The sequence below is a fragment of the Sinohyriopsis cumingii genome, chromosome 14 (assembly GCF_028554795.1).
Source record: "Sinohyriopsis cumingii isolate HCF-2022 chromosome 14, ASM2855479v2, whole genome shotgun sequence".
Lineage (NCBI taxonomy): Eukaryota > Metazoa > Mollusca > Bivalvia > Unionida > Unionidae > Sinohyriopsis > Sinohyriopsis cumingii.
The window spans coordinates 13,591,917-13,664,005 of record NC_142974.1 but is presented as its reverse complement, the minus strand read 5'-3'; the positions used below and the strand labels follow the sequence as shown (position 1 = coordinate 13,664,005).

General features: G+C 35.9%; 2 protein-coding genes across 4 annotated transcripts; both read left to right on the top strand.

The window, feature by feature from the left end:
* Positions 1-6,192: 6,192 nt before the first annotated feature.
* Positions 6,193-10,454, top strand: LOC149783284 (putative G protein-coupled receptor No18). The gene is made up of 2 exons (XM_089931515.1): positions 6,193-8,952; positions 9,000-10,454. The coding sequence occupies exon 1, from the start codon at positions 6,485-6,487 to the stop codon at positions 7,820-7,822; it is 1,338 nt and encodes a 445-aa protein (XP_089787641.1). The 5' UTR covers positions 6,193-6,484; the 3' UTR covers positions 7,823-8,952; positions 9,000-10,454.
* A 3,990-nt stretch (positions 10,455-14,444) lies between these two features.
* LOC149783283 (uncharacterized) lies at positions 14,445-65,035 on the top strand. 3 transcript variants are annotated; one of them, XR_016413583.1, is made up of 2 exons: positions 14,445-14,577; positions 58,425-60,276. XR_016413583.1 is itself a non-coding variant. In XM_089931513.1 (2 exons), exon 1 carries the CDS (start codon positions 56,114-56,116, stop codon positions 57,416-57,418), a length of 1,305 nt encoding a protein of 434 aa, XP_089787639.1. In that variant the 5' UTR covers positions 55,840-56,113; the 3' UTR covers positions 57,419-58,378; positions 64,969-65,035. The 3 variants fall into 3 exon arrangements, 2 of the variants coding, with proteins under 2 accessions (XP_089787639.1, XP_089787640.1); XM_089931513.1 differs by lacking the exons at positions 14,445-14,577; positions 58,425-60,276 and adding exons at positions 55,840-58,378; positions 64,969-65,035; XM_089931514.1 differs by lacking the exon at positions 14,445-14,577 and adding an exon at positions 55,840-58,378.
* The last annotated feature ends 7,054 nt before the right edge of the window (positions 65,036-72,089 follow it).

The window sequence follows — 72,089 nt, the reverse complement described above, 5'->3', positions numbered from 1 at the left end:
TCAAAGTCTAAAGAGTTGTTGATTTCTGTGATATCTTTACCTTTATGCTGCAACTGTTTATTAGTTTTAACCTCATATTCACCAAGTAAATTTGAATCCTCAGCACACACATATATAAAATGACACATTAGGAGTACCCACTTAAACTTGCTGCATAATTTTATAAGTAGACCATTTTTGAGTATTTAAAGTTGTAAAAGTAGTTTCAGCTGTGCGTACGATACGGATATGTTAGGTGTGCAATTCGGAAATATGAAATGAACAACTGTGCATCGAACGCTAGATCAGCCTTGTAGGAGAAAACGGGTATGCAAAAAACAGGATGTATGCAACACTATTTAAACATATATCATATATAAGACAGCAAACTCGTAAAAAACTAAACATATTGCTATTCGCCAAACAGGCATAATTGTATTCTTTATTTTTTATCTTTGTTCTAAGAGTAAGAATCAGTAAGATGAGTCAATGACATGCATGGATGACGTAATATTTAACATGTAACAAACTTCTATTTTTTCCAGAAAGATGAACTCTTGACCTCCATCCGGGAATCTGTTTTGCATTTTAGTTAGTTTTATAACTGATGTTCTGTTAAGAATTCTATCAAACGTGCCTTAGAACTTGAATCGTTGTTTTATATTGTGTCCAGTTTGAATTGGTTTCTATGTTCTTCAAATTATTGAATTCAGCTGATTGTTTTCCCTGAAGAACAAAAGTTTTCTGATAATTGTTGGAAAGTGTCATTGCCTGGAAATAACGCAGAATTCAAAACTGGGAAAATATTTTCTGTGACTCAACAAGAGACTGTTGAAACATCAGTATAACTCTGGCTATTACAGACGTCATCGCCTTACATTGTATTTCCTCATGATTTGAGCTGTGCTTCACTTGGAATATTTCATTGATTGGACTTCTGTTTTTTAATTCTTTAACTTTTTTCTTACTTCATTCACAATAACTTTACCTTTTTTATCATTTAGCATTGTAGGGAAATAAATTATTTGTTAAATTTTACAAAGCTTGTTTTTTCATTCTTTTCTGGCACTTTTTATAAGAGTATAGACTCGTAACAATATAAAACTAGATTAGAAATTTTCACACTATTTTTTATAATTTTAAATCCTCCAGGGATTGCTAATTAAACATTAGGAAGTAGACTGCCATGTACTCTGCAACAAAATCATTTTCCCATCATTTCCATGTTACGATGAATTCACCTAATAACATGCCCTATACAATGCGCGTTATATGCGTACAACTTGGTTTTGAATAGGTCCTGGCTTCAGTTGTTAGCTTCAGGTCATATCCGCGTAATCTGTGCAGATATGTTCAAAACTATGTTCATTTTGTGTTAGCCAATTTTCAACATTATAGAAAAGTAATGCCAGCTGAAGTTCTTTGCCTTAAAATGTAGTACTGAAAACTATATGTCATTGGAAAACAAATTTGGTAATTTACGTACCTAGAACGTGGTATGAGAGTTGGTTAATTACTCAAAATTACTTTTGTAACGATTGTGATGTGCACGTCAGCAGCACGCATATTGAGGAATAGACCAAGATTAAAGAGATCCTCAGAGGTTCCACACACTTAAAACAAAAGTCTTTTTCTGTGATTTCAAGATATTATTTCTGATTTACATTCTTTGGAAAATGATTAATGTTTTAGACAAAGTGCATTGTTGTCAAACTAGTAACAAGAAAGAAAATCGTTTAATAAATCCAAGTACAAGAACAGAAAAGAACCCTCAGCTGGTCTATGCTTATTGATGATGCTGAATTGAAACAGGGATAAATTCAGAACATTTTCATTAAATGTCTATTAATTGTAATCTCTTCCATAAACCTGACATCATTCATCCAACAGCTCATAAACATTCTGGGAAACCTAATCCACAATTTTTTGAAGGGAATATATAGAGTTAAAAATACTTCAAACTATCTGACGTCAATCAGTATCCACTATAAACCTTTACCCAACATGAGCATACAAATATTCGAATCAGATGTTTATATTACAGCCAGGGGACTTATGAAAACTGTTTAAAAAATATACAGGCGCAACAAACGGAGACAAATCAAAGACCCTTCATATAAGCACTTTTTATGCACACTACAAAATCTACTAACAGAAAAAATCCTCGTTCTGGATGCATACCACCTCATCCACAAGATTTAAACTGACAAATTCATACACAACTCCGTTATTATGTATCTTTGAAAAATCTAACTAATATTTGCAAATAAAGTTTGATACTTAAAACCACTGATTTAATAACGTGAAAGATCACCTATCCAAAGGCTAGAGGAACATCTAATCAATCCAGGGAGCCCGGCACATGAACAGCACAAATGATACATACCCTGTCTGAGTCAAACGTTTTCCGATGTTCATCCCGTTCTATGAGCTTTAACACCTGCCCAGATATCTATTTCAACAGAAGCAATGTCATTATCTCCCGACTTGCAAATATTGTGTTGATGAACACGTTGTCTAAAAAGTATTCTTCTAAACCAAACAAATGCCATAAGAGCGACATAAGGCAATGAAGACGACATTACACCCATTAAACTATTACAATTCATTCACACACTCTGTATGTGGAGTCCAGGCAAGAATGGACCCACTCTTAGTACTCACTGAAGGAAAGTACCAATCGTGCAGCTCAAACCAGGATCAAAGGCTGTCGTAAATAACAAAACCTAATCTGCCCATTGTAATCCAGGTAATCAGACAAAAGCTACAATATTGATCTTTCTATATCGATTTGTTCTACTGCAGGAGAAAATTCCGTGTACACGCTGATTGGAATAGATCAGTACGTTTCTGAGGCATGTGAAAGCCTCCGGGTCTGTAAACGTCTGATGGTAGACTCTCAGGCAATTATACAATTATACATCAGGAAAACAATGATTCAGCCATCCTCCACTTGTACAAGCGTAAAGACAACATACAATCATGTGACAACCATACGGAAATCTCCTTGCGGTCAATAGGAGGCAAAATCCTTGCCTTAATTATGCCGAATCTTCTTGTGCATAACAGTGATGCTCCTGCTAGAGAGTCAATTTGGCTTTGGGAAAGGAGGAGGGACCATAAAATTGTTGTTTACACCTTGTCCACTCCAGGAGAAATGTCAGGAACGAAACTTCAACCTGTACTCGACATTACACGACCTGACAAGCGCCTTTTACACAGTCAGCCTTGGTGGCATTTGGAAGATCATGGCAACATGTTATTTCCAGAGATATTAATTGCGATGAGTCGACAATTCCGTGATCGCATGATCGCTCGTATTCTGGATGACGATGAGTCACCTGAACCATTCCCAGTCACCAATGGAGTCAAGCAAAGCTTTTTGTTGTCGCAAACTCTCTTCAGTATGATATTCTATGCCATGCTATGTGATAGTTTTCATAAATATGATAGTGGAATTGACATACCGGTCAGATGGCAAAGACGAAGTTACAGGAAGTGACTCTTTGTGATTCCATATATTTACTGATGACACGCAACACATTAAGGACCATTTCTCTTCAGCTTGTGATATCTTCGATTTCATAAATAGTACCAAGAAAAAAGAGGTGGTGCACCAACCTACATCAGGAAATCAGTATGCACACCCTACGATCACAGTAAATGGTGGAACCTTAAAGGTAGTGGACAATTTCACCTCGTTCGGCAATACACTGACACGATGATGATGAAACTAACGTCATTATTGCTTATGTAAGCGTGTCAATGTGTGGGATTGCAGGAGCATCAGTCTATAAACTAAGCTTAAAGTCTTATATGCCCTTGTTTTGCCGACCCTGCTGCATTCTTGCGAGGCCTGGACGAAGCAGACAGCATGCTAAGAAGCTTATCCATTTTCACATAGGCTGTCGGCGGAAACTGATGAGAATATGCCGATAAGGTTACAGGCACTGAGGGTCTCATACGAGCAGGCATTCCAAGCATCCAGACTCTGCTGAGAGGGAAGGTCACGTTAACCGAATGGCAGAAAATCGTTCACCATAGATCGTCGACGGCGAACTGAAAGAGGGAAAACTATCTCAGGCTGGTCAGGAGAAACGCTTCAAAGATTCCCTCGTGTCATCCGTAAAAGACGTCAACACTGATCCTCAGTCTTGGGAAGATCTCACACAGAATCACTCATTGTGGCGCAGTGTCATCGATACTGGATTTTCAGACTTGAACTTGGAGCACGACATCATACCCTCCAATGGTCAAGGAGACCAAAGAGGCATCTCCAGTCAAATGTAACACAGACAATTCAGGGCACAAATCGGCCTGATCAACCATTTTAGTACTCACATAAACCAAACCAGTACGTTGTGTCATTGTCACCTTAGAACTCGAGGGACGACAAAACAAAATCAACATTTCCTGACCTACTTATGCACTATTATTATTATCATTATTATTGTTAGTATTATTATTATTATTATTTCCACAATATTTCATATTTTTTGCAGGTACCCCTACGTCAGCTAATGTTAACTATGCTTGACCTGGATTTCTTTTTTAATGGATGCATATTTCAATTCAGTATCACAAATATAGTTTTATCAGTGATGTTATTTTCCTTTCTCAGACATCAACAATTCGGTAACTAGGTCACAAATGGGCACTATTATTTGTTTACAACTTTAGTCTTATATTGTACACAGTAAGTATGTTAATTGCTTTTAATTTTATTTGGGGTTTGATTCGATGTTATTTATAGTAGGAATATGTTGTCGGAAAGGGATGTAGATGACATTTGTATCGACTTCGACGGTAATTTAATATTTTTTCATTCAGTTTGCAAGGTACAAATTAATCATAACATAAATACGTTCTATTTAAAGTCTTTAGTTAAAGTGTCTGTGTTGTCTTTGTAAGTGTATTTCGCCCTGACGATTAACTTACCTAGCTTTAAACGTTGATCTAAAAATCATAATGGAGCTATTGCCAACTTTTTAGCATTACTTTCGCGATTATGGATCTAGAAAGGTTATAGTAAGTTTATGCCTTACATATTTCGTATTTGCATCCTCACTCTCAGGTCATGTAACCAATCAAATTAGTACAGCGCTGCACAGTGTCGTTCGAATACACCAAAATAAAAGCCTAGATTCGTTTAATCTTGTTATAATACCGCTGTGCAATTTATTATATGTCTAAAATTAGCGGATAAATATATTATCCCTTGCTATTTTCTTTGCTTCACTCTTTATAATATTTGCTTACTTCTTTATTATCTTTCTTTCTTTTGTTTGATTATTTGAAAAAAATATGATAACTAAACATTGGAAAAACCCAACTATTTCTGCTTAAAGCTTAGTTTTTCGTGGTAGCCGTTCAACATATATCCCAGAAACAATTAACAATGCAGGAGGAAGAAAAAATGACGCTTTCTTCTTCATATCCTTCTTGTCATCAGTGGCGTACGCCATTTAATTAAATACAAGTGTTTTTAAACGTTGTGGCACACCCCTTTTGTTCCAGAGGGTGGAACTTTTTTAGTTCGTTCATAGTTATTACAAATTCATGTGGCGGAACGTCGTCGGTAATAACACAGGTTGCGTTTGTATTTATTGCGTTGTAGAAAATATGTTTTTAAAAGTGCTTGAATAGTTCATTTTTTTCTTTCTCTGATTAGATTCCTTTTCAAGAACACACAGTAATGGCTACGAGACAACCAGACCAATACATTTATTTAGTATGTAGTGTATACTACCAGTCAAATATTATTACCCACCAAATTAGTGCATTCTCCAATATATAAAATTATTCTCTCTATCCCAGATCTGAAACTGACATTTTTTACGTGTATTGCAACACTAGCTGACAGAATAATGATATATTTGATATAATAACTGGATATGTTCAATATATGTTCGGCATAAATCCCTTTAAATCCTCGTTGCCCAAGATAAGGATTATTACTATTTGCTTTAAAGTCTGAAAATAACTAAACTACATACATCCAAGTTTCTCTGTGTGTGTGTCTTATAACTGATTGAATACAGACATAAGAGAGAATGTCTCATCATTGTATACTGTGTTTCCTATATAATGATTTGTACGAGACATTGTATGCGTCATTGTACTAAACAGTCTAATTTTTGATTACTTCTGTAGACCTGAAAAGGCCTCCGTCTATACTTTACCATCAACTCTAATTTCGGGTCAAACGATTATACATAATAAGAAAGTGATGTGTATTTGTGCGTCATCGGGTGATATAAAACAGACTTATTAAGCTCTTCACTCATATAACCTTGCAACTGCGTGCAACAGGCTACTAAGAACCCTAACACATTGGATCAAGATTTTTTGGTGTTGATAATTGCAGACATGTTTTGAGTCTACCTGAGATTATATTCACTTCGCATTAAGAAAAGACACATCCAACATATTACATTATAACTGAGGCGGATATAGAAAAAGAGTGAAGTTGTTAACTGTTCTTTGATTTCTACATTGAGGACAAATGGCTTCAGTAAATCGAGACAGTTATGCAACCTTCGAAGAAAACGTAACATCCAGGGTACAACATGATGCGACATCCATGAACTACAGTGGGGAAGATCAAACACTGGAAGAAATCAATGATGCGGTAGCCAAAACACACACTGGTGGGTCAATATTTGTTGGCATTCTTATGTTGATTGGATTTGTAGGCAACTTGCACGTGATTTTGATCTACTCGTTCAGGAAAAAGCAATCAAATTACAGGGTATTCATTTTATGTCTTGGAGCACTTGACATGGTTGCATGTTCAGTTGGGATGCCCTTTACCTTGGTCAATCTTCGATATCCATTAATGTCTTATGACGCAGCAGCATGCAAGATCCTGTGTTTTCTGAATTATTTCATTTGCGCAAGCTCGGCTCTTGTCCTGCTTGTAATTGCCACAGACAGATATCGGAAGATATGTACTCCTCAAGGAAAGCAAATGACGGAGACCGTGGCAAAAGTGTCATGCGGATTAGCGATGACCATTGGATTAGCGATATCATGGCCGGCCCCTGTTTTGTACGGCTATAGCACACACAATACTAATGTAATTAACATAACTGGTGTCCGATGTTGGACTGATGATAGGTTTAGGAACACCCATTATCAATTTTACTTCAACCTTCTCCTAATGTTTCTTGTACTTGGAGCTTTCACCGTCCTCTGTGTTCTCTATGCCATGATTGGAACCCAAATTGTAAGATATAAGACCGTTAGAAGTGCAGTGCATTATTCAAAGTCTCCACTAATAGCGACCACAAGTTCAAGTCAGGAATCATCCTTAGGTGTAGAAAATCCAACAGAGTCAACAGATGGTTCGCAGGAGGGCTCAGAAAGGGATGCGATCGCTTGCGTTAATTCAAACCGTGAGATGAAGGATGGGTTCGGTGATTTTCCTTTGAAAAGCACAGAGAATCGTTTAAGAATCGGGAGCGAAAAGAAAGATAACTTAATCAAAATCGACAAAACTACAGAACAAGACGAAAAAACGAATTTGCGCAAAAACGAAAAGAAAACAAAAAGGATAACATTTATTCTGTTTATGATTACGTTGGTTTTCTTCTGTAGCTTCATTCCACATTTAATTTTACAGATTGTGGATTTCATGAAGAAAGACTTTTTGGCATCTCTGTCACCTGCGGGTCTGTATCTATACAATACATTTATCTGGTCGTTTTTCATAAACAACATGGCTAACCCAGTTATATATGGATTCTGCGACAAAACATTTAGGCGTGAATTACTGTCTTTTTACGGGAGATTCCGTTGTTCCCATGTACGGAATCGATTTTGTTTGCCAAGGGACACTTAAGGTATGTCTCATAGAGGAAAACGTTTGAGATATGTACATGGAAATCACATATAGGTAATTGAGAAATGTATTTGTGGACGACCTGACTTGGCTGACTCGTGATAAACCGATTTGTAAACACAAAACTAAATGACAGTATGCTAATTTAAATTTGTGAAAAATGGATATTGGTAATGAAAGAAATCGTTATGAAAGAATGACAATGCAGAATTGACCATATAAGACGTAATGATGTTTTCTTAGTGCTTACACGTTAGGAATGACTAGCTTGAACAAAATAAACTCCTTTCTATCTTTACTCTGATTGAAAAACACACGTTTCTTCCTCGTTCGATGGTTATCTGTGCATAGATTATCTATCAGACTTGGTACCCGTCTAGCTTCAGACTGGTTTATCATTGTATATTCGTGTTCGTTTTCCTTTTGCTTCTTATGCTTTTTGTTGGTATATATTATACAGGACTTAGGGACACCAGTTTTTGAACTCGCAAGAACGTGTAATCGTATCGTAGAGTTCCCTGAGGTGGTATTAAATATGTTCAACTATTCTTTAATTCTGATTAGTTATATTGCTAGCAGCTGACTTGGTGATGAAATTGATAAATGTAAGCCATCTGCTTGAGACTAATTTATTCGTCAGCAAAATGTGTTTCCAAATCATTTAATATCATATTGTACTCTTCAAGGTCTTTGAATTTCCTGTGAAATTGAAAATGACATCTTAAGATATCCATACATAAGGACTGTTCTTTTTCTGAAGAAGATATTATATGCATAAACCAGGACACGGGCATTTACTCCGTATTCGCACTATAAAGTTGAAAATGATATTGTATTTGAATTTTGCTTTTGCACGTGTCTCCGAAATAATAAAAATAAGCATGTCAGTCTGGAGCAATGGCTTCGTTCCCTGTGATGTAGATCATAACTAACTAGCCATTCGGTCAGTAATCAACCAGCAGTTGTAGATCATAACTAACTAGCCATCAGGTCAGTAATCAACCAGCAGTTGTAGATCATAACTAACTAGCCATCAGGTCAGTAATCATCCAGCAGTTGTAGATCATAACTAACTAGCCATCAGGTCAGTAATCAACCAGCAATGTAGATCATAACTAACTAGCCATCAGGTCAGTAATCAACCAGCAGTTGTAGATCATAACTAACTAGTCATCAGGTCAGTAATCAACCAGCAATGTAGGTCATAACTAACTAGCCATCAGGTCAGTAATCAACCAGAAGTTTAGATCATAACTAACTAGCCATCAGGTCAGTAATCAACCAGCAGTTGTAGATCATAACTAACTAGCCATCAGGTCAGTAATCATCCAGCAGTTGTAGATCATAACTAACTAGTCATCAGGTCAGTAATCAACCAGCAATGTAGATCATAACTAACTAGCCTTCAGGTCAGTAATCAACCAGCAGTTGTAGATCATAACTAACTAGCAATCAGGTCAGTAATCTACCAGCAGTTGTAGATCATAGCTAACTAGCCATCCGGTCAGTAATCAAACAGCCGTTTTAGATCATAACTAACTAGACATCAGATCAGTAATCAACCAGCAGTTGTAGTAATTATCCGAGCATGTTAACTTTGCACGTGCATTTATTTCGCGTGACTTTACTAAAACGATGATCAGTGGTTGTACCACTGCCGCGGGTTGCACTTAAATGAAAGCCGCTGTGAAATGAAAAATTTCATAAAGGTACTTTAAACAATTTATTTTAAAACAACAGTCACAAGTTACGGGCCCGAATAATTGGTTTCATTGCGGCAGTAATGTGAGTACCCTGTAAATATAAAATTTGTATTTGATAATAGTGAAGATGTGATTTCTAACGTTAATGTGGAATTAATCCAGATAACGTAATACTACGACAGAAGATGAACCACTATGTCATACCATTCTGTCTCCATTGAATAAACTATAGTGCCCATTTTGATCACCGAACATACAAATGGAATATTTGGGTGTGTATTCATGTCTGATATGTAATATGTATATTTATGTAAATTTATTTTACTTTGTCATCAATGTTATGTTGGTGGTTTATATAAAATAATTGTATCGAAAATATTGCAAATTCGCCAATCGTACTTACTTTTTAGAAAAGAATGGTAGTTAATTTTGAATCACGAAAAGCGGTGGAATGAGTTCATTTCCAGTACCAAAAGTAGGTCAGTCTCTACATACCAATTTAGTTCGTGACTTCGTGAAGGAATGTAACCAGCACGAGGCCAAAAAGAAGCAGCAAGTTTTCTCCCCGTCATAATGTCAACACTTTAATATTTGGTCATTGCTGAGTGATTCGTGATTTTTGTTTTAAGAACTCACGTTAACTGGTCGCTAGGCAGAGTCATATTTATTCATTGCTTGTTCATTTCATTCTCCTCATATCTGTTCTTCCCTTGCAATTTAGAATTGTATGATGTTGGTAAGTGAAAGAATATCATAGTTATATATATATATATATATATATATATATATATATATATATATATATATATATATATATATATATATATATATATATCTTATATTCGTAACTTAAGCATATGTAATTTGATATTGGAATGTAATTTTATATGCTGTGCATTTCAATAAAGTTTGCTCGCTAGATCCTCAAACAGCTTCTGTCTTTATATCTCGATCCCGTACCTTCAGTTCCCCAGATGTAACCACATATTCATCAAGTGACACCTCTTTCAAGAGGATTGAACTTCCCTCTTTCTCCTCTCTCCCTCTCTCTGTCTCTCTCCGTTGGGTTTGAAAACAGCTTGGCCTAGAGTTTATGAGGCAAAATTTCTCATAAAACATTTATCCCACGACACTGCAAGTCTTGGTACAAATGTTGGGTGCGATCGTTACTTATATATATATTTTTTTCTCCATCAAGTTCATGCGAATTAATCATTTTAAGGAATGGCCGTCTTGTGTGTACCTGAATCTGGTTAAAGGCAGATACAGTCAAGCCACAACTGACCTTCTCAAACGGACGTCAATTGATGGTTTACAGTAAGAATATAAGCGTCATCAGGGTTACGTCTGCGGGTTGGGTTACACGGAGATGTTCGACAGTAAAATCAACATAAACATCCTTAAAATCAGTCCCGTTCAATATTGTTTATAGTTAATTTAATTTATTTATGTTGCTGGCAGTTTACTTTGTGGTGAAAATTACAAATTGTGAGAAATATGCTTGATAATTTATTACGAAGAAAAATGGGTTACCAAACTATTTAATGTTTCATTGCACTCTTCAAATTGATTGATTGTCGTGTGTCACTGAAAATAACAGTTGATGATATGCGGGCACAACGATTGTTGTTTTCCTGAAAAAGGAATTATAATTATTGATAAAGCATACGGACATTTTGTCCGCATTCGCCACATAAAGTTCTCGTTTTTTGTAAAACTTGTTTCACGTCTGTTTTGCTGAAATAAGGAAAATCGAGCATGCCAGTTAGGAGTAACGATTTCGTTCTACTGTGAGATGGATTGGAACTGGCTAGCCATCAAGTAGAGTGTGGTACCAGTAGCAGCAAGTAACCGCAGACGTTAACTCTGCACGTGTTATTTTGCGTGAGCATTTACTGCAACGATGATCAGTTGTTGTAGCACAGGGGTGAGTAGCCCTGAAATATACGCAGCTATATAATGAAAGTAATTCAAAACGTACCTAACAATTCATTTTAGAACTAAAGTCACACGTTAAGGGCATGACAAACAAATTCAACTGCGGTTGTAAAGTCGGTATTCCCTAAATATAAATATTTTTATTTGACGACGATTATGGTGTGATTTTTAACCATAAAGTGGAATTATAATCCAGGTAACTAAATGCAACGGCATTTTCTTTACTAAGCGGTACCGTTTTGTCTCCCTTGCATAAAGTATAGCGCCCAGTTTGAGCTGCGTTATGAACATATAATTGGTACCTTCCGAGGTGAGTGTACTCATCTATCTATCTATCTATTTATCTATATATCTAACTGTCCGTCCGTCCGTCTATCTATCTATGTATCTGCAAATATTTTACGTAGGCATCATTTTTATATTGGTGATTTATGTAAAAGACGTTTATTGAAAATATTGCAAATTCGCCAGTCATACGTACTGTCAAGAAAACAAACTAAGTTAATTCTTAATCACGATTAATGGTGCGGTGAGTTCATTGTCGGCACGAAAAGTAGGTCAGTCTGTACCTTAGTTTGTGACATCGTGAATGAAGGAATCAGGACGAAGTTAAAAAGAAGTGTTTTTCTCCCCGTCGTAAATATAACACTTTATGTAATATTTGTTGAGTGTTGTGTGATTGGGGATTTATGTTTCAAGAGCGCACGATTACTGGTCGCAAGACCGTTTCCTCTTCATTCACTCGCTGACTTATTCATTGTTTACTCAGTTCATTCTCCTCTTATCTCTTCTTCCCTCGAAACTAAGACACCTCCTTATTCTGGAAATGCTACCTTATAAAATCTGATACTTTCAAAATAGAATACACTATCAACTAACCTTCCGACAAAATATCAAACGGTAAATGTATCCCAGAATATTGCCTACCTAGGTGCAGATATTGGATATGTTCGAATGAAATTATATATATATATATATATATATATATATATATATATATATATATATATATATATATATTACTTCATACAGTTCGTGCAAATTATTTATTTTAAGGAAGAAAACTGGAAGAAATCAAATGCGGCAGCAAATACACACACTGGTGGGGCAATATTTGTTGGCATTCTTATGTTAATTTTATTTGGAGACAAGTTGCACGTGATTTTGATCTACTTGTGCAGGAAAAAGCAATCAAATCACAGCGTGTTCATTTTATGTCATGGAGAACTTGACATGGTCACATGCTCAGTCGAGATGTCTTTTATTTTGGTCGATCTTCGATATCCTTAATATTTTATGCCATATCAGCATGCAAGATCCTGCGTTTTCTGAATTATTTCATGTGTGCAAGCTCGGCTCTTGCCCTGCTTGTAATTGCCACAGACAGATATCGGAAGAAATGTATTCCTCATGGAAAGCACATCATCGGCCCCTGTTTTGTACTGCTATAGCTTACAAAATACTAATGTAATTAACATAATTCGTGTCCGATGTTGGACTGAAGATAGGTTTAAGAACACCCCATATCAATTTTACTTCAACCTTCTCCTAATGTTTCTTGTACTTGGAGCTTTCACGGTCCTTTGTGTTCTCTATGCCATGACTGGAGCCCAAATTTTAAGATATAATACCGTTAGAAGTGCACTGCATTATTCAAAGTCTCCACTAATAGCGACCACAAGTTCAAGTAAGGAATCTTCCGGAGGCATAGAAAGTCCACCAGTGTCAACAGATGGTTCGCAGGAGGGCGCAGAAAGGGATGCGATCGCTTGTGTAAACTGAAACCACGAGATGAAGATTGGGTTCGGTGATCTTCCTTGGTGAAGCACAGAAAATAATTTAAGAATAGCAAGTGAAGAGAAAGATGCCTTAATCGAATCTGACAACACTACAGGGCAAAACGAAAAACGAATTTGCGCACAAAAGAAAAGAAAACAAGAATGATAACATTTATGTTTATGTTTACGTTGGTTTTCTTCTGTAGCTTCATTCCACATTTAAATTTACAGATTGTGGATTTCATTAAGAAATACTTTATGGGATCTCTGTCACCTGTGGGTCTGTATCTATATAATACATTTATCTGGTCGTTTTTCATAAACAACATGGTTAATCCAGTTATATATGGATTCTGAGACAAATCTTTTAGGATGGAGTTATTGTCTTTTTACGGGAGACTCCATTGTTCCCATGAAAGGAATTGATATTGTTTGCCAAGGGACACTTTACGTAAGTGGTTCTTTCTGGGGGTTTCCCCGGGTTCTTCCTCCACCATTAATGCTGGCCGCCATGTATAGCCTATCGTGTGCTGAAAAATGGCGTTAAACCCTCGACAACAACAACAGAAATAACAAAATAAACTCCTTTCTATCTTTACTCTGATTTAAAGACACACGTTTCTTCGTTTTTTGGTAGCTATCTATGCATAGAATATCTATCAGACTTGGTACCCGTCTAGCTTCAGACTGGTTTATCATTGTATATTCGTGTTCGTTTTCTTTTTGCTTCTTATGCTTTTTGTTGGTATATATTATACAGACTTAGGGACACCAGTTTTTAAACTCGCAAGCACGTGTAATCGTACCGTAGAGTTCCCTGAGGTGGTATTAAATATGTTCAACTATTCTTTAATTCTGATTAGTTATATTGCTAGCCGCAGACTTAGTGATGAAATTGATAAGTGTAAGCCATCTGCTTGAGACTAATTTATTCGTCAGCAAAATGTGTTTCCAAATCATTTAATATCATATTGTACTCTTCAAGGTCTTTGAATTTCCTGTGAAATTGAAAATGACATCTTAAGATATCCATACATAAGGACTGTTCTTTTTCTGAAGAAGATATTATATTTATAAACCAGGACACGGGCATTTACTCCGCATTCGCACTATAAAGTTGAAAACGATATTGTATTTGAATTTTGCTTTTGCACGTGTCTCTGAAATAATAAAAATAAGCATGTCAGTCTGGAGCAATGGCTTCGTTCCCTGTGATGTAGATCATAACTAACTAGCCATCAGGTCAGTAATCAACCAGCAGTTGTAGATCATAACTAACTAGCCATCAGGTCAGTAATCAACCAGCAGTTGTAGATCATAACTAACTAGCCATCAGGTCAGTAATCATCCAGCAGTTTTAGATCATTAGTAACTAGTCATGCACTCTTCAAGGTCTTTGAATTTCCTGTGAAATTGAAAATGACATCTTAAGATATCCATACATAAGGACTGTTCTTTTTCTGAAGAAGATATTATATTTATGAACCAGGACACGGGCATTTACTCCGTATTCGGACTATAAAGTTGAAAATGATATTGTATTTGAATTTTGCTCTTGCACGTGTCGCTGAAATAATAAAAATCAAGCATGTCAGTCTAATTTACTTAAAACAAAACATCATACAAAAAAAGTATGTACTTTGTTTACATATATGAGGTAGCGCCTTCCCTGCTGCTATCATTTTTCCAAATATTTTATCAAGTCCGATTCGATATATTGTTCTGGGATCATGTAAGTTTATTGTTACAAATGCGCTTGTGAAAAAAGGTTTCTAAATTTATGTATATCCTTGTCACCGCCACACCAAGTTTGATGAATATTTCGCAACGTATGTGTATCAACTCCATTAAACACAACTAAAATATTACAGTTGTCTCTGATTACTTTTTGTATTTGTACATATCGTTGAGTAACATAAATCATATCTGTGTTTTTATGTCTACCTCGAGAAAAAATTCTAGCAGGATTTGATTGTTTATCCATCATCACATCATCCTATACAACCAAATTATTAATAAATCCATAAATAGAATCATCAGACGGTGCTTCATCAATATCGGTTATAAACTCGATAACATCGTTATCTTTATCCTGTAATCTTGCGTTTTCATTAAAATCTTTACGCACATCATAGCATCTCTGATCATCTACAGACGTGGCTACCAAATACAACTTATCCCATTTTAGCCATCTCATTATAAGATTAAGTAACGACTGTGTCTTTGGACTTCCAGATGGTCCTATTATTATCCTCCTAATCGATTTCGGTAACTCAGGATGGTGTTTGACAGGTTATCGTTTTCGAGTCGCTGAGAAATCAATTATATCCATATTTTATAAATTCATGAATCTATATTGTTTACGCTGTAGAACTAAACCCCCCAAGAATGATCTATCCACGGTTACAACAAAAATGCGAGAATAGCATATGGTGGGAAATGTGCAGCATGTAACAGAAAAAAGTTTTCTTTTTTACATAAGAAAGATGGTGGTGATATTGCTAAATTCATGTCAAAGTTTCAAGGCACTCCTTGGGCTAAATACTCTGGAGAAAAACATCTACCAGGATATAATTATTGCGGTCCTGGTACTCGACTTGATATCAGATTGATAATCAGGGTCAACCAATACCAGGCGAGGAACCAACAAACGCTGTTGATAAAGCGTGTCATGTCATGATGCAGCTTATAAAAGCAAAACCCTACAAGACAGACAAATTGCAGATGTGATATTGACTCATTCATTAAATTCTATAAAAAATAAAAATATAATAGAATCATTGGCTAATTGGTTTGCAAGATCCGCAATGAAAAGTAAATTAACGCTTGGTGCTGGTAATATATAAAATAGAATCGATTTATTATTCTCCAAGAGGATACTGGAGGGTAAAGCAGCAATTAGTAAAAACTCGCTAATGCAGCAGCGGTTAAACATTCTACTGCTAAAGCGTGGTTATCCTAACAAGCAATATGGCAAATTTATCCACTGCCACCTAAGGAAATTCATTTTGCACCTTTTTACTGTAAGTGTTCCTAATGAAGTTCATCAGGCTGATATATTATTTCTACCACATGATACCGTTAAAATTAGTCGACGTCAGATAACATATAAATACGCGCAAACTGTTGTTGATGTTGCAAGTAGATACAAAAATGCAGAACCGCTATCAACTAAAACAGCATCTGAAGTCGCCGATGCGTTTGAACGAATTTATCAACGAGGTGGTTTACGATGGCAAAAGCTATTACAAGTTGACCCTGGCAAGGAATTTCTTGGTCCAGTAACATCGTTGATTAAACAACATAATGTCAAAATACGACGAAGACATACTGAAATTCATCGTGATCAGGCAATTGTTGAACGATTTAATCGAACACTTGCTGAGCGGTTCTTTAGATATCAATATGCGAAGGAATTTAATCAAGATAAAAGATCTCGTGAATGGGTGGCAAGTTTACCAAATGTGATAGCTGCATCAAATAATGAAATTACCCAGAGAATCAACATGAAACCCATTAATGTAAGCACAAAAAAAAAGCATATACCAAAACAAGAAAGTGATTTTTCAACACAACCAGTATTAGGTAATAACACTGTCAGGTATTTATATGAACCCGGTGAACTGGAAGGTGGCGAAATAAGAGCGACTGATCCTATTTGGAGTATTACAACGCACAAGATCCACTGGTAGACCAGCAACCTACAGACTGGATTCAACTGCTTCTCAGCGTGGATTTGTACGTGAACAATTACAAATAATTCCCAAGGACACACAATTACCACCCAAATCACTTAACTAACACAAAGGGTGCCAATACTCTGACATCGATTACATTCAACAGGTCAACATAGTATTTTCTCGTGTATGACCAAGATTGTTATTTTTTCTGTCTACGGTAGATTGTCTTGGATCATTTTTCAGATACCGCCATAACATTATACAATTACAACTTGCACGATGATGATTCTGTTGTTGTTTCAGCGTATTAATAAATTCAAGGTCAAGATGAAATTCTCGATTATTTTTTTTCTTATTATATCATTATCGAGGTCATCATTGATCACTGACGAGTCCATGACGACTCTCCGCTGTTGAGATATTTTTTTTAACTCGAGATACTGCAAGATAAACTAAGTTCGGCCATTCGATACGATCATCTACGATCCAAACAACTGTATAAGTTATAGATAATCCCTGAGATGAATGAATCGTCATCGCGTATCCAAGCGTCCACGGGGATTTATCAGCACGTAGAGCATCCTCAACAACATCAACATCAACTTCGAAAATATCATTCAACACAAGATTCTGTTTCCCCTGTCCTGGTATATCAACGTCAATATTTTGCCGTCGGGTATCTCCTGGTCGATAACATAACGGAACTAGCAACGTTGGAAACTTCTCTCTTTGTAACTGAAACAAATCCCGTTGAAGTTTATCACGAACTATCTTTCTACATGCAACTATCAAATCGTTTGGTCTCCACGTTTGTAGAAAGTCTTTCATGGGTGTTTCTGAAATTATCTCGCGCATTACTTCACACTGAAATTATTCGGTTGTAGTTTGATTAATTTTTTTAATTCCTTTAATTCTGCATCAAGTGCTCTATGATCATCAGTTATTTCTTCATAGTAAGCAACGACATTTTTCAGCCAATCATGTGGAGATGGCCTAAGTACGGGTGGTGGTTGACCATGAACGCCGCACATTCTCACAGCAGTATTTCTTGTTAATAACCAAACAAGAAATGTTTTTAATGTTTCTGATGATACTGTACATATTTCACCCCATATTATGGTTCTTGGAATATATTTTTCTGCCCTTCGATCAGGAGTCCATGCGTCACCTTTGTACCTAAAAAAGCTTTGATTAGTACATGACTGTACTCCTCGTTGTTTCATTTCTCGCGCGAGAATGTGTAGGTGTTAGCACGATCATATCTGAATTCTGAAATAGTTCGATCGCTCGAATGGTTTTACCAGAACTTCCAGATCTATTTAGATAAACTGTCTTGTGTCTAGTTATTGGATCGTATACCGATGGTTCAGACGATAGCTTTACTGTTTGATGTTTTGTACAATAAATATCTTTAACCGCAACATCAGCGGATTCGGAATAATTAAGTATATTTTCCTTTTTTATTCTCCACGAACCACACGATGCACAAGTGTCTATATTTAATTTTTCTAACAGTCCTGAATATCTTTTATTGATATAAAACGAATCCGTGGCAACTCTGACAGCAAACTCAGAAACCTTATTTCTCATCGATAATAGATTTATCGAAACGTACGCTAACATTGATGATCTTAAATGAGTATATTCAGGTGACTCACCGTCCATATAGCTCACAATTGTACCTAATTTAGTTCCATTTGGTAAGAAAGCTATTTCTATTTATAAACGTGTTTCTATTTGTTGTATCAGGGATTATGAAATCTAACTCAGCATCATCCATGATCAATCTTGTACAATATCGTTTATGATCATATGATCCGCCTTGGGTGAACTTGCCAATTAATCTTTTGCCAAGATCTTTTGCGATTTTATTCACGTGATCAACTTTGTTGGGGTTTTCATCATCAGAATATCCCATTTGTTGTGGCAATCAAACTTCGGTTTGTTTGCCGTATGATATAATTGTTTCACTGATCGTCAACGATATTAATATCGCACAATCAAGCATATACCGTAATAGTACTATTGGTGCCCACATTTTTTTTGAAAAATGCCTACCGAACCAGACATAAGAAATCGTATGAAGATCTTTAGCAAACTCGAATTATTCAACACAAGCAAATCTAGGCTGGTCAAAATCCGGTAATGGTCCATTTATCCATACTCGTATCATTTCATGTGTCGGATGACCGAATCTTTTAAAATATACAGAACAATCTCCGTATCCGAGAAAACTTGCCAGATAACATGCAACCATATCAACTGAAATAACATCTTTATGATCGTATTTAGTATTCCATAGTCCACCGTGTCCGTATTCGACACAACTTGATATTATATCATTGAGGAAATCAAATCTAGTTGGTTTCCACGAATTTTTCTTTCTAGGAAATTGAGCCGCAACTGACGGAAAAGTAAAAAATTTGCTCAATAGTTCGTCGGTATCATCAGTATATCGCAGTGCAAGATTTTTCATTTTCTCGTGAAGAAGATTTGTTCGATAAATAACGTCATTCGGTCTTACAAATTCATCAAATTTACTTTTTCTTCCATATTTGATTCGTCGTTTTCAGAAATTTTGAAACAACCATACTGACACAGGATCTTTTTTACTTATTTCGTTAATAAATCAAACATGCCTCCCCCAGAATTATCTGGGGGGTAAAATTTAACAGTTTGATTTCATGGAAATATTGTTACTGCGTTAGTTCACGTGTGTGCTTTTTGATCAATAATTTTAATCGAAGCTCCTTTCGATTTATATTTTGATTCATATAATACTTCTCCTGTTATCGTCGCTACGTGATAGTATGACATTTTATGATAAATACTTGCCACGGTCCAAATAATGATTATAGATTTTCCACTGGTGCATCAATGATTCTCATTCGACCGATTCCACCCTCAAGTAGCATTGCTTTGTCGCTGAGTACGACCGCGATTGCTCTGTAATTAACACTACCACCTGTTTTCACGCTGGCTTTAAAGTGTATATCAACGACAGATTGCTTGGATAAATCAAGATGCTCCAGCGAAAAGTAATAAATCGGATAGAGAGTTCAAAAATCTAACTGTGATACTTGCAAACCTGTATTTTGATCACGTCCCATGAATGTCATCAAAGGATGATATACACGTGCTATATGATTTTGTTCATAATTTAGTAGTATATTTTCCGTTGGTTCTTGTTGTCCGTTTATCCGCAAAGAAACCTCTTTAACATCTAGTTGGTCAAATATCTTATGAGTGCGAGTTTGTGAGTTAAATCAATCAGAATTTTGGAGGGCAAAAAAAATATGTCGCGGTGCAGAAACAACTTGCTGTGATACTATATTCCATGCAAACTGACCGTTAGTATCACTTTGTATGCTATCTGTGTTTGTTGTTAACCACGACAACAGAGACTTACCACCTGTATCCATGAAAGAAAGCAATTTTTCTTCTTCTGTGATCGTTGGAGTCATTACTGGCATCCACAACGATAGTTTTTTTTAGTATTACTTTGCCAGCATCACCAACAGGTCTACAGAGAGCATCGTTATCATTACCTTTTCTCACAAAAACAACCGTCTGTCTAGCTCCAAAGATAATTTTTCTAACATTTCTACAAAATTCGAAGATGTGTGATAATGGAATAGCACACGAAAAATTTATCCTCCCCCTATTTAACACTGATCGAACTGTTGCAAATCCCAAGTTGAAACTTAGATTAGCATCATGAACCACTGGCCACACATCAGCATCAGCGTTATCGGCATTGTTTCTTGGTCGTCTTTTATTATACTAATCGCTTTCAGGGTAATTGGAATTATCTTTTATAAAAATCATCGTGGGACCTGCTGATCTTGTATAATCATCAGAGTATCTTGCCAACCCTATTATTGTTGTAGCAACATCAACATCTTTATCAATCGATTCAATATTTTTTCATCAATCATATATATGGCGCTATCAAATAGTGCCATAATACCATTGTTGGCAAAACCAACTTTTACTGCATGTACGTATTCAGTATCATCCGTTTGTATAATTTCACCTTCTACCTCAATAAAAGCCTCAGCACGTAGAAAATATATACTTGTATCATGAACCTGCAGTTTGATACTCCACTGTTGATTTGGTTGTTTTGCATCATAGGAATAAAACTGATAATCACGTACTGACTTATCTTCACGGATAGGTGCTTCCATATCAAATGCTTCGTCGGATACGCGCTTGAACATTTTACTATAATTATTTTCGTCTAACACGAGAATCATCGTGCTGGGGAAATTCCGCTTCCTGATATTAAACTTGAAATATTATTCCTTGGTTCACCGAGCTCTTGATCTGCTAGTGCTGCTAGTCTCTGATTTGCAGCTTGATTTATTATTTTACTGACGTCTGCGGGGATAATTTCAGTACTTGGTAATTTTACTGGTTGTGATTCTCGTCTTTTTAATCGTGCTAGTCTATATTTGATTGCCGAGAACGCCTTACCAGCAACATTGACAATTGCACCAGGAGTTTTTTCACGAAAAATATCAATAGCCTTCATCGATAATTGTTTTGCAATAGGTACTACTGTTGGGGCTATCCTTGTAAATAATCCCAAGTCCATCTCCGTAAAATACCTCGTAGACTGGTAATCGTGAGTTCACTACTCTGACAGGTACAGATTTACGATGATTATTGTGTACAATCATCTTCTATTATTTATCATTTATCTAACAACTAGTCACCGTAATCATCAACAAGTTCATTGATAAGTTCTCGGTAAACACCGATATCCATAATACCACCTTGAAATAAATATCAGCTGCTTCATTAATTATTTATGGTGAGTTATTTCCGGCATGTTTTCCCCCGATGAGAACTTCTAATCGTGACACGTCATTGATGATATTATCAGAACAAACAAGATCATTTCCTCCTGATGTAGCCAGGTAACCACTTCCTACAGCACTCGGAGGATCATCTTCATCCTTACTTGCCAACATCTCTTTCCTTTCTCTTTTAAACTCCTCAATTATTTTTCTTCATTTTAGTACGTTGTCGGGCGTATAATCGCTGCAGAGGTGAAGGTTTTTGCTGCTGTGAAGACGATTATTGTTGTTCTATCTGTTGCAGAGGTGGAGGAAGTTGGTATGAAGGTTCCGGCTGTTGTTCTATTTGTTCCAGTCTATCTCCATCAAGTCTTTTTGATTTCTTTAACAAGTGCGTCGTATCTATAATCATTATTTTTTACTTGTTTCATGTTGTAATATATACGACATACCCATTTAATAAAATTTTCATCGTTTTTTTCATAATCGGGTTTTAAAAATCAGATTTATTAAATATATTGATTAATATTTTTTCGAATAAATCACCTTCTTTATTATTTTTAATATCGCTGATAAACCCTTCGTTAAATTTTGCAATCAATTTAACATTTCCTCTTGCTGTTTTAGGTTTAAGTGCAAGTTCTTTTTTCACGTCAGCGACTTCAGTATGAAGTTTTCCAATACTTTCAAGTATTTCTTCATCGACAGGTGGAGGTTTAGCTGCAGTTATATTAGTTGGAAGATCTTTTAAAATCTTTTTTTTTTCTTTTGGTTTCTTTTTTTTTTGGTTCTTCTTGATATTTTTTCAGTTTGTTCTGCGGTTTGTTTCAATAATGGAAAAATACCCTTTTTCCTCTTCTCATCCTCCTCCTTAATATCTCCCCATATAGTTTTTTCAGCAGCCGCTGCAGCTTTTTCGGTAGCCGCTGAAACTTTCTCAGTAGCTGTAGTGACGGGTTTAAATAGTTTTTTAGTGTCTTCTTCGTACTCAACTTGCGCTTCCTGCTGCACTTGTAGGTTTTTTCTAAATGAGTCTCTATAAGGAAGAAAGTTTTTGATTCCTTCTAATCGTTCTCGGGCTATCTTTGCAGTATAAGATTCCGGATGTACCATTTTATTATAACAATATTTTTTTTAATTGATAGCAGCTGTAAACAAAGTACATACTTTTTGTATGATGTTTTGTTTTAAGCAAATTATATTTTAACCAAGTGGTCTGTTCGCATTCCCTGCTGCTACCCCTAAATATGTATGTCACTACGTCTGCTAATGAATCTAAACAAGCAGCTGGGCGTTTACAGTCGGAACAGGACATCCTTGAAACTGACTTATGCCCACTCACCAGACCCTTTTGATGTCAACAAAGTGTTATCACGAGGAAGCAAAGTGCTTCAATAGTTCTTGAGTTGCTGAATCAGCCAGACACTCAAACCACGTGAGAATGGTCATGATTGATGTTTGAATATTACGCATATTCCTGCACATCCTGATGAATGTCAGTGATATAAATTTCATTATATCATTTCTTTATTCCTTCCTTTATTCCTCCTAAATATGCTTCTAGCGATCAGACATACAATTAAATACCATTAAATTGATATCCACTGCAAAGTGAATACTATCAACACTTTGTATTTACGACTGTTGTAAGAGTACATCTTCAGACTGAATGGTGTATGTGCTGGATTCCAGAACAACACGTTCATGGGTATTTATTTAAGAACAATTAAAGGAGAAAGTAATTTAGTAAGTACTGAATTCTTTATTTAAAAAATTCTAGACAATATAAAATGATGATGATGATGATGATGATGATGATGATGATGATGATGATGACAGTTGTCACGATGATAAATCTCCCTCTCTTTCCCAAACTGGCCCTTCTAGCAAGCTAACTAAATAACGTACCTAACCATCACAATTTTGGGTTTCCATACTTATTTACAATCTTTTAGCATTGAGTAACCATTGAGTCTACTTCATCGAAATACAAGTTCGTATGGAAACCCGTTATAATTTCTAAGAGTGAAGGCAAAAATGTAACCCGCCTTGGCTGAGTGGCTGGCGTGCTGGACCAGATTCTTGAGTTCGAAACCTAACTTACACTTAACCTAGACTGGCAACCATGGTGTGTCCTTTGGCAGAGAACTTATTCTTTTTCTCGGGAATAAATAAAATGCTTGTGTTGCTTTGCCGTAAATCACAAAGGACTAATAAATAATAATAAAAAACTAGTAATTCATGATTTTAAATACAATACATGAATAATGTCATGCAGTGATTTGTTGATGCATATTCTTGCTTTAGTTCTACTTTCGATGTCAAATAGCCTAACTCGGAACTGATCTGAATGGTGTTCGGTTGATTTTTAGGAGTTAAATCATAAGTACGTATTACGTGACATTGACGACCCCGAATCAGACTGTATCTAGAGTGAAGCTGTATCGTTTTATGTGGAGAACCCGTGATTTATCGTTACATACCCGTTTGCGTTTAATTGTCTGGTATTTCGTAGTGATTATATTGCCGTCATATCAATAAATTTTATTGCCTACGGTTTGTATTACCTGCGAGTTACAGCCAGGTATTATTTGTAAGATAAATAATAATAATAATAATAATAATAATAATAATAATAATAATAAGAAGAAGAAGAAGAAGAAGAAGAAGAAGAAAAATTAATAATAATAATAATAATAATAATAATAATAATAATAATAATAATAAAGACTTTATTTTCAGAAAGGTTACTCAGTTAGCTACAGAACTAATTTACCTTGAGGAATATTACTGTTATGTATAATATATATAGTATATAGAAGATGATGTGAAAAATCTGGCCTTACACTAAATAATTAAGTGATTTTGAAAAAGTATCAAACCTGGAACATATGCACAGGCCTCTGTGAACACATAAACACATATAAAATATAAAATATCATCCTACGTTGAAAAATTCAAGCCCTCGGTGACTTAGAAGCTTACCGATTCTTGCATGCAAAGCCAGCTTCGAACAGACTGGGCGGAAGAGATCAAATGAGTGATCCAACGGCCACGAAGGCGAATCTGCAAACCCTTTGTGGAGAGCGCAGGGCATGACAAGGCACTGAAGACGTGATAACCATCAAATGCAACAGATGTGGTCCCCACCCGTGACGAATATTCGTGCCACTGAGTTCCAACTACCAAGGCCGAGAGAATGAGGCTGTCTTTGTGCAAAGGCACTTTCATTTTAATCTCCTTCACGCACAGGTAATATTGTGCAACTATCATTTATCCCCATCATCACACTCATCGTTCCTTACGTGCACCTACCAAAGTCCTACGGCGATGGCCTACTGGCGAAGCATAGCAGGAGATGACCACTGGGAGTTGTAGTCAGAGACCTGCACGTAGGAGGCTCTTGGACAAGTAGTCGCTCTACTCTATGTCCGCAGCAGCGGAACAGTTCGGCAGCATCCAGGTGACTGAGCAGACCATTTCAAGACGGCGCTGCTCACCCTTCATAGGGAGGGGTCTCGAAAAGGTGGCCTAAAAAGTAACCTACCCTTACAAATCTGGACAGCTTTCAGCGGCTGGCAAGAACATCCATATGTACGGTCGAAACTATAAAAGTAAAAACTTATTCTTGGAGCATGGTATATCCGTATTTTTATGGACAAAGAGAACATAGCAAGAACTCACAGGAGAACAGCCCTAGTTGCTAAGGAGCTTTTACGCTACAATATCGACATTGCCTTGAGTGAAACCCGGTTCGCAGAGGATGGTTCTCAAAAGAAGACAGAATCCATGGAGTGGGCCAGGCTATCAAATCAAGTCTTCTGAATCAGCTTCCAGACCTGCCTGTTAGTATCAACGAGAGGCTGATGAATTTGCGACTACCTATCAGCCACAAACACCACGCAACAATCATTAGCTCCTACGTCCCTACGTCCATTGTGCAGTTCTATACGCACCTCAGCTCTATACTCAGCTCGATGGATGACTTCAACGTCCGTGTTGGCTGCGATTATGGTCGATGGAAAGCTGTACTTGGCAAGCACGCTGTCGGCAAGATGAACAACAACGACCTGCTCCTACTCAGCAAATGCGCAGAATCTGACCTCCTAATCACAAACTCAATGTTCAGAATGGCGAACAAACACGATAACCCTGGATGCATCATAGATCACGCAAATGGAACTTAACTGACTATGTAATAGTCCGCCAGCGCGATGTCTAGGATGTCCTCATCACCAAGGCCATGCGAGGAGCTGATTGCTAGAGATATCACAGACTTGTCCGAACTATCCTGAGTATGTTAAGAGCAAAAAAATTACATAGGATCTATACATAGATGCTTAGGTATATGTTGATGACGACTTTGACTTAATATCTCATTGGCTGATGGGGTTCGAACGATTCCAAAATAATTCAGTAACTTCCCATTGGTTGGGTCAGGTCACAGAAATAGGCAGATTTCGTTAATGGATTATTACGATAGGAGTATGTTGTGTATATAGTCATAATTGAAGGTGTATGTAGTTTTAGACCTGAGCAGTCACATTCATCCGAATTTCGATTCGTTCTTATTTCTTGTGTTCTTGTTGAAAGTCTGCAGACATGTTATATGTTGTATTTGCATTGATCGAGAAGAAATACATATGTTTTGGACTATTCTGTGGAAAAGGAAAGTGCTCATTATTTGGATTTTAATATTATCCTGGAACTAGTGTGAAGTATTTGACGGAGTTCTGGACAACGCCATCTTGACAGCGTCACGATTCTTGACGGACTAGTGCATTTCCGGAAATGAAATTTGAAGTGAACTTTTCATTTATTTAGGATTCTTATTGTACTTTATATATAATTACTTTTGACTCATCACATAATACTTTGATAATATATATTTTTATCACGTTTAAAAAACTTGTTGGTATTGATGATTTATTTCACTTAGTTTATGTTCATAGATTCGTAACACAGATCCTTAATCATCCCAGATAGGGAGACTCTGGATAGTGTAGCCAAGGGAGTTCCGCTACAGTATATTAGATTCTTGGCAATACTCTCCTTCCAAATTATTATCATAACGTTTTAAAAGTATCTTAAAAAGGACAAAGTGACAAATACTCTCATATGGACTATGCATTTCTTCAATAAAACATAGTTCAGATTCGTGTTGAAGTAAGGATGAAAAAGGTGGTTATGAACTCACCATGGTCGTTCTTACAGAACTCAGCGCTTTTTGCGTATAATCTGAAATCGAATTGGCTGTTATCATCAAGAGATGCACCTGTCTCCATGAGTGTTACACCAGGAAATGTCTGCACATTCTTGTATCGGAAAACACTTTGCGCAGGTAATAGCTCATTAAGAGTCACATTTTACTATACAGTAAAACCTGTCTTGAAAGACCACTGCTATGCGATACTACCTATCTTGAGTCACCATATTCTCAGCGCACAAATGTTTTCATTATATAGGATCGTGACCTGTTATGGGTGACCACATGTCTTGAGAGACCATACTTTTTTGGCAAAAGAGGTCTTTACTGTCTTAAAAGACCACCTCTTTTGCCTAGAATGCATTCAAGGGAGGTAACTTGTGTCACCATAAAATATATGCAAGGAATGGAAGTAGATCTTGTCATTATAAAATATCACGCAAACAAAGACTAGGTCATTTCATTTGGTAAAAATGTTATTGTCGCCTTTTGACCTTGGAAGTTTTAAGAAGAAATATGGTTGATAATTTGATAGCACGAGATCAGATCATTGTATTCCCCACCCGCAGGAAAACAGGAGACCTAATTTCTGATTGGTTAGCTACTAAAGACCTTACCTTTTTAGCAGTTAGAATGATCTATAAATGATTATTTGAACCTCGTTCTGATTGTGAAACTGTGTCTTAGATGTCCATATAAAGTATGCTTGCCTGGGACTTTAGTTATTCCTAGCATAAACATCAGTCTTAGTGGAGTTCAATAGTTGTATTCAATTCAGTTGAGGGATTTAACGTATTTCAATTATTCACAGACTCTGACTTTAGAATTTAGTAGCTTTGCTATGTTTTTATCATTTGAATTACCCCATACTGTTTTACATTAGTCTAAATAGGGTTGTATGTAACTGTTATATAATAGTGTTTTGTGCCTTTCAGGGAGAAAATGTCTTATCCTAATGAGAAGTTTTAAACTTGAATTGACCTTTTTTTTTACTGATATGTTTGATATGTTCAGTCCATGATAGGTTATTATCTACAAGAACACCAAGAAGTCTATCATGACAGACCATTAGCAAATTTGTATCCTTCCATGTCAGACATAGTTCATCACTATCAAGATTTGTCCTTCTTTGTCGTCTTGAGATAAGTAATATTTTAGTTTCAACAGTATTTACCCCCATACCATTGCATGTGCACCAGTTTTCCAGTTTGTTTAGAGCATTCTGTAAAAAAACTGTACTAATGTTGTTAATGTAGTTGTATATTCAATTTTAATTCTATTAGCTATTTCTCTGAAGTTTCTTTCATTTAGTTTAATATTAGTTTCAGCCAAAGGAAACGTTAGCTGTTATCTTTTACCAGGACCAAAATAAGCAAAATAATTTATCCCACCCCATGGATATAAATTTCGATCTCCTGGAGTTGTTATAAACTTGGTTTCGTCCGTGATAAAATCATTTAACTCTGATAAATATCCACGATGTAGTCGGGAGAGATAATTTCGATTGCAGAAGACAGTGTTGGTTCATGAACGTTAATTGATATTTTTGAAACTTTTCGGGTGATATTTTTTATTCTGCGCTGAAATTCATGGTTGATTTGCTCAATATCATAACTACCAGTGGGTATCCCAACAACGTTCCAGTCAGGTGTTCCATCATGTTTATTGCTTTTAGCAAATGCAAGCGAATTATTTGCTGGTGTACCAATAAATGATTTCGGTCTGATATTTGGCCAACTATAATATACTCGTAACTGCGCTAGTGCAATTTCTTTTACTGGAATTGCAATTGGAAAGTTTATGCTAAATTCAGGATTAGTCGAGCTTACTGAGATCAGTGTTGTTCTTGGTGGAATTGTGTTGTCATGCTATGCTGTAGTAGCTCTCCTGACGTTGTCAGTTATGTCATTATTAATACTCGTACCTTTAATACCAGCGCAGTTCTATGTTTTAATCATCTCTGAAAACACGAAATCAGATATAATTCCATCACTGAGACTCGCTCATAACAATGAAGATAACTTCGAGTATGCGACAGACACCGTGTGTAATTTTATCATGTAATCAGATTATTTTTCATCCGTGCAAGTACATATATTTTTGGCAATAATATTAAGAACACCTTCAATCGTTGTTGTAGCCGCAATACAAATTGTCACAGCTACTGGTGCCATCATTGTCATTGCTGATAATATTACACCGGTTCCAGTAACAACAGCGGTTACTGAATAAACAATCACGTCGACGATAACTAGTCGTCGTCGATATTTTTATTTTTATCGTGTATTTTTCGATGATATTTTTCAGCGATGTTTGCCATTCACGTGCTTGATTGTACCTTTATTGAGATGCATCGTCGATTGAGGTACTCATTATTATTGTATGCAGTAAATAATTGAGGTGTTTGAGCTACAAATTCAAAACACCACCAGTAAGATGCTGCGTTTAATGTCTTATCAGCTGCTTCCAGCATAAATTCTTCTTCGCTCCCTTATTTAATACAACAGACACAACCCGGAAAACCTATCAGTGGAATGTCGCCATAGATACTTTGTAAATATCTCAAATTTTGCAGCACTGAACACAGATAGCCTGTACACACCAGTGACTGTTGCGGTATATTTGGTAGTTTTATTCTGCACTGACCATGTTGCGAATGCCGATGATACTATGTACACGATGTTGGTAATATGCCCGGGAGTAACTCCAGGTGGAATTTTAATCAAACTTTTTTTATTAACGATCTCAGGAATCCCCGCTACGATATCTTCTTGTGTTTTTTTAATCGTGTCGATGTTCGTCTTGATATCAACGAGTTTTGTGTCAACGGTCAACGGATTACCAAAAAATTCATCTGCGATTTCGTTAAGGTTTCTAAAATTTCTACGGAGATTTGTAAACGCGTTTACGTGAACGTCATACTCGGCCCGCGACGTGGATAATTTACCATCAACGGTGCTGTAGTTAACGTCTACATATTTTTTCGTTGCCGCATCTTCGTCGGATGTTTGATCTCTTAACACCAGTATCTTGTTTCTATTCATGCTGAGTTCACCTGTCATTGTGTCACCAGTATTTCTCACGCGATTAGCAACTCTTTTTGCAATTTCATCTCTGATACTTGTAAACGATACACTTGAAACCCTGATTTTTTCGCTGGCAGTAAACACAGTTATGTTATCCGTGACCGCACCGTTTCTCGCTGTCAGTAAACACATGTATGTTATCCGTGACCGCACCGAGTACTCGTCGAACTATATCATTCCATTTGATATTGCTAGTTTTTAGTTTACCATATCGATCCTGAAAAATAACAACCTCATCTGGGTCAACTGCAGCAGATTCATAATATCAGCGAATTCATCTTTAGTCTCGTACTTCGACAGATCAATGTTATCTTTCTTTTTCTAACACCGGTAGAAGAAGATCTTCCGTAAATATAAACCATTATATAAGATCTAAGATATGTTTAAAACGAATCGGTTGCTTTTATAATCATGCACGACATTATGTGGCGGTTTGGATGATTTTGATATAACGTTAAGTACATTAATTACTTCACGGCCGCATATTGGCGGATCTGTCATTGTTTGTGTGGGTAGCGTTGAATACGAAACTTGAGCGTGAAGTGGAGCAACATACTTGATAAACTCAAGCGGTGGAGCTAACCCGTATGAAACAAAATAAACGATTCCACGTGGATCAGCCGCGTATGATACCCAAAGAGTACCGGGTCCTGAATTCGAATCGAGATTAATAATACCTGTTTCAACACTGTTTGGTTGTTTCGGTAATTGATCTCGCAAAAAAAAGTCTCCGAAGTTTTTTACTTTTAATCGTTTAGCAGCATCGAGTAAATCAAAATTTGATGCTGGAGCGTCTAACGAAGTGATCATGGAAGCCTCAGAAGTATTCCCCAACGTAATCTCGGCAATGTTAGACCAGATTCCTTTTTTTTTATCCTTTTCCTGTTGCTTTCTTTACAGCCATTTCAGCAGCTGTTCCAACAACACCAAACGCTGCTGCTTTTGTTACGGCTGGAGCGGCAGCAGGTATTAACGCTGGTATTGCTGCAAGAAGTGGAAAAATACCACCTGTTTTAACCAATCTTTAATGGCACTCGGATAAAGGACAAGTTGTACTCTAGTTTTTAATTTCAGTGCTTTATTGAAGTGTTTAATTTGATTCTTGGTTAGTGACAGTTTATTTGGGCCACCACTAGAAATCTGATCTTGTTTTAACGTTATTTTTTTTTTCGCAGTATTTTGTTGAATTTGATTGAAGTTTTTTCACCTGACTGGGAGTCAGAGTGACATTAACGTGATTGTATGACATTTTTATGATAAATACTTGCCACGCTCCAAATAATGAATATAGATTTTTCACAGGTGCATCAACGATTCTTATTCGACCGCTACCACCCTTATGTAACATTACTTTGTCACTAGGTATAACCGCGATTGCTCTGTCAGGACCATACACAATTGGTGCACCTGCCGCAAGTACTGGCGGGGTATTAACATGAGCTCGGAAGTGTATATCAACGACCGAGTGCTTGGATAAATCAAGATGCTCCAGCGAAAAGTAATAAATCGGATACAGTTTTGTAAAATCTAACTGTGATATTTGCAGCCCTGTGTCTATGTTTAGATCACGTCCCATAAATGTCATGAAACGATGATATGCGCGGGCCACATGAGTTATGGTATAATTTAACGATATATCTTCGGATGGTTCTTGTTGTCCGTTTATACTCAACGAAACCTCGCTAACACCGAAATTGTCAAATATCATATGTGAACGTTCCTGACTATTTGACCGATTATTATTTTGCAGTGCAATAAAAATATGTTGTGGTGCAGAAACACCTTGCTGTGATGCTATATGCCATGAAAATATACCTTTACTGGTACTTTGAACATCATCTGTGATTACCGTTGACCATGATAGCAATGATTTACCGCCTTGATCCATAAAAGAAAATAATTTCTGTTCTTCTGTGATCGATGAAATTAATACAGGCATCCACAGTGAGAGCTTTGCTATTTTTACTTTACCAGCATCAGCAACACCATGCCCTCGCCAGAGTGCATCATTATAATCACCTTTTCTTCCGATTACAACTGTGTGTCTAACTCCAAAGATGACTTTTCTAACATCTCTACAAAATCCGAAGATGTGAGACAGCGGAACTGCACTCGAAAAATTTATATTTCCTAACAACATTGCTCCGCGTGTTGCAAATCCCAAGTCGAAATTTCCATTAATACTTTTAATAATATCAAAAGCAGCACCTGGTCTATCTTCGTATCCAGGTTCAACTGCTTGTGGATCAGATGCAGTACCTCGTGGTGTTTGTACTTTAATATATTGAGTATGATCAGCGTGGTTGGTAATATCTTTAGCAAACATAATTGATGGACCAGCTGATCTTGTATATTCATCACAGTATCTTGCTAGACCAATTATTGTTGTAGCAACATAGACATCCTTCTGAACTGATTCGATATTTCTTCCATCAATCATATATGGCGCTATCAAATGAACCCGTTGTTGACAAAACCAGATCGTGCATTGGCATCGTATGCAGTATCATCCGCCTTTACAAGCTCACCTTCTACTTCAATAAATGCCTCAGCGGGTAAGAATTATCTACATATATCCTGAACTTAAAGTTCGATACTCCCGTGTTGATTTGATTCTCTTGCATCATAGGAATAAAATTGATAATCACGTACCGATTCATCTTTTGAGGACCGGTTCATCCATTTTAAATGCTAAGTCGGATATCCGTTTAAAAATTTTATTATATATCTCGATTTAAATCAAACATCGACGAACACGAAGTCCACTTCCTGCTATCAAATTTGCAGTAATATTTCTTTGTACTTCATCAGATTCTTGATCCATCAAGGCTGCTAGTTTTTTTTATTAGCGGCTTGATTTATTATTTTACTGACGTCCGCGGGCATATCTGTAGTGCTTTTTAATTTTACTGGTTGTGATTGTCGTCGCATTAATCGTGCTAGTCTATCTTTGATTGCCGAAAACGCATTACCAGCAACATTGACAATTGCACCAGGAGCTTTTTCATGAACAACATCAATAGCTTTCATAGATAATTGTTTTGCAACAGGTGCTACCTTTGAAATCAATCTTCTAAATAACCCTTGAACAACATCACCAAGTCTATCTCCGTAAGTTGCTCTGTAGATTGGTAATCGTGAGTTTACCGCTCTGACCTGTACGGGTCAATAATGTCTATTGTCCATGATCATTTTTATTTTAATTGCCATTTATCTAATCATGGTAACACCTAGGCACTGTAATCATCAACAAGTTCATCGATAAGTTCTCGTAAACACCAATATCCATGATACCACATTGAAATTTTCGCCGACAAATATCAGCTGCTTCATTAATTATTTCTGGTGAGTCATATCCGGCAGGTTTCCCCCCAATGAGAACTTTTAACCGCGATACGTCATTGAGGATATTATCAGGACAAACATAATTATTTCCCAAACCACTGCCTGTAGCACCTGGTGTATCATCTCCTGGAGATTGTGGTCGAGTAGTTTGTTGCTGCGGAGGAGGTTGTTGTGTTTGCAAAGGTGGAGGAAGTTGATATAAAGGTTCTTGCTTTTCTAGCCCACATTTCAGTTCCTCCTTACTTTTTTTATATTAATTTACTTATTCGTTTGTCATTTCCTCCTCTTCTTGTACCATTTTCCCTCTTTTTTGTTTAATTTTTTCCAACTTTTCCTTTTTCTTTTCTTTCTTTTCTTTTCGTTCAAGTTGTTCTTTTCGTTCAAGTTTTTCTTGTAATAATACTCCTTCATTAAAAGTATTATGTAAACTATCTTTTGTAACGTGGTTTACACCCCTGTTTATTTTATACACCCAATCAATCCATGTTTAACAATTAACATTTTTATCATTTTCAGGTTTTAAATAATAATTCTATATGGAAAAATTGAAGTAGCAAACACCACAAATTTAATAATATCGTTACGAGTTTTTAAATTAAACTTTTTATTATTGCCTGGATACCTTCATCTGTAAATTTTTCTGTAAATTTAATATCCTTTTCTTGCTCTCCTTCATCCATAGGGTCAGTAACAGTAGGTGAAGGTTGAGGTGGAGCTTGAGCTGCAGCTATATTAGTTGAAAGATCTTCTAAAATGATTTTTGTTTGTTTTAATACTGGAAAAATATCCTTTTTCCTCTCCCCATCCTCCTCTTTAATATCTCCCCATATAGTTATTTTCAGAAGCCGCTGCAACTTTTTAATAGTCGCTGAAACTTTTTCAGTAGCTGTAGTGACCGGTTTAAAAAGTTTTTTAGTGTCTTCTTCGTACTCAACTTGTGCTTACTGCTGCGCTTGTAGGTTTTTTTCTAAATGAATCTCTAACAGGAAGGAATTTCTTAATTGATTCTAATCGTTATCGAGCTATTGTTGCTTTATTAGATTCCGGATGAACCATTTTATTATAACAATATTTTTTTTAATTTATAGCAGCAGGGAAGGCGCAACCTCATATATTTAAACAAAGTACATACTTTTTTCGTATGATGTTTTGTTTTAAGCAAATTATATTTCAACCAAGTGGTCTGTTAGCCTTCTCCTCTGGTCTTGTAAACAATTTACAACACACTTAACATTTATATTGTTTCTTACTGGCATGTTCTTCATGTGACGAGTCAAGGCAGAATTCATGTTATGCGATACTTTGTTCAAACCTGTATGGGTTATCACCAGTGTGTTTTCTTAAATGTGTGGACAAATTAAAGCTCTAGCCAAACAATTTTGCCATACACTTCACATAGGAAAAGTTTGTGACCACTTTGTATCTTCATAAGCCATATCGGGGTCCCGAGTGGCCGATAGGTCTAAAGCGCTCTCCGCTACGGATCACTGCCATCTCACCACTCTCTGCGTTGGTTCGAGTCTAGGATTCAACCAATGTGGGTATGTGAGAAAGCTTGCCAGTAGGTTTTCGTGGGTCGGTGATTCTTCCCGGGGTTTTCCCGTGTTCTTCCTCCACCATTGATACTGGCCGCCATACATAGAATATCGCGTGCTGAAAAATGGCGTTAAACCCCACAACAACAACAACACTCTTAAGCAATATCAAACTACACTTAACGTTAAAAAGACTATAACATACTCCATATTTGTATGGTTTTCATTAGTGTGTATCGTAATGTGCATGGTACAATTAGATCTCTGGCTAATAATTTCCCACATACTTTACACTGAATGGGTTTGCGACCTCTATGTTTGCTCATCTGTTTCTCCATTTTTGAGGATCTTAATTAGTGTAATGTTATTCACATCTGCATGGTTTATACATAGTGTGAATTTCCAAATCAAGGTAAAATGCTTTCGGGCATTACTGCCCACCTAAGGTTTCCGGCTCCAATATTGAAATAAAACGCATACCGAATTGAAAAGAGGCAATTGTCACCAGAATATTCTGCTCAAAATAACATTAATTTTGGACACAAGGGATACTACCCCCGTGTTTTCCTGATTCGCGATATCAACGTCTTGTTGATGGACGAAAAATTTGTAAAAAAGTTAGAAACAGACTATAGGCCGGGAATTTCTTGAGAATTTACGTTCTAGCGGCAAGTTGACACGTTGGGTAGCAAACGATTTTGTACGTGTTGTATAACTTCTTGCAAAATTGAAAACTAAATGTAATATCGGTTTAAGGTAGATATTTCCGTCTTTTATATAATGTATTTTATGTGTTTATTTGTATGATTATAACCGATGCATAGTATATCACATTTTCTGGTTTACAGGCACAAGAAGGTCATAGATTCGGTCTACATATTGCCATTTTTCATGTAAATTTCGAATCTAAATGTGGGATATTTTGTACACATTACGAATACCACGTTTGGTAAATAAATTGCACTCTTCATTGATACAAAATGGATTTTTAAACCAAAATAATACGTGATCCAATGTTTACGGAAATGACGTATCGTTGCGCAGAATTACCCGACGGACAGAATAGGCCGACATCTTGATACGGCTGCCATGAACTTTAATTGTTGACGACTACAAGCATGGACACAGATTACATGATATGTAAAGGCCCTACTGGTATTAGCATGGCCGCCTTGTATATCATTTACCTATAGTTTATTCATTCGACTGCGGCATAATTGATCTTATATTTGTAACTAATTACCATTTATTCTATATTTGCAGGTGAAACTTGCATAGTATTATAATCCAATAGAAATATATAACTCCAATATTGTCACCCATTCGATGAACTGTTTCGGTTATTCACTTAAATAAAATGTCACATTGAGGCATGAAAATTATCATATACCTTACAATGGAGCAAATAAAACTAGTAGCAAAGATAAAACAATGACTGTAGTTAAAATCTACAACCAAAGTAGAGTTATGTTTTTCATGAAGTTTGGATAATAATAAAGTTGTAAAGCCTACATCATGCAAATTATGTTGGTATCTCTAAGCTAACCGTTATTTGTGCACCATGACAAATATCATGAGATCCAAGCGGTAATTTGTATTCCAAATAATGTTTTTTAAGCCATATAAGGCTATTCAACAATAGGTTAGTCAGTGCATACCATATTTACCTCGATCTGTTAACGTTTCCAAATAAGGCAGTAATGTCGTAATATGGCACGCGCAATAAAAGAACAAAGGAAAAACAAAACGAGGTTGAAAACGGAAGTAATTATCAGTTGAACAACTTTGACTGATGATCTAAATGAACATATCGAAAAGAAGGTTAACAACATTTTATACGTATTTCTAGAATGATAAAAAGTACTCCTGGATTTAACGAAGACGACTTATTAAATTCGTTTAGTATGTGTGAGGAACATGTTCAAAAGTTTTGAAAGCAGGCTGAAAAGGTACCGGGTGTGAATTACAGCCGACTGCTCCGATGATATTCATACGTTTATGCTAGTACCCAGTCCGTGAAATGGGAGTACTTACATTAGAAGTAGTGTTCACTCTGAACAAGCACATTTTATTTATTTTTGATGCTGACACGACTTTCTCGCTAAAGTGTACTCATATTTTAAAGAAGCAGTTTTCCATGGTAATGCGAACTGTTTACGGTTAATGTTGTGCGGTGTGCATAGTAAATCTGAGTATGATGATTCGTCCTTATTTCAAGATAACAATGCATACACTAATACAAAGCAAACACTAATACAAAGCATACACTAATAATTGAAACAAACAACAAACTCTGACTTGAATTCGATCCATGACCTTTTGCCTGACAGGTAAACACATTGCTACTCAACTATAGTAATTGATACGTTGGAAGATGGCATTTCATTGCATATTATGTATTGTTAAGGTCAAATTTAGTTATCAAAGACTCTACATTTGGGAAAACCACTAATTCAGGAACTGGCCTCTAATTGTATGCAAACGATATCATAATTGTTATTATCCAAAACATAGGACAGACATGGGTCGAATATTAACGACAGCCGTGCCAATAGTCACATAAAACATATTTCACATCCGCCATGCCAACATATACTATGGAAAAGTTTGGTTTTGTTAGGTTTTGTTTTTAGTTAAACCATAATTGGGATTGATGATTACATGTTATTTTAGTGGAGTTTGCATCATTATAAATATTTTGGACTCTTCCATAATACAACGTCCGGTCACCATGTGGATAGTATTTTCTAATGTGGGCATGGTTCAGCCTTGTAGATAGTTTTCCAAACGTTGGTATACGACGGCCATGTGAGTATACAATTTCTTTGGAAATATTCACGTTGCTTCATTGTTACGATGAATTTTACTTAGCTCCAATTACATTTAAAACGGACATTAGACTGACATTGACAAAACATCACAATAAACAAAAACGTGTTTGCAATAACTCGGTACAGTATTCGCACGCCCTATCTTTGTTAGCAACCACGTTATGATTTTAGAAACGGAAAAAATCAAGGATATTTGTAAACTAATGCACAAAATTTAGTACATTTCAACTTTCTATAATCTGATTGCCACCAGTGGGTCCCTAACATTATCAGCTTATTGGTGGTTTACACTTAACGTAGGTTCTAGTTGTAAAGACACTGAACGGTAGCACACTGTCCTTTTCTGGTTTCTAGAGTAGTCAATTTGCATATAAGCTGTCACATCTGTGAAATGTCAACTTGTAATATTTGCAAAAGACCTTTAACAAATTAAAGCACGAACTCATTGTATACATGTTTTTAAATAGATGTAACTCCAATATTTATCGAAAAATCGAGATTATCAAAGACGGTGAAGAACATTGCATATGTAGCTTGAAGCAGATTTGCTCTCTTTGGCGACCATGTTACTAAAACAACTACTGTTTGATTAGAAACACCAAGAACCTGACAGTGTCTGATACCAACTGTCCACAATCATGTTAGAAATTATAAATTGATGTATGAAATGACTTGATTTGTTCATTTTTTAATCTTGGATGCAATCTGTTTTAAGAACGGCAGCGAGGTACAACACACAGGACAGTGTGTATATAATATAGGCTTATATGTGTTCGCCACACCTGTCTGCCGAAGGATAATATCCAAAGTTAGATTGCAAATTGGCATGTAGCAAAAGCGATTACTTAGCGACGATGGTGCGGGGTAAAGGATGGCTCTTTCTTTTTATTCAAGTGCTAACCTAAACCCCGCCCCCTCTGTAATTATGACATAATGAAGCCATACACTTTTCGGTTTTCATGAGATAGGCAAATAATAGGGTAGCATTCGGATCATATTGAATTTCACCTATGACGAAACTGTCAGTTCAGAACAAAGTCGAAAACTGTAAAAATGTTTGTGAAATGTCTTTCTTTATGATATTTCGCTTAACGTTCACATGTTCCTAGTATGTAGGAAGAAAATTGTTAGTTCTTACTATATACCGGTAGTATAGAGAGTCCAAATATTTCGGTGGTGAGGTGGCAGGAAACAAGTATGCAGGAGGTCTGTGTCACAGAAGCGTCTTCGCTGTTTTCAGCGTAGCCAAGCCCCGTAGAAATTTCCGCATTGTAAGCATTCGCAGAGCAATGTTTGTAACTATCTAACTGTAAAGAAATGTTTTAGTCTAAAAACCGAAGATTACTTTTCCATCCGTCCAAATGATAAAGTGGCTACCGAAAAATATAGAACAACGGCTTAGAATTACACAGTCTTATTTAAATAAAATTAAGTCTCATGTTCCACCAGATAAAACAGCTATCTTTATTACTGATTTATGTTCATCCATTTTAATCATATTTAAATGATAGTGCCAAGCTAAAGATGAAACTCGTTTGAGATTGTCTATCAATGACGTATTTGAAATCTCATGCGTCGACTGTGGTTAGTACACCTGAAAAATTAAGTTCGTTCAAAATCTTGAACAAAAGTTAGCACATCTAAGAATCTAATGATATTTTTGACATAACTGATTGAAATGCCACATCACATCGCCCAGCTTTCACCTAAAAGCGTCAGATACAGAGGCTATGTTTAATCTTCGGATGAATATCGTGGTACCAAGATATGTATATTTCAAAATAAGGAAAGGACGAATCCAAAGGCGTTTAGCCCGTGCCATCGCAGTGGCTGGAAATCAGGCAAAGAAGAATGATATAGCAGAAAGGTGAACATCATAAAAATACGTTTGAAAAATGAAGGTCCTTAATGAAAAGCACGAATTTCCACCGAGTGGAGTTCCTAAAAAAGAATCAACATGCGTCTGTTTACCTCGTTATTCATTAAAAGTGTACTTGATGTCGTTTCTAGAGGTTTCTTGTTTCTTGTTTCAATGGTAGGATTTCCGAGACGACAAATACATACATCACCAACTCATGCTGCGACAGCTGTGTCCAAAGATTGAACAATGTGAAGCAAAACAATTATTGTGGAGGGATTGGATTTGGGTGTTTCGCTTTCAAATCTTGCATTCCTGAAAATAAAGAACTTTTAATTGCTCTGCTTTAAACGAATATTTGCACAAGCAAAATCTCAGGAGACAGATCTAAAACCTGAAAAATGCCTGTAAAGTAATAAATGTTTTCTACTTGTGGTCAACTTGTTCAAGCGTTAAACCAAAAGTCATGCGCTTCAAATCGATTTTAGTGTTAGTTTTAAAGGTTCGACAATGGATTCCTGGAAGAGTTAAATGATCAAAACGAGAATAAAAAGAAATGTGAAGATTGTATCCTTTTAATAATCACAAGAGACCGGAATTTACATCCCTAATTTTTGAGTGGCTCATCACCTTGCCACAAATGCAGTGAAGCACCTTTAATTTTTTAATGTCTAAATTGTGGAGTGTTTCTACGAGGACTAGAAAAATAGCTCCTGGACCCACAGATCTTGGTGATCGCTTATTGTGGACTTTATACCCCATCGACGACCCTTTAAGGGAAGAGAACTTCAGTTTTACCAGAAATGGCATCGATACGCTAGAGGCATCATTCACACTTTCCCAAGTTGCAACCTACAGTTTCTTTTGAGATAGTATGTAGAACAAGACACCGAATTTCCAACAGTGACCATGATCGGAACTAGGATCATTTACAAGAAAGGTGTAAACGAACATCTTAACGATTGCACGAGTTATTTGGCTATGTACTCAAAAAGAATGTCTAAAATGTTTGGAATTACAGAAATGGCCGAAAGCCTTTTTTGCTCACTTTTGCAGTAACAAAGCTACTCAATAGGCCATGTTCCTGCAATCGCCTGATTTTAGCCACTACAAGACCAGCGGTATGTCAATAAAACAAAGAGAAGCTTTCAACATGTGGCAAGACAAATATCATTCAGGTCTATTTGATTTTAGAGAAGACATGCTGAAAAAAAACGATCAGACGTGGAAATTCGACCACGGTGCTATGGAAAATTTTGACAATTATTTATGGATCACGAAGATATCGATCAGTTGAAGAAAGCTTATACCATTGCGTATGGAGTAGTCTAGCGAGAAAGCTTCGTCCCCAAGATAAAATTACCAATCATACCACCTTAGTCTCACTCTTTGCAGTCTGTACTCAGGCAAAGAATTTTCGCTGGTACCATGACCTGTACGAAACTGAAGGCATGTTTATGCAGCATTCTTGAAACAAAGGAGACAAGAAAAATGGGCCCTTTGCACAAAGTGTTTTGATTTGAAAACAACAACACAGATGGTCTTCGAAGTTCAACAATGTTTATTTTATGGCTGCCGTACGTGGTTTACCTTAACGACACCTGAAACCTATTGTCTCAGAATTTACCATGAAAGATTTGCAAGATCAAGTATATCACCTACGAAAGAGCTTAGAAAGACAAGCGTACTAATTGATAGAAATGTGGAACGTTTGAAAACAGACTTAAAGTTTAATTAACATCGAAGATTACGACATGGTGGATTAGAACCTATAATTTTCATCCGACAGTTTGTACGGAGATCAAACCAATGCTACATGTTTATTAAATTATGTGACGAAACCTCAACGAGTGCAAATCAGATATATCAATATATGTTACTTGTATCCTTCGGTGTGTAAATATGTTCAAATGTCCACCAGCCATCAATAGATTTCCTCGATGTGGAACACATTCACAAAAAAATGTTTGAAAAAATTCGAAGATTTGCCACCGATGTTTTGTATCATCCTGCTTTACCTCATCATCACCAAGGATTACTAATGTTCTTTAATACGGATCTAATTAAAGTCACTTTTATGGCTACAATGATCAAGAACGAGCCCTAACAAGTAAGAAGGCACTTCTCATTATCTAGATCGCTTATATCGCCTGTTCATATATACGGGGTTTGACACTTTCGTACAACAATACCAACATGACGATGATTCGAGTCGTGCAATATTTTCAGGCTTCGTCAACAAATATAAGAAATTATGCAATAAACTAGCTTCTGTTATTTGTGTTGTCAGACACAAAACGACAAATGAATTCAAAGAACGGTACCGGCATCACCCTGGAACACGTGGAAAAGAAAGAAGGAAGATATCGTTTGCTTACGTCATGCTGAATTGTGTGTGAAGAGAACTGGTTCAACTTCTGATATTACCAAAGACTGAACACTAGAACCAGTTAGATCCAGTCAAATACTTTCAGCTTATCAGCGACATCGGAAAACATTAAACTCGTGGAAATCATACACTGAGATTTGATATGGGTGAATTACGAATAAGATTCAGAGTTGGTAATGTCTACATCTCTGCCTAATGGAAAGCTAATGATCGGTTATACTATATCTTAAATCGTTCAGGAGATCGAGTCCCTTACTTTGACTCCGATGTACTCTGATTGTCTTGGAAACAATCGACTTTACACCGAAGACGTACATTTCGAAGCATGGACCGATGAACATTCTGAACGAATTGGAATTTTGTTAGTTGTGCACTCCAAAATAACGCTTCATCTACCGAATAAAGAATGACAACTTGAAACCAAATACAAAAATACAAAGTATAATGACTGACACTAAACTGTCTTTCTGGTCAACGTCTTTAAACATGCCTTAATGTCAAGTCAACATCTTTTGCGTGAACAACATTTGACCTTCACAACATTGTACGTTCTCATGATCGCCAGATTATCAGTCAACCCTTGGAACATGTATACCATATCTTCAACCAGAAACTGGAAACACTATACCGTTACCCATTACTGACGCAAGGTTCACTGAGATGGAGTGCAATGCTGTACATTGTGATCAGAGTGATGCTGTACTCTGCGATTTAAGCTATTCAGCAAGACCTTAAAGATATCCTATCGAAAGCTATACCACTGGTGTGCTCGCCTTTGGGACTTATCCATGCATTCACAAAATCAACTTTGAATAATACCAGCTCGTATATATTTGGCTAGCAAATGTTAAACTGTATGTTGATAGGCGAAGTTCAAAAGAGTTGGATGCATTACATTCCACACAAAATTTAAGCTCCATTTCTCTACTTGGGACTAGGTGAAACAGTACAGTGTTTCAGCTCTGAAGTATAAGATCAACAAATGTGAACATAGAGAATCAGTTTTTCTCGAACATGCTAGATGGTCTCTGGTGTATCCGCTTTCCCTTAGTGGACAACGATTATCATCTTCAAGGATAATTTAGAAGAGGGAACAGAACAAACGTAACAGCTACCGTAGCATCGCTGCCTGGTGCCCTTCGAATCAATAAAGCAACATCTCTCATCTAGAATCTTTGTGAAGCAATTTATCTTCAGACACCAGAAACATCACAGCATGCATAATAACCAGTTTTTTTATCATTTACTACGGACAGTTACATCGATGTGTTTCCTAACAACGCATACTGTTATTAATGGTCAGATTAGTTCAAGCCATACAACCGTTGCATAAATCACATAGAGAAGTAGTTTTGGTACATATTATTCACTTTACTCAAGACATTAATATTGGTTAGAGTCCAAACACTTTCATCGTTGATATCCTTTGACCCAAAGACCTATTTACGAATCCTAAAAATCATCGTCATCAAATCCTGAACTGAACACTTGTAGCACGAGAACTATGCGATACTATTTTTATGCTCGACTTCTCAACGATACGATTTAAGCCTATTTCATCAAATAATTTGCAAAATAACTAGAGAAAACTAGTGTGCATATCCAAAACCATGTAATTTCTCACCGTCATAAAATGTTTAGTTTTATATGCATTTACTTTATCTGATTTAGAAACGATGATCATCAGCCAGAGCAACATCAGCACTTAATCTCCTCTTTTGGTCGTCACTTGGTTTTACGAGCAAACAACTGGCCATGGAAACTTTTGTATGGTTGTCAAATCGATTATCATAATCAGAACCAGCTTAATAAATGTATACGATGAGCTGAAGAGAATTGTTGGAAAAACTATTTGGAAGACGCATTGACATCATCTCTGAAACGAAAACGAAGTACTAGCTGTATGAAGACATTTGGTACTATTCATTATCTCCAAGACTTATTTGGACTCAAAACACATGGAAGTTTCATAAGCGATAGAGCACCGAGACCTCCCATTCATCGACTTACTGGAGAGATATTTTCAAGGAAAAAGTCACTTGTGAATTTATTACTTATCAATAACCTGTGAAAAGAAGCAACACCACGGAACTTTATAATCTTCTAACCTACAGTTTGTACAAAGCAGTTTGTTATGCAGCGGTCTGTACAAAAATATACCACAACTTACCCACCCCCATCGCAGTGCAAACAACGTTCAAGCCTATGTCATCAACACGGACGACAATCATCGCTCAGGAACAAATTGGGTACTGTTCAACTTTCCCAGCTACCACAGTGTAAAATATTTTCATTCCCATGTATCAATCTCTCTGAAAGACGTTCTAGTTGACATTATGGAAAGAAATGATGTATCCATCCAACTCAATAATGTAAGATTACATGGATCAGATTGGATAGTGCGTGGACAATAGTGTGTGTAACATCTACAACGATATAGTCTTTCACTTCCCTTAGAACATGTAGTCACTTGTTTTGAATGTGAGTACTCTAGGATCAATGACGAAATAAAATGCTGATTTTTATACACATTATATATATATATATATATATATATATATATATATATATATATATATATATATATATATATATATATATATATATATGTGTGTGTGTGTGTGTGTGTGTGTGTGTGTGTGTGTTTTATTAAGAACAAAAGAGTATGGGAATGGTTGTAAGTTCAGTCTTAACCCACATTGTTGTCAACGTTGCATATATAAACGTGTTTAATGTTTTTATTTTCTTTCTTCTTGTCAGTTTCGTTCACGCTTAAAATAGGGAAGCTTCTTATTAGATAATGTTCATTTAAGCAAAACGATGAAGACATAAGGTGCTTAATTTGTATGAAAAAAATATTCTAAGATACTCGACCACATTAATATGATTTTGTTTCAGTCTGCGTACAGAGTTTATGGAAGTTTTACTTCAAGTTCACGTTTCCCATGTACAAAGCATTGCGTTGATCAGTGGTATCATCATCCATCGTTGACCTGTTAACAACAGACCTGTCGTCTTCCCTAAAGTCATTGAATCTAGACCTGAGGTACATTCATGTAGTAAAATAAATGCATACACAGAGTAGAACACTCCGAATTCCGACTCTGTATTTAAAGAGGGCACAATCAACTGATAAAAGAAATATTAAAAGATGAAGAGAAAAAAGAACAATAAACATGGGAGAAAAAGACTGAACAAAATAGAAATGGAGATAAAAGTATCATAATTAACAAGAGAAAATGGAGATAGATAAACCTAATTTTAGGCTCGCTTTTACAATGGAGCATTCCTGTGATGCGGTCATGCCGATGATGCTGTCATGCAGATGATGCGACCCAGTCGTCCTGAATATTGCCGTCAACATCCTCAATCCAGGGCAATAAGAAAATGTCACTTTTTATGCCACTCACGTCTCTTTGAAAGAGGTATTACTCATAACATTGACAATTAGTGTTGAATGTATTTCCGTATCTCTATGCCTATGACTTGGACAATTAAATTTAAACCCTTAAACCCAGTGTTGCAATCACTCCTAACATTGTATACATTAATTATCTCATCGTCAGCAATTGTGACTTGTGCGAAAATACAAATTAAAAAAATAGTTTCTTTAAGGTCTTTGTGATTCCCTCTTGCCTAGCATCTTTTACTACATATATGGATGTTTTTCGCCACATCCTGGTCTCTACTTAGGAGTGACATTTTCTTTCACTTCAGCCTAGATGGAGTTGGAAAGCACATACAAATAACTGCTGGATAGTACTCAAAAAGAGAGTTTTGGATTGTATCGAAATTTTCCAGAATGGGGCTAGTAAGGCCAGGCATTTTAAATCTTCGTTTAGGAGTATACGTCACATGAGAGAGCATCCCGCGCCCCGTCATCTTAAACTCTTAAACGCAAACAAATACATCATGGTATTTACCATTCCCGTATAGTGTCAGAAAGGCCTTCAAAATAATCCTATGACATAATGGTAATTAAATGTAGGGGCCAGGGTTCCCCATATTACTGATAATTCTTCAGCTTCAGTCGTGAGACTAAAATATGAAGTTGCTTCTGATGCTATCCTTCATTCCACCTAGCTTTTTTGTGACGGAGATATGCAGCATAACAGGCTACACCAATCGTTTTCAAAATAAATGTTAATATATCGCTAACTTTAAACTGTTACTTGCATTTTTTTTCTTTAGCAATATGAAAAGATTCCATCTGTAATTTATGGTCGACTCTGTTTCAGTTTATCCCGTCATCAATTATTCACATTAGGAAAGTAACAATTTGGTAAGAGTGAATAGTGCGGATTATGATATTGTTCAGAGGAATAATGAGGCAAGTGCAATACATTAGAAACGAAATAATTTAGTACCTTGAGGAAAGCTGATGCATATATTCATTCAAAACGTCCAAAGATTGTAAAAACATAAACATGTATTTAAATATACATGTCTTTACGTTTATTAATCAAATCGCACTTTTTGAAATGTGTCATTTGCAAGCATGTAAAAAAATCACAAATAATTCTTTAACATTTATATACACACTGATAAAAACACAAAAAGGATATACTGAAGACACCCACTTTTATTAGTGATAATATTTATCCCCACGGTTAATCCTACGGACCCTATTAATACAGGATTTTTCGCTTGGCCCGATATTGCACACCCCCATCTTAACCCACGTCGTAATTCTAATTCCTCTCATTTCCCCCATATTATTACCTTGCACAGTTATACCATCTTTACTTTTGGAAGAAGATATAAATATTTGTAATGAATACAAAATAATTATTTCGTTTCCCTCTCCATGAATTATAAATAAACCAGCGTGAAAAATCTATATATTTATTCATTTATGTATGTGATCTAATGGATGGATGGATGGATGGATGGATGGAATAAATGATGTTCATGCTTAATACAAAGAAGTGACAAACTCATACAGTCTGAAGTCGCGTATCATAGCGGTCATGACCATTATACATTTGCATAAAATAAGAAACATTCCAAATGAGATATTTCAAGATAGGAGGGATATTCGAAATGTTTTTCTTGAGACAGATGTGACCATTCATTTAGCACCGATAAAGTAAAGTATAAGAAAAAAAAAAAAAAACAACAACAGTGTAATACTGTCGAAAATAGCAGAAATTACAATTACTACATGGTATGTTTTGCTTAGATATTTGTATTTAGGTTCATACCTCCCTCCCATCCCTGCCAATGCTCAGGTACTTGTATCAGCAGAAAAGTAATGATAACACACATGCCACTTAATTGGCTTATCGTTATTCTTCTCCCCCGTATCTAATGTCATTATACAAATGTTATTAATTTTGTGTTTAAAAACAGATGTGGGGATAAGTCTTAAATTTATGTATACCTTTGTTGCATGGTAAAGTTGAATATTCGTTTGGTGTTAAGCAGGTACTGAACTTGAGAAGCATTAATTGACTGTCATTGAACATTCAGCGCTTAAGAGATGTCAAATATCGGAAATCTGTAAATATTAGTTCTGATACAGTCTACCCTACTTAACGTTTGTTTTTAAGTCCAATTTACGTTTGGCCTTTACAGACCAAACTGAGCGACAGTTTGACAAATAATTATGGAAACCATTTTAATGTGGAGTTCCCAAAACCAAGGTGAAACAAAATTATGTAAAGTCGCCCATTGATCGATTTTCCGATCTCTTTATTGATATTCGATGAGGTGCGGTAACCGTTTGAAGGAGGCGTACACGATGCATTGTCGACACAAAGGAAACGCCCATATGTACCGGCGTGTAATACATGTATGGTTATGCCCCCTGTACGAGTTGACTTGCTGATACAAGGCTTATAGTCTGAGGTCAGAAGTCCAGGTCTCCCAGATCAAGTTTATTAGGTCAAGATGTTTTCGTTTGTGTTTCTGGTTTCGACTCACTAAATATAACAGAAAATAATACAACGTGTGTTTTCTTCCACGAAAATATCTTGCAAAAAATGGGTATTATCGTAAAGAAAAACGACAAGCTAAACCTACCGGAAACAATGAGTTGTACGTTTGTTGTACTAGGCAATTCCTCCGCATAGATCTCTTTAAATCACAAGGGAGTCATGATGAACGAGAATACATCGAAAATGGCTCATTACTTTTAACATTGCCTTGACTTACATTTAACGTTCCTTACCTTGAACGCTCCAATTCAAAACAACTTATATGACACGAAATTATTAACGTTTGAATTATATTTTCGCCTCAGCTTCTTAAAACCTAGTCACATTTCATGCACTTTAAAGACGAACATCGAAATGGAAATGTTTTGGTCTTCGTACGCAGATTTTCACTATTTTCATATCCTAGTGCATTGACAATCGAGTCTATAACAAAATTTGTTTACATTGGTTTTTTTTTGTTCGTTTAATTCTATGGGACCTATTAAACATGTACAAGTAAAGTATTCAAGCAGTTTTTGCCCGTAAGTAACGTTGAAATTCTTGACTAATGTTTATTACAATATGATTTGGTAGAAGGTTAATTTCATTGGTTGGCATTGCCGTTAAGACATTTATTGACAATACCCTGTGGGAAAGGACAACGTTTAATTACCACATTTTGCGGATCATTTTTTAATGCATGATAGGATTGTTGTAAATTAAGGGACAAGGATATAAACTAATCTGAAACCAACTGTTCATATTCGATTTCAAAAATTATGCTTACAATGTGTTTTTGCATTGTTTTATATTTTTTCTTGTTAAACTAGCATATAAAATTGTAAGGAATCCCAGTTGCTCCTGTTCTTTAGTCCCTGAACCATACATTTTATTTTGAAACCCTAAACATAAAGTCCAAAACTCTGAAACCCAAATTTTTATCATTATAAGTACGACTCTTGGATCAATGAGTCAATACTGTTTTATTAGCGTGAAATCCAGAAGTTTGGCATATAACGATACCTACTTTGAATCGAACAATTACGTTTTTGTGTGTTTATAAAACACATGCTAATGTAATAAAGCATATTGCATGAATAAATCGGAGTTATGTTCTCTTCATAACCGTTGATGAACTTGGCTTCATCACTTGAACACAACTGTATCGCACACTGAGATATCACGTGCCTGTGTCAGCAAGAAGCAAAAATTAATAATTTATCTTAATAACTTCCTTGTCAGTAACACACTATTGGCGGAATCTTTACGCGTCTTTTCTTTTCAGTGGCTCTACCCTTGGTACGTATAAAGACAAACTATACTTGTGTACTTGTGTGAACGGAAATAAGAAGATTCAGACTTCTTACCCCGACGCGGAAGAAGACTCTTATGCGGTTAATTATTTATTACATATCTGGTATTTATTCACACGATCATTTCGAATTTTATTTAACATATAATTTAATAAATTTTGATAAAGTCATTTTGGCGTTGTATGAAAGATAAAGTACAAACCCACAGAAAATTTCCTATGTTACATACGTACATATATGTTACAGTTTCGTCATTTGTCTGTCTGTATTGCTAATGTTGCATCGGATATACGACTGGATTTAAGCTGCTGTCACAGACACGTTGATGTTCCCTTGCTTTGAAAATGGAACATAACTACAGGACCAGTAGTGAGAACAGGATTTCGTTGTTCAACTTCCTGAATACACGCATTTAAGTTCCAAGCAGATTTCGGGGTAGAATTTACAGACTGGGAGTAATTAAATTCATTCGGTTTTATACATCATAAGTATTAATTTAAAGAAATTTGAAACTTACCTGTTTATTTTGTCACTTCAACAATGTACTGATGCATCAAAATTTAAGTTCATACATTAAACATTTATTTTCAATAAATTGAAGACTCGGTTGCATTCCAGCACGTGGACTAGATTTTGAATGTTCGTTGCGGTAATTCTAAAATGAAAACGCTAATCGATTTCGCTCTGTTTTCTTTACACTATCGTCTACACGAGGAGGTGCAAGGATTTAAAATACAAACAACAAAACTTGCATTTTACTGCTTGTGCTCCTGTCAAGAAAAGGTCTCAAAAAACATTGTAGCTAGATTTATTTGTAAATTTCTGTCCGAATCAAAAGAGTTGATGCTTTCTGTGATATGTTTACCTTTATGTTGCAATTGTTTATTAGTTTTAACCTCAGATTTAGTAACTAAATATGAATCCTCAGCACACGCACAGATAAAATGACACATTAGAAGTACCCACTTAAACTTGCTGCAAAATTTTATAAGTAGACCATTTTTGAGTATTTAAAGTAAGTTGTAAAGTAGTTTCAGCTGTGCGTACGATACTGATATGTTAGGTGTGCAATTCGGAAATATGAAATGAACAACTGTGTATCGAACGCTTGATCAGCCTTGTAGGAGAAAACGGGTATGCAAAAAACAGGATATATGAAACATTATTTAAACAGATATTATATATAAGACAGCAAACTCGTCAAATACAACAAATGGCTATTCGCCAAACAGGCATAATAATTTTTCTTCAGTTTTTTTATTATTGTTTCTAAGAGTAAGAATCAATAAGATGAGTCAAGAACATACCTGGTTGACGTGATATTTATCATGTAACAAACTTCTATTTTTTCCAGAAGGTTGAACTCTTGACCCCCATCTGGGAATCTGTTTTGCATTTTAGTTAGTCTTATAACTGATGTTCTGTTAAGAATTCTATCAAACGTGCCTTACAACTTAAAACGTTAAGTTGTTTTATGTTGCGTCCAGTTTGAACTGGTTTATATGTTCTTCAAATTATTGAATTCAATTGACTGCCAATTAAACGTTAGGAAGTAGACATACATATATTCTGTAACAAAATCATATTTACCTTCATTTCCATGTTACGATGAATTCACCTAGGAACATGCCCTATACAATGCGCATTATATGCGTACAACTTGGTTTTGAATAGGTACTGGCTTCAGTTGTTAGCTTCAGGTCATATCCGCGTAATCTGTGCAGATATGTTCAAAACTATGGTCATTTTGTGTTAGCCAATTTTCAATATTATAGAAAAGTAAAGTCAGCTGAAGTTCTTTGCCTTAAAATGTAATACTGAAAATTATATATGTCATTGGAAAACAAATTTGGTAATTTACGTACCTAGAAGGTGGAATGAGAGTGGGTTAATTACTCACAAGTACTTTTGTAACTAGTGTGATGCGCACGTCAGCAGCACGCATATTGAGGAATTGACCAAGGTTAAAGCGATCCACAGATGTTCCACACACTTAAAACAAAGTCTTTTTCTGTGATTTCAAGATATTATTTCTGATTTTTATTCTTTGGAAAAGGATTAATGTTTTATACAAAGTGCATTGTTGTCAAATTAGTATCAAGAATGAAAATGGTTTAGTAAAACCGAGTACAAGAACAGAAGAGCTGGTATATGCTTATTGATGATGCTGAATTGAGATGGATTGAAACAGGGATAAATTCAGAACATTTTCTTTAAATGGGTATTAATTGTAATCTCCTCCATAAACGTGGCATCATTCATCCAACAGTTCAAACACATTCTGGAAACCTAATCCACACTTTTCTGAGGGGAATATATAAAGTTAAAAATACTTCAAACTGTCTGACGTCAATCAGTATCCACTATAAACCTTCACCCAACACGAGCATACAATAGTTCGAATCAGATGTTTCTATTACAACCAAGGGACTTATGAAAACTGTTTAAAAATATCAGCAGGTGTAACAAACGGAGACAAATCAAAGACCCTTCATATAAGCACTTTTTATGTACCCTACAAAATCCACTAACGGACAAATCCTCGTCCTGGATGCATACCACCTCATCCACCAGATTTAAACTGAATAATTTATACACAACTCCATTATTATGTATCTTTGAAAAATCTAACTAATATTTGCAAATAAATTTAGATACTTGAAACCACTGATATAACAACGTGAAAGATCACCTATTCACAGGCTAGAGGAACATCTAATCAATCCAGGGAACCCGGCACATGAACAGCACAAATGCTGCATACCCTGTCTGAGTCAAACGTTTTCCGATGTTCAACACTATCTATGAGCTTTAACACCTGCCCAGAGATTATTTCAACAGAAGCAATGTCATTATCTCCCGACCTGCGAATATTGTGTTGACGAATACGTTGTCTAAAAAGTATTGTTCTGAAGCAAACGAATACCACAAGAGCGACTTAGGCAATGAAGATGACACTACACCCAGTAAACTATTACAATTCATTCACACACTATGTCTGTGGAATCCAGTCAAGAATGGACCCGCTCATAGTACTCACTGAAGGAAAGTACCAATCGTGCTGCTCAATCCAGGCTCAACTGTTGTCGTAAATAACAAAACCTAATCTGCGCATTGTAATCAAGGTATTCAGACAAAAGCTACAATATTGATCTTTCTATATCGATTTGATCTACTGCAGGAGAAAATTCCGTGTCCACACGGATTGGAATAGATCAGTAAGTTTCTGAGGCATGTGCAAGCCTCCGGTCTGTAAACGTCTGATGGTGGACTCTCAGGCAATTATACCTCAGGAAAACAATGATTCATCCATTCTCCACTTGCACAAGCGTAAAGACAACATACAATCATGTGACAATCATAGGAAAATCTCCTTGTTGTCAAGAGCAGGCAAAATCTTTGCCTGAAATATGCAGAATCTTCTTGTGCATAACAGTGATGCTCCTGCTAGAGAGTCAATTTGCTTTAGGGAAAGGAGGACCACAAGAATGATGTTTACAGCTTGTCCACTCCAGGAGAAATGTCAGGAACGAAACTTCAGCCTGTACTAGACATTACTCGACCTGACAAGCGCCTTTGACACAGTCAGCCTTGGCGGCATTTGGAAGATCATGGCAAAACGTTATTTCCAGAGAAATTAATTGCGATGAGTCGACAATTCCGTGCTATCATGATCGTTCTTATTCTGGATGACGACGAGTCACTTGAACCATTCCCAGTCACCAGTGGAGTCAAGCAAAGCTCTGTGTTGTCCCAAACTCTCTACAGTATGATATTCTATGCCATGCTTAGTGATAGTTTTCATGACAATGACACTGGAATCGACATACTGGGCAGATGGCGAAGACGAAGTTACAGGAAGTGACTCTTTGTGATTCCAAATATTTACTGATGACACGCAACACATTAAGGACCATTTCTCTGAAGCTTATGACATCTTCGATCTCATAAATAGTACCAGGAAGACAGAGGTGGTGCACCAGCCTGCATAAGGAAATCATTATGCACACCCTATCACAGTAAATGGTGGAATCTTATAGGTAGTGGACAATTTCACCTCGTTCGGCAATACACTGACACGATGATGATGAAGCTAATGTCATCATTGCTTATGTAAGCTTGCCAATCCATGGGATTGCAGGAGCACCAGTCTATAAACTAAACTTAAGGTCTACTACGCCCTAGTTTTTCCGACCCTCTGCATGCTTGCGAGGCCTGGACGAAGCAGACAGCATGCTAAGAAGCTGATCCATTTTCACATAGGCTGTCGGCGGAAACTGATGAGAATATGCCGATAAGGTTACAGGCACTGAGGGTCTCATACGAGCAGGCATTCCAAGCATCCAGACTCTGCTGAGGGGGAAGGTCACGTTAACAGAATGTCAGAAAATCGTTCACCATAGATCGTCGACGGCTAACTGAAGGAGGGAAAAACATTTCAGGCTGGTCAGAAGAAACGCTTCAAAGATTCCCTCGTGTCATCCTTAAAAATCTTCAACACTGATCCTTAGTCTTGGGAAGATCTCACACGGGATCACTCCTTCTGGCGAAGTGTCATCTGTACTGGATTTACAGAATTTGAACTTGGAGAACTGCAGAGATAGTGCAGAAGAGCGAGCAATGTAAATCTCGGGAAAACTTCACACCCTCCAGTGGTCAGACTGACAAAAGAGGCATCTCCAGTCAAATGTAAAACAAACAGTTCAGGGCACAAATCGGCCTGATCAACCATTTTAGTACTCACGAAAACCAAACCAGTAAGTTGTGTCATTGTCACCTTAGAACTCGAGGGACGAGAAACAAAAACTATATTTCCTGACCTACTTATGCATTACTATTATTATTATTATTATTATTATTATTATTTCCACATTGTTTCATATTTGCTGCAGGTACCCCTACGTCAGCTAATGTTTCTATGCTTGACATCGATTTCTTTTTTTAATGGATGCATATTTCAATTCAGTGTCACAAATATAGTTTTACCAGTGATGTTATTTTCCTTCCTCAGACATCAACAATTCGATAACTAGGGAAAATATGGGCACTATTATTTCTTTGCAACTTTAGTTTTATATTGTACATAGTGAGTCTGTTAATTGCTTTTAATTTAAATTGGGGTTTGATTACCTATGGATCGATTTTATTTATTGTAGGAACATGATGTCGGAAAGGAATGTAGATAATATTTGTAGCGATTTCAACCGTATTGTAATATTGTTTCATTCATTTTGCAAGGAACAAATTAATCAAAATGTAGATATTTTCTTTTTTAAAGTCTTTAGTTAAAGTGCCTGTGTTGTCTTTGTAAGTGTATTTCGTCATGTCGATGAACTTACCTAGCTTTAAACGTTGATCTAAAAACCATAATTTAGTTAAAAATTCTTTAATCATTAATTTCACGATTATGGATCTAGAAAGGTTATAGTAAATTTATACCGTACATATTTCGTATTTTGCATCCTCACTCTCAGGTCACGTAACCAATCAAATTATTATAGCGTTGCAAAGTGTCGCTCGAATACACAAAAACAAAAGCCTAGATTCGTTTAATTTTGCTATAATACCGCTGTGCAATTTACTATATGGCTAAAATTAGCGCCTAAATATATTATCCCTTGCAATTTTCTTTATTTCGTTCTTTATAATAATTTTTTACAGCTTTATTGTCTTTATTTCTTTCGTTTGATTATTTGAAACAAATATGATAACTAAACATTGGAAAATCCCAACTATTTCTCATTGAGACTCAGTGTTTCGTGGTAGCCGTTCAACATATATTCGAGAAACAATTAGCAATGCAGGAGGAAGAAAAAATGACTCTTCCTTCTTCATATCCTTCTTGTCATCAGTGGCTTGTGACAGCATATTAAATTAAAGTGTCTTCAAACGTTGTAGCACACCCCTTTTGTTCCAGAGGGTGGAACATATTTAGTTCGTTCATAGTTATTACAAATTCATGTGGCGGAACGTCGTCAATAATAACAAAGGCTGCTTTTGTATTTATTGCATTGTAGGAAATATGTTTTTAAAAGTGCTTGAATAGTTCCTTTTTTGTTTCTCTGATTAGATTCCTTTTCAAGAACACACATTACTGGCTACGAGACAACCAAACCATTACATTTATTTAGTATGTAGTGTATACTGCTAGTCAACTATTATTACCCACCAAATTAATGCATTCTCCAATATATAAAATTCTTCCCTCTATCCCAGATTTGAAACTGACATATTTTACGTGTATGGCAACAATAGCTGACAAAATAATGATATACTTGACATAATAACTAGATACGATCAATATATGTTCGGCATAAATCCCCTTAAATCCTCGTTGCGCAAGATAAGGTTTATTAATATTTTCTTTAAAGTCTGAAATTAACTAAACTACATACATCCAAGTTTATGTGTGTGTGTGTGTCTTATACCTGACTGTATACAGACATAAGACAGAATGCATCTTCATTGTATACTGTGTTTCCTATATAATGATTTGTACGAGATATTGTATGCGTCATTGTACTAAATTGTCTAATTTTTTATTACTTCTGTAGACCTGAAAAGGACTCCGTCTATACATTACCATCAACTTTAATTTCGGGTTAAACGATCATACATAATAAGAGAATGATGTGCATTTGTACGTCATTGGCTGATATAAAACAGACTTATTAAGTTCGTCACTCATATAACCTTGCAACCGCGTGCAACAGGCTACTAAGAACCCTAACACATTGGATCAAGGTTGTTTGGTGTTGATAATTGCAGACATATTTTGAGTCTAACTGAGATTATATTCACTTCGCATTAAGAAAAGACACATCCAACATATTACATTACGATTGAGGCGGATATACAAAAAGAGTGAAGTTGTTAACTGTTCTTTGATTTCTAAATTGAGGATAAATGGCTTCAGTAAATCGAGACAGTTATGCAACCTTCGAAGAAAACGTAACATCTAGGGTACCACATGATGCGAGATCCATGAATTACAGTGGGGAATATCAAACACTGGAAGAAATCAATGATGCGGTAGCCAAAACACACACTGGTGGGTCAATATTTATTGGCATTCTTATGTTGATTGGATTTGTAGGCAACTTGCACGTGATTTTGATCTACTCGTTCAGGAAAAAGCAATCAAATTACAGGGTATTCATTTTATGTCTTGGAGCACTTGACATGGTCGCATGTTCAGTCGGGATGCCCTGTACTTTGCTCAATCTTCGATATCCATTAATGTCTTATGACGCAGCAGCATGCAAGATCCTGTGTTTTCTGAATTATTTCCTGTGCGCAAGCTCGGCTCTTGTCCTGCTTGTAATTGCCACAGAGAGATATCGGAAGATATGTATTCCTCATGGAAAGCAAATGACGGAGACCGTTGCAAAAGTGTCATGCGGAGTAGCGATGACCATTGGATTAGTGGTATCATCGCCGGTCCCTGTCTTGTACGGCTATAGCACACACAATACTAATGTAAATAACATAACTGGTGTCCGATGTTGGACTGATGATAAGTTTAAGGACACCCCATATCAATTTTACTTCAACCTTCTCCTAATGTTTCTTGTACTTGGAGCTTTCACCGTCCTCTGTGTTCTCTATGCCATTACTGGAGTCAAAATTTTAAGACATAAGACCGTTAGAAGTTCATTGCATTATTCCAAGTCTCCAATAACAGCGACAACAAGTTCAAGCAAGGAATCATCCGGAGGTGTAGCAAATCCAACAGACTCAACAGGTGGTTCGCAAGAAGGCTCAGAAAGGGATGCTATTGTGTGTGTTAATTCAAACCGTGAGATGAAGGTTGGGTTCGGTGATTTTCCTTTGAAAAGCACAGAGAATCGTTTAAAAATGGGGAGCGAAAAAAAAGATAACTTAATCAAAACTACAGGACAAAATGAAAAAACGAATTTGCCGAAAAACGAACAGAAAACAAGAAGGATAACATTTATTATGTTTATGATTACGTTGGTTTTCTTCTGTAGCTTCATACCACATTTAATTTTACAGATTGTGGATTTCATAACAAAAGACTTTTTGGTCTCTCTGTCACCTGCGGGTTTGTATCTATACAATACATTTATCTGGTCGTTTTTCATAAACAACATGGCTAACCCAGTTATATATGGATTCTGCGACAAAACATTCAGGCGTGAATTATTGTCTTTTTACGGGAGATTCCGTTGTTCCCATGTACGGAATTGATATTGTTTGCCAAGGGACACTTTAGGTATGTCTCATAGAGGAAAACGTTTGAGATATGTACGTGGAAATCAAATATAGGTAATTGAGAAATGTATTTGTGGACGACCTGACCTGGCTGACTCGTAATAAACCGATCTGTAAATACAAACCTTAATTATAGTATGCTAATTTAAATTTGTGAAAAATGAATATTGGTAATGAAAGAAATGTGTATGAAAGAAGGACAATTCAGAATTGATCATATAATATGTAACAATGTTTTGTTAGTGCTTACATGTTAGGAATGACTAACTTGAACAAAATAAACTCCTTTCTATCTTTACTCTGATTTAACGACATACGTTTCTTCCTTTTTTGGTGGCTATTTATGCATATATTATCTATCAGATTTGGTACCCCTCTAGCTTCCGACTGGTTTATCATTGTATATTCATCGATCTATTCGTTTACCTTTGGCTTCTTATGCTTGTTGTTGGTATATCTTATACAGGACTTTTAAACTCGCAAGCACGTGTAATCGTATCGTAGAGTTCCCTGAGGTGGTATTAAATATGTTCAACTCTTCTTTAACTCTGATTAGTTAAATTGCTAGCAGCTGACTTGGTAATGAAATTGATAAATGTAAGCCGTCTGCTTGAGACTAATTTATTCGTCAGGAAAATGTGTTTCCAAATCATTTAATATCATATTGCACTCTTCAAGGTCTTTGAATTTCCTGTGAAATTGAAAATGACATCTTAAGATATCCATGCATAAGGACTGTTCTTTTTCTGAAGAAGGTATTATATTTATAAACCAGGACACGGGCATTTACTCCGTATTCGTACTATGAAGTTCAAAATGATATTGTATTTAAGCTTTACTCTCGCACGTGTCGCTGAATTAATAAAGATCAAGCATGTCAATCTGGAGTAATGGCTTCGTTCGCTGCGATGTAGATCATAACTAACTAGCCATCAGGTCAGTAATCAACCAGCAATATAGATCATAACTAACTAGCCATCAGGTCAGTAATCAGCCAGCAGTGTAGATCATAACTAACTAGCCATCCGGTCAGTAATCAACCAGCAGTTGTAGATCATAACTAACTAGCCATCAGGTCAGTAATCAAACAACAGTTGTAGATCATAACTAACTAGCCATCAGGTCAGTGATCAAACAGCAGCTGTAGTAATTATCCGAGCATGTTAACTTTGTATGTGCGTTTATTTTGCGTGACTTTACTACAATGATGATCATAGGTTGTAGCACTGAAGCGGGTTGCACTTAAATGAAAGCCGCTATAAAATGAATAATTTCATAAAGGTACTTTAAACAGTTTATTTTAAAACAAAAGTCACAAGGTACGGGCCCGAATAATTAGTTCCACTGCGGCAGTAAGGTGAGTACCCTGTAAACATAAAATTTGTATTTGACACTGGTGATGATGTGATTTCTAACGTTGATGTGGAATTAATCCAGATAACGTAATACTACGACAGAAGATGAACCACTATGCCATACCATTATGTTTCCATTGCATAAACTATAGTGCCCATTTTGATCAACGAACATACAAATGGAATTGTTTGGTGTGTATTCATGTTTGATATGTAATAATATGTATATTGATGTAAATTTATTTTACTTTGTCATTATTTTTATATTAGTGGTTTATTTATAATTATTTTATCGCAAAGATTGCAAATTCGCCAGTCGTATTTACTTTTAAGAAAAGAATCGAATTTAATTTTGAATCATGATATGCGGTGCAATGAATTCATTTCCAGTACAAAAAGTAGGTCAGTCTCTACACACCTGTTTAGTTCGTGACTTCGGGAAGGAATGTAACCAGTACGAGACCAAATAGAAGCAGCCAGTTTTCTCCACGTCATAATATCAACACTTTAATAATCTATTTATTTCGGTATTGCAATTATACACTATTTAATACAGATTGCGTCCTTATGAACAAGTACAAACCGTCTTATACATACGTTTCCCTTGTATCCTAAAGTCAGCAACAACAGAAAACTACATGTAAAGTACCACATTGCGGAAGCCTAAATATTCCTAAGCTATTGCTAATCGCGCTGACATTGTAGAATTGTCTGTCTAATGACGTACATAGACCCAGACAATAGTCTGTAAGAGACCATGAAGCATCACCTTAGGATTCCGGTAAACTCAAAGAGCTAGCCTCATGCCCATATTTGGTTTGGACCTATGAAACTGATATAAAAGGCCCCAACCCTAGGGCACGCCAATTTGCTCGCCAGAACCTCAAACAGCTTCGGTCTTTACAGGTAAGATTATGGTCTATGCACAATGTTTCATATAATATAAGGATTTTTAGTGTTATAAGAATTTTTAGTGTTAAGATGCTAATCTAACATCAGTATGTTTAAACATGAGATTATTTTTATATTTCTTTACTATTCTTTAATATAATGTATTGGAAAGTTTAATTGTTTGAAGAACTTATATTTATTTGTAATTATATTTTTGATTATAGTAAAAGCAGCGTTCGCTACTAACTTCATACTCAGTAATAGTTAATTTAGAAATTAAATACTCTTTAACTAATAGAGTTTAATACGTTGACATTTTATAATAAATTCAATAAAATATACTTCAAATACGATATTGGTCTGAAATATTGAATTTTAGATTCTTTTGCAAAAGTGAATTTATTCGATATTTGACTATCTCTATTATATTTTAAAAAGCAGAAATTATACAATGCATGATGTTGGTAAGTGATGGAATTTCGTAGTTTTATATGTATCTCTTATTTCCGTAATTAAAGGTTATGTAGTTTGATATTGGACTGTAATTTGTTGAGTATTTCAATAAAGTTTGCTTGCCAGAAACTCAAACAGCTTCTGTCTTTACATCTCGATCCCGTACCTTCAATTCCCCAGATATGGCCACATATTCATCAAGTGACAAATCTTTCAAGAGGATTGAACTTAGCTCTTTTTCCTTTCTCTCTCTCTCTCTTTCTCTCTCTCTCTCTCTCTCTCTCTCTCTCTCTCTCTCTCTCTGTTGAAATAGAAAACAACTTGTCCTAGAGTTTATGAGGCAAAATTTCTCATAAAATATTTATCCCAAGACACTGCAAGTCTTCATACAAATGTTGGGTACGATCGTTACTTATATATATATATATATATATATATATATATATATATATATATATATATATATATATATATATATATATATATATATATATATATATATGTATATATATATATATATATATATATATATATATATATATATATATATATATATATATATATATATCCATCAAGTACATGCGAATCAATCATTTTAAGGAATGGCCGGCTTGTGTGTACCTGAATCTGGTTAAAGGCAGATACAGTCAAACCACAAATGACGTACGTCAATTGATGATTTACTGTAAGAATATAAGCGTCATCATGGTTACGTCAGCGGGGTGGGTTACAGGGAGATATTCGACAGTTAAATCAACATAAACATCCTCAAAATCAGTCCTGTTGAATATTGTTTATCGTTAATTTAATTTAGGTATGTTTCTGGCAGTTTACCTTGTGTGGAAAATTACAAATTGTGAGAAATATGCTTGATAATAATTTATTCCGCAGAAAAATGGGTTACCAAACTATTTAATGTTTTATTGCACTCTTCAAATTGATTGATTGTCGTGTGTCAATGAAAATAAGAGTTGATGATATGCGGGCACAACGATTGTGGTTTTCCTGAAAAAGGAATTGTAATTATTGATAAGCAGACGGACATTTTGTCCGCATTCGCCACATAAAAATCTATTTTTTGTAAAACTTGCTTCACGCCTGTCTTGCAGAAATAAGTAAAATAGAGCATGCCTGTTAGGAGTAACGATTTCGTTCCACTGTGAGATGGATCGGAACTGGTTGTTGTTGTTGTTTCAACGCCATTTTTCAGCACACGATAGGCTATATATGGCGGCCAGTATTAATGGTGGAGGAAGAACCCTGGAAAACCCCGGAAAGAACCACCGATCCACGAGAAGCTACTGGCAGGCTTTCTCACATATCTACATTGGCTGAATTTGAGTCTCGAACCGGCGCAGACAGAGGTGAGATGGCAGTGATTCGTAACGGCGAACGCATTAGAGCACTCGGCCACTCGGGGCCCCGATTGGAACTGGCGTGCCATCAAGTAGAGTGTGGTACCAGTAGCAGCGAGTAACCGTTTATGTTAACTCTGCACGTTTTATTTTGCGTGAGCATTTACTGCAACGATGATCAGTTGTTTTAGCAATGGGGCGGGTAGCCCCGAAATGTACGAAGCTATATAATGAAAATAATTCAAAACGTACCTAACAATTCATTTTAGAACTAAAGTCACACGTTAAGGGCATGACAAATAAATTCAACTCCGGTTGTAAAGTTGGTATCACCTAAATATAAACATTTTTATCTGGCGACAATTTTGGTGTGATTTTTAACCATAAAGTGGAATTATAATCCAGGTAACTAAATGCAACGTCATTTTGTCTACTAAGCGTTACCGTTTTGTCTCCCTTGCATGAAGTATAGCTCGCAGTTTGAGCTGCGTTATGAACATGTAATTGGTACCTTCGGGTGTGAGTGTACTCATCTATCTATCTAGTAATCTATCTATCTGTACGTCCGTCGGTCTATCTATCTTTATATATATCTATCTACAAATATTTTACATAGAAATCATTTGCATGTTGGTTATTTAAGTAAAAGACGTTTATCGAAAATATTGCAAATTCGCCAATCATACGTACTTTCAAGAAAACAATCGAAGTTAATTCTTAATCACGATCAGTGGTGCGGTGAGTTCATTTTTGGCACGGTAAGTAGGTCAGTCTGTACCTTAGTCTGTGACATCGTGATTTAAGTAATCAGGACGAGGCTAAAGAGAAGAAGACCTTTTCTTCCCGTCGTATTGGGGATTTATGTTTTAAGAGAGCACGATTACTGGTAGCCAGGCTGTGTCCTATTCATTCATTCGCTGATTTATTCATTGTTTACTCAGTTCATTCTCCTCATATCTTTTCCTCCCTCGAGACTAAGACACCTCCTTATTCTGGACATGCTACCTTATAATACCCGATACTTTCAAAATAGAATACACTGCCAACAAACCTTGAGACAAAATAACATACGGTAAATCTATCACAGAATATTGCCTACCTAGTTGCAAATATTGGATATGTTCGTATCAAATTATATATATATATATATATATATATATATATATATATATATATATATATATATATATATATAGACATTACTTCATCCAGTTCGTGCAAGTTCTTTTTTTTAAGGAAGAAAACTGAAAGAAATCAATGATGCGGCAGCCAAAACAAACACTGGTGGGGCAATATTTGTTGGCATTCTTATGTCAACTTTATTTGGAGACAAGTTGCACGTGATTTTGATCTTCTCGTGCGGGAAAAAGCAATCAAATCACAGTGTATTCATTTTATGTCTTGGAGCACTTGACATAGTCACATGCTCACTCGAGATGTCTTTTATTTTGGTCGATCTTCGATATCCTTAATATTTTATGCCATAGCAGCATGCAAGATCCTGCGGTTTCTGAATTATTTCATGTGCGCAAGCGCGGCTCTTGCCTGCTTGTAATTGCCACAAACAGATATCGGAAGATATGTATTCCTCATGGAAAGCAAATGGCCGGCCCCTGTTTTGTACGGCTATAGCATACAAAATACTAATGTAATTAACATAATTCGTGTCCGATGTTGGACTGAAGATAGGTTTAAGAACACCCCATATCAATTTTACTTCAACCTTCTAATGTTTCTTGTATTTGGAGCTTTCACGGTCCTTTGTGTTCTTTATGCCATGATTGGAGCCCAAATTGTAAGACATAAGACCGTTAGAAGTGCAGTGAATTATTCAAAGTCCCCACTAATATCGACCATAAGTTCAGGTAAGGAATCTTGCGGAGACATAGAAAGTCCTCCAGTGTCAACATATGGTTCGCAGGAGGGCGCAGAAAGGGATGCGATCGTTTGTGTAAACTGAAACCACGAGACGAAGATTGGGTTCGGTGATCTTCCTTGGTAAAGGACAGAGAATAATATAAGAATAGCGAGTGACAAGAAAGATACTTTAATCGAATCTGCCAACACTACAGAACAAAACGAAAAACGAATTTGCGCACAAAAGAAAATAAAACAAGAAGGATAACATTTATTATGTTTATGATTACGTTGGTTTTCTTCTCTAGTTTCATACCACATTCAAATTTACAGATTGTGGATTTCATGAATAAATACTTTATGGTCTCTCTGTCCCCTGGGGGTCTGTATCTATACAATACATGTATCTGGTCGTTTTTCATGAACAACATGGTAAATCCAGTAATATATGGATTCTGCGACAAAACCTTTAGGCAGGAGTTACTGTCTTTTTACGTGAGACTCCATTGTTCCCATGTACGGAATTGATATTGTTTGCCAAGGGACACTGTTGGGATGTCTCATACAGGAACACGTTTGAGATATGTAAGTTCAAATCAAAGATAGGTAATTGAGAAATATATTTGTTGACGACCTAATTTGGCTGACTAGTGTTAAACCGATCTGCAAACTCAAATCTAAATGTTAATATGCTAATTTAAATTTGTGAAAAATGGATATTAGTAATGAAGGAAAACTTTATGAAAAAAACGACGATGTAAAATTGATCATATAAGACTTAATAATGTTTTGCTAGTGCTTACATGTTAGGAATGACTAACTTCTACAAAACAGACTGGGGCCCTCAGTGGCCGAGTGGTCTAAAGCACTCTCTGTTACTGTCATGTCACCTCTGTCTGCATGGGTTCTGGTCCCGTATCCTGCCAATGTGGGTATGTGAGAAAGCTTGCCAGTAGGTTCTCGTAGGTCCGTGGTTCTTTTAGGGGGTTTCCCCGGGTTCTTCCTCCACCATTAATACTGGCTGCAATGTATAGCCAGCCTATCGTGTGGTGAAAAATGGCGTTAAACCCTCAAAAACAACAACAACAATAACAAAACAAACTCCTTTCTGTCATTATTCTGATTTAACGACACACGTTTCTTCCTTTTTTGGTGGCCATCTATGCATAGTTTATCTTTCAGACTTGGTACCCGTCTAGCTTTCGACTGGTTTATCATTGCATATTCATCGATCTATTCGTTTACCTTTGGCTTCTTATGCTTTTTGTTGGTATATATTATACAGGACTTAAGGACACCAGTTTTTAAACTCGCAAGCACGTGTAATCGTATCGTAGAGTTCCCTGAGGTGGTATTAAATATGTTCAACTATTCTTTAATTCTGATTAGTTACATTGCTAGCAGCTGACCTGGTAATGAAATTGATAAATGTAAGCCGTCTGCTTGAGATTAATTTATTCGTCAGCAAAATGTGTTTCTAAGTCATTTAATATCATATTGCAATCTTCAAGGTCTTTGAATTTCGTGTGAAGTTGAAAATGACATCTTAAGATATCCATGCATAAGGACTGTTCTTTTTCTGAAGAAGGTATTATATTTATAAACTAGCCATCAGGTCAGTAATCAACCAGCAGTTGTAGATCATAGCTAACTAGCCATCAGGTCAGTAATCAACCAGCAGTTGTAATTCATAACTAACTAGTCATCAGGTCAATAATCAACCAGCAGTTGTGGATCATAACTATTTAGCCATCAGGTCAGTAATCAACCAGCTGTTGTAGATGATAACTAACTAGCCATCAGGTCAGTAATCAAACAGCAATGTAGATCATAACTAACTAGCCATCAGGTCAGTAATCAACCAGCAGTTGTGGATCATACCTAACTAGCCATAAGGTCAGTAATCAACCAGCAGTTGTAATTCATAACTAACTAGTCATCAGGTCAATAATCAACCAGCAGTTGTGGATCATAACTATTTAGCCATCAGGTCAGTAATCAACCAGCTGTTGTAGATGATAACTAACTAGCCATCAGGTCAGTAATCAAACAGCAATGTAGATCATAACTAACTAGCCATCAGGTCAGTAATCAACCAGCAGTTGTGGATCATACCTAACTAGCCATAAGGTCAGTAATCAACCAGCAGTTGTGGATCATAACTAACTAGCCATCAGGTCAGTAATCAACCAGCAATGTAGATCGTAACTAACTAGCCATCAGGTCAGTAATCTACCAGCAGTTGTAGATCATAACTAACTAGTCAGTCAGTAATCAACCAGCAGTTGTAGTAATTATCCGAGCATGTTAACTTTTTACGTGCGTTTATTTCGCGTGACTTTACTGCAACAATGATCAGTGGTTGTACTACTGCCATAGTTTGCACTTAAATGAAAGCCGCTTTATAATAAAAATTTCATAAACGTTAGTTTTCCCCTGCAGATTCGACATGTATTCGCCCAAGTTTTTTTGATACAACTAAAACAAACTTTTCGATATGCCTCAGGTACCAACTCATAACATTTCGTGCTGTATCCCTTACGTTGATATATAACAAAATGTAGTTTGCATCTTCGCACATCCTGCTGAAAGTTGGAAAATATTAATAAGAGTGAAAGGTCCAACGCTTTTTTTTTTCTTTTCTTCAAACGTTGGTGTTTAAGCAATTCATGTGTACTGTTGTATGCAGAGTCATACTATTTGATGCGTTGATAATTTATGAAGTGTAAATACTAAGCGATCAAAGGAGGAGTGCTTGGACATTCGTGTGTAAATACTAAGCGATCAAAGGAGGAGTGTTTGGACATTCGTGTGTAAATACTAAGCGATCAAAGGAGGAGTGTTTGGACTTTCGTGTGTAAATACTAAGCGATCAAAGGAGGAGTGTTTGGATATTCGTGTGTAAATGCTAAGCGATCAAAGGAGGAGTGTTTGGACTTTCGTGTGTAAATACTAAGCGATCAAAGGAGGAGTGTTTTGACATTCGTGTGTAAATACTAAGCGATCAAAGGAGGATTGTTTGGACATTCGTGTGTAAATACTAAGCGATCAAAGGAGGAGTGTTCGGACTTTCGTGTGTAAATACTAAGCGATCAAAGGAGGAGTGTTTGGACTTTCGTGTGTAAATACTAAGCGATCAAAGGAGGAGTGTTTGGACATTCGTGTGTAAATACTAAGCGATCAAAGGAGGAGTGCTTGGACATTCGTGTGTAAATACTAAGCGATCAAAGGAGGAGTGTTTGGACATTCGTGTGTAAATACTAAGCGATCAAAGGAGGAGTGTTGGATATTCGTGTGTAAATGCTAAGCGATCAAAGGAGGAGTGTTTGGACTTTCGTGTGTAAATACTAAGCGATCAAAGGAGGAGTGTTTTGACATTCGTGTGTAAATACTAAGCGATCAAAGGAGGATTGTTTGGACATTCGTGTGTAAATACTAAGCGATCAAAGGAGGAGTGTTTGAACTTTCGTGTGTAAATACTAAGCGATCAAAGGAGGAGTGTTTGGAATTTCGTGTGTAAATACTAAGCGATCAAAGGAGGAGTGTTTGGACTTTCGTGTGTAAATACTAAGCGATCAAAGGAGGAGTGTTGGACATTCGTGTGTAAATACTAAGCGATCAAAGGTGGAGTGTTTGGACATTCGTGTGTAAATACTAAGCGATCAAAGGAGGAGTGTTTGGACATTCGTGTGTAAATACTAAGCGATCAAAGGAGGAGTGTTTGGACATTCGTGTGTAAATACTAAGCGATCAAAGGAGGAGTGTTTGGACTTTCGTGTGTAAATACTAAGCGATCAAAGGAGGAGTGGTTGGACATTCGTGTGTAAATACTAAGCGATCAAAGGAAGAGTGTTTGGACATTCGTGTGTAAATACTAAGCGATCAAAGGAGGAGTGGTTGGACATTCGTGTTATGCGCGTAAATGAACATATTTGTAATACTGAATCTCTTTAACACATGAAATAAACTTTGTTATCCAAACTGACGAGCTATATTGACATTCACCCTCACTGATAAACTCAGTTTTAACTTTCATTTGAGAGTACATAGAGATATCACTTAAAATACAAATGTATGTCACCATCATCTTAATAACGGGAAAGGTGATAATGAGCTGAGACAAACCAACGTTTCCTTGAGGTTTTCATGTACTGTTCTAAAATATAGAAAATCATTGTTTCCAGGAAAATCATTATAGTAATAATGGACGGAAAATAATTTGGCAAAATGTTTTAAAGCATATGCCATTCAAGCTATCTTCTCAAATAAATGCTCGCTAATACAATATGCATACGTGACTATAATAGAAAGATAGATAATCTAAATGTTTCTCCTACACTTTTATTGACCGAGCATTATTTGGTCAGGGGAGATTGGCTATTTGCGCGTGCATGCATAATTGTATATTTGGATATGTGCTTATTGTGTATGTGCATGTATAACTGGATTGGTGCATGCACATATGCGTTATGACGTCATTTTGTACGCTACCAATATATCTGCAAGAAATCTGTCCTCGTCGATAAATCGATAAAAGGCTTGTAAATCGTCTTGGTTCTTGTGGATATAAAGCCCCTCTCTTGTTATGGACGCATTGAAGATCGTCACCCAGAGGGAAGATTGTCACTCGGAAGGTATAATACCTAACTTATTCTCCAGCTGTTATTCAAAACATGTTTTAAATTAGCATGTCCTTAAATAATCAGGAGAAAAGCCAGAATAGCATAATTTACTCAGATTTCAATTAGTGTGCTGGCCATAAATAAAGAATTTCTCGTTGTGCTAAGAATAACTATTTGCGACTTTGGCAGGAAATCCCTCTCCCGCTACAATAATAATGACACAAACCGTAATTATTTTGAACTCCTGCACGTGTATGACTTTAGAATAATAATTAGAACAATGCATATAATCACCAGAGAGGAAACTGAGTTTGAAAACGTCATATCTGCATTGCGATGTGCGGTATGGATAGATGCATACATCGATAGATATATATTTGAAGGTCGGCATTGTATATAAGTAACCTAATAATTTTTTGTGGTAAGTGACCAGACGTAACGTACGCAAAAGAGGTAAGGGAATCAATACATTACAGAAAAATTTATTGTGTATTTGATGTTTGTGCAGCCTGAAGTATCAAGTCGAATATATATATTTTTTTTGCTGCCACTATCTTATCCTGCCGTTAATATCTTTTGCACCTTTTATACGTGATACATTAAGTTTCAGTGTTAATCTAAAAGCAACACTTAAGTACGGGAACTCGTTTATTCGTCGCCATAAATAAGACCTATCCGGTCATTGATGCCCATATATACAGGTCACTATTTTGCTAGTATGTACCTTGTTTAGTCAATGCTGTGATAGCATCTTATTAATAACAGGACAAGGAACTATTATGCAATAATTTGTACATTTCTTAGAATGATAAGCAAACTAGAAACATATTCGTGATTTTGATAATTGTGTCTCGACTTTTCAGGACACACGGTAATAATTCAACTCCAATATTATTCAAAATTAAATAACTTAAAATTTATGGGTGCTGATGATGAGACCTATAATAACCATGTACATCCAACTTTGGTGCAAGCTTATGTGTGGAGAACACCATATGAGCCGCGGAATTTTGTTTACATACATGTGCATGAAACACATTGATTCTGCACCAAATGAATCAGGTGCTACTTTCATTATTGAGTATTCCTGAGTCAAGCCTGTAAGAATGCTAAAATTGCATCAGTAGAAATTTGTCTATATTTTTTTAAAATTACATATAGGATAAGCTCTCGAAAGAAATTTATACCAAAATTTTAATTTTCATTATTAACCAATTATGGACAACCAAACCCGTAAATACTGTATTATTTCACCCATTTCTAGACTGGTTCACAGTTCTTCCGTATAATTAGTACCGTGTGTCCTTCAGCCTCTGACTGAAATTGAAAGAAAATAGTATAGCAAAAATGAATATTAAAGTAATATAACTATGATTTGCAGTGTTAGTAGGATAGGATAAAGTTGTGAATTTTGCTCGTTTCGTCTGGGTATTGGCAGTCCATCTGACCCTGAAATGTGTATTGCTTTTCAAATGAGCCATTGTGTTTTGTTTTTCCACACAAGAAACACCTTGCTTCACAGTTTTACATCAACCCTGTGATTTAATTTTATTTTACAAGCTGATTATTTTAATTTATTATTTACATATAATAATAATAATAATAATAATAATAATAATAATAATACAGTTCATGGGTGAGATGACAATAATTTGCATTCAATCCATTAAGCCCAGCACCTTTCTAAGGTTTCAATCTTGAAACTACCTTTTCAATTTCCAAAATTCAGTAAAGTCTTTTCTCAATAAGACAAATTCATAATTTGTATTAAACATGGAATTTATTAACATATAATGTAATTTATTTTATACGATTTAATTGTTAGAATGATTATTAATATAAACAAATTTTAAAGAAATAAGTATGAAGTTATAAGCTTTTAATAAATAATAATCTGTTTATTTTCATTTTGGTCAAATAAACTAACATAATTTTCGAAGCAAAATTTTATAAAATGAAAAGTCTTCTTTATTTAAAAAATGTACGCATTTTTATAAAACAACAATGAGCATTTCTTGAAATTATTAAAGTATGCAACTTTAAGGAAAAGGTGATAATATTTATTTTATATTAATGATATTTTTCAATTTAATTTAGTGTCCTTGAAATCGTCATTATTCAATACTGACACTAGCCAATATCTGTTTTCTTCTTTCTTGGACATTTCCGAAGAATTAGTTTCCTTAAATGCTTTAAGTCCGTTGATTCTGTCAAGTAGCCATCTTATCCAAGTCAGCAGTTATACATTCATTGTTTGTTTGGTATCAGAATTCTTACCATAATTCAATCGAGTTTACTTTTCCTAGGTTTTGGTATCATAATTATCTATAGCGTTCCATGATCACCTAGTCAGAAAAGTCATCAAAATAAAAACCCATTATTAAATCTAACTTTGAGCATAAAGTGATTATACAGTCAGTTACACCTATGGTTATTGTAGTAGTTTGTAAATGGCCTCATGTCAAAATATCAGCAATCTCTCTCTGTGCCACGTTATATATCAAAAAGTACACGTACATCGGTTTGTTTTTTTTTAAGATTAATTTAAACAAACTCCTTTCTCTCTCTCTCTTTCTCTCTCTCTCTCTCTCTCTCTCTCTCTCTCTCTCTCTCTCTCTCTCTCAAAAACAAAAACCAACCCAAGTGTCTCGAGAAAACAAAAATACAAATGATTTCATGAACTCAGTACATTAAGTGCACCAGTTTTTTTAACACACACACACACACACACACACACACACACACACACATATATATATATATATATATATATATATATATATATATATATATATATATATATATGTATGTATATATATATATATATATATATATATATATATATATATATATATATATATATATATATATATATAGTTTTGTTCCGAATATTCGTGGAAGTTACTTATTTTTGTGAAATGGAATCCTGCCATTCCTCCCCATTGATAGCAGACAAACAGCGCAATGTCTGTGATCCCCTTATTACATTAAATAGAAAGAATCTGCTCAAGGTCAAGTACGCCTGTTAGAATGAATGTAATCGGCTTTTGTAATGATTGGTTTTCGACCATTGGATCTGGAGATAGTTGTTTGTCGTCGATCGGAGATTACGTTCATTATTCGATGATCTTAGTTCAATTATGTTAGAAATATAATCTGGAGAAAGACCGTTTAAAGACTTGTATGTCATGATTCTTTTAAAATAAAGAATATGTTTTGGTATAGGTAGTCATTGCAGACGTGAAAACAAAACATTTGAGAGAGTCATAACAGGAAGTGTCAGTATTATTCAGGCTGCCCTTTTCTGGAGTCTATCAATTCTGGAAATATTATAATTGGATGTGTTTCCCCATATGGTACAGCCGTAATCTATCAGTGGTAGTATATAACCCGGAAAATAAATTTCAAGTGAATGTGGAAGTAGAAATTTCGAAAGCAATTTTAACAGAGTTAATCTTTTGACTACCATTGCACATAGGTGATCGATATGCGCATTCCAGCTGAGGTGTTGATCGATGTATATACCAAAAAGGTTTTGATTTTTGACAATAGATACATCTAAGCCATTTTGAGTTATAAGCAAATCCATGTTAGTAGATAGACGCTGCCTTGTTCCAGTTGTCATACATTTCGTTTAAGAGATGTTAATATGCATTTTGTTTTGATGACACCAAACTGATATATTGCTGAGGTCGATTTAAAGTTGATTTTTAATGGAGTCTAGAGATGTACCAGATAAATGCAATGTAGAATCGTGAGCTACAAGATCTGTGTTAGTGTGCGCTGGATGCAAGGCCTAGTCATTGATAAATAGTAGAAAAAGAAGAGGCCCTTGTATAGACCCTTGAGGAACACCACTTAAGATATGGCTTGGTTCGGATATATGTTTACCCGTGCAAACAACATGGTGTCTGTTTGTGCGATACGACGTGAATCAGGTAACTGAGTTTGGAGTAGGCTGAAAGTTTTTTAATGAGCACCTAATGGTCAACCACATCGAATGATTTTTTAAAATCAACGTAGATTGCGCCAGTAAGTTCGCCTGATACTACTGCAAGTAGCCATTGGTCTATAAGTTTAGTCATTACAGTATGACATGAATGATTCTTTTAAA

Bases quoted from the DNA above. Each gene is read 5' to 3' on its own strand.
- LOC149783284 (XM_089931515.1), top strand. From the start codon at position 6,485: ATGGCTTCAGTAAATCGAGACAGTTATGCAACCTTCGAAGAAAACGTA.
- LOC149783283 (XM_089931513.1), top strand. From the start codon at position 56,114: ATGGCTTCAGTAAATCGAGACAGTTATGCAACCTTCGAAGAAAACGTA.